Below are 72089 nucleotides of genomic sequence, written 5' to 3'. Positions count from 1 at the left end.
TAATGTTTCAAGTGGTAACAAGTGTCCATTTCTATCCATTTTTTTTCAACCAGGACTTAGGTAAACAGCATTTACAATATCATCTTAATCAGTACCCACATATCGCAGTAGATTTGACCCTTCTGTCAAGTGGGTTCCCTGTTGTAGAAAATTCTGCTTATTTTTACCATCACAATAGTCAGAAAATTAATGGAATTCTGATCTCCTAGGTTCATCTTCTAAGCCTACAATACTAACTTTACCATACTCTATAATAACAGAAAAAATACAAGCTATTTATTATCCCCTGAGATCTCTTTCTAGTAACTAAGTTCTTATATTAATAAATTGAGCAAAATGCATTTCTTTCATGTCAGTGCTTCCGTATTACAATTACTTTTCTGAGCACATTGTGCAGCTTGCACACTAACTGGACCTTAGGTTCCTATTACATTCCTTGTCTGTCATTACTGTTATCTAGTGACGAGCTTCACAGACAAGCGTGCCCCTTGCTCGGAAGAAAAAGACATCTAAGGACTTGAATGGCAAGCCAAAGTCTGCTGTCAAATTATTTCTTCCTACTCCATCTTTTTTATAGATGTACATGGTGCAGATTAAGTCTTAGTTCTGAATTGCTCTTGGAGTCCTAGTGTAGGTCCAAGTGCCTGGTCATGGAGCAGGTCATTCTGATCAGGTATCATACAAATGGAGCAAAGCATGCACAGATTTATCCTGGAGCACTTATTCTATCCTGGGGTCTTCCTAAGCCAAATATACATCTTTTAAGCTGAAAATCGATTCCAGCAAGCAGGTAATAATAGAGACGCAAAATGACTGGAAGAGACTTATACATTCTCATGCCTGGTTTTAATTTTTGTGCAGACAAGGCCGACTTGCGAGTGCAGTCAGTGCTTCAAAACATGTTTGAATATAAAGATCTTGACACTCAGCACTCCTTCCTCTATTGTGACAAGGCCAAACAAGGGAATTTTGCTCTTCAGTCCTTAGATTTAGAGAGTGATTGTCATTCTTCATAAAGCGCTCCAGGTTTGATTCAGCTGTTTGTACAGCTCTCGTGAGCTCTCATGATAATTTTAGTGATCCTACTGAAGGTAAATAGTCCATAAGGACTATTAAACTGTATGCTGGGGAGTCTACACATAGCTGGGTAGTGTTATACTGAGGTTCTGTCTGAGAAGGTGAGTACATTTTGGACTGGCTGAAGTTTCTGGAAGTTTAGAATACCTAATCTCAAATTCAGAAATCCAGGTGTCTATCATAGTTTGCCAGTTTGCCAAACATTATACCTAATCCATTGTGCAAACAAAAATAATATTTTGAAACGTGAAAAACATTCATGATTAATACCCCACAAAATGAACTGTTGAGAAGCTGTCATGACAAAAAGCAGACTGCCATTTTTTACCAGCTACTCTAGTAAAGCGGAAAGGCTGTATTTAATGATATGGATGGTAGTTTTTAGTATCTCAGCATCACTGCCTTGACTGTCAAAGTAAACATTCATTTCTGTGGCTTGAAATGGACTCTATACAGCTTTTTATGAATATGTTTTGAAAGCCAAGCATTGTTGCCATGTGAGTTTATGGAACTCACATGCTAGCTTCAAGAATTATATGAATTTGAACTGCATGAAGCCCTAATTGGAGTGAACACAATGATTCAGATAGTTCCTGATGATTTCCTATAGAAAATTGGACATTGCACACGTTATTGTACAACAAAATCACCCATTTATTTCTATTCCTTAAATATTCATCTGCAGCAGAACAGTTTTCCCTTAAGGCACTGCTGTACACTAAGGCTGAAAATTTGGATGTGATTGCAGTGTACTGGTCTTTAAAACCATAATTGTCATATGTACTTTGTGTTCCCATAACAGGCCTGCATGATACTGGAAGTGAATAGTGACAATGGATATCCCATGGAAACTCAGTAACCCACCTATGCTATGCTGGATGTTGCTCCTACTGAATTCAATGGCAATGTTTCCAATTATATCAATGTGAGCAGTATTGTGTCTGTCTGTGTGGGAATAAAAATGAGAGGCAAAGAAGAAAGGATCTGCATGAATCACATACAAATTAGCTTCTCAGTGTTTGACTTTAATAAAAGGTTGTTGGGAAAAGGGAAGAAAGGTAACATTAGGACTGTAATTTAACCATGGTTAAACTGTTCTTGCCAATATAATTTCATCACATGAACTTCCTTTTGTAATAAAACAATAGAAACCATAGCAATTGTCCAGCCTGAGGTCTGCCTTCCTCTCCCTCCAGAGTGTCTGGCTCATCAGTTTATGGATTGTGGGTTTTAGTGTCTGGCTTTTTGAAAAGCTACCTGGTGCATCTATGTTCATTGCTGATGCTGTGTGAGTTGGACCTGTGATCGACTTCTACCCTGTCATGGCAAATGCTGTTGTCCACCTGCAGCATCTCCACCTGTGGTCCTCATTACCAGAGAACCGCCTTGTTGGCTTTCTTCAGTAAGATACTTCCCTTTCTTCCCTGCTCTTTCCAAACTTTCCCCTCCTCAATTCACGAATCCAGGTACTCTCTCACATAGACAATTATTTTGTGTTTTCATACTTTAGTTCATTTTCTTTTACTGCAGTGATCTGGTCTCTGCTTTTGGCATCTGCCTCCCGTTTGGAGGGACTGTCATTTTTAATGAAGTACCTTTCAGAAACACAGAAGAGGTTACATATGGGACCAGGACTATTTGCAAACCTAAAAGTTTCCATACTTGTGCTAAGATGCTCTCTATAATCTGTGTCAAATTCTTATCTCATGCTAAATCCATGCAAAATGAAATTAAAAAGTGAAAATACAGTTAGCGTTAGGATTCAAGCCACACTCATGTTTTTGCAAGTTTACTTTTGGAATTTCTTAACAGCAAAATATCATGATGGAAAGCTCAAAAATCAGAGATGGCAGACATGCATGATTGCAGGAACTCAGATGAGATTTTAATGAAGAACAAGACACAATTCATATGTAATTCTAGTACATCAAAATGAGAATTGCCACACAAAGACAATAGGCCAAAAGATCAGAAACTCATGGGATTTACTTTCTTAACCTCCTAGCTGTTTAGGTGCAGCACTTTAGAAAGTTCTAGAGTTTTCAGATATGAAGTACTATTATAGCACAAATCAACAGCTTAATCTTAACTTCGAAATGTTGATAAGATACTGTAGACTCAAGAACATATTGGTCTGAAATGAGGATAATATTTTTAAAAGTCAGCGTAAAAGCAGGTGTAATTATTTTCTTCTATTTCATAATAAATTCTTAAATTTTATTATAAATTTTATATATTCTGCTTAGTGAGTAATTCAAATATTTAACTATCAAAATAAAAAAAGGAAGAAGAAAGAAAAGGAGAAATGGGAATGATTTGTTTTGTCTGAACTGTGTGAAGCTTCTATTTTAAAAATAATAATAACAATAATGATAATAATGTGATGTTAGAGGATTTTTTGTACTTATTAAGAAAATACAGATTAAAGCAACCTCAATAAACTCACTGTGTTTAACATCATTTATGCAACTTCATGCTACATTGAAACCAGTTATGTTTCTTTATGAAATTAAATTAAAGGAAACATTCATCCGAAACACAAAAGTGTATATTGTTGATCAAACCAGAGGCAAGCACACACAAAGGACTTTCATGCATATTTGTTTGTGGAGGGTTTTGTCTTGTTGTAGGAGAAAGTATTTATTATTGTAGTTATATAATTTTACTCTGGGGTTAAATAATTTCTCATATTTTTCCTGAATTCCCCATGATAGCCTTTTCTGCTAAAGAAAGTAGAAAGGTCAATAAAAGGGTGCTTGCAGGAGTACAAGAAGTAAGTGGGAGTTTGGAATGTGGTGAACAGTAGTGGACAAATGTTGGAGGAGAAAAAAATGAAGGATATGAGAGCTAGAAAAAAAACCATAGAGCCAGATATTTGTTATGAAGATGAGACCCCTATATAAGAAAATATGAACTGTTTTAAATGAAGCGTTTTGGGGTTTGTATTTTGTTTCCCAGTTTCTTGTATGTTTCCCTATATACTGTACCCTAAGTTCCGGTAAATTCCCTTGTCCCTCATGGTCCTGGACCCTTCCCTCTCATTTGTTGAATTTTGCTGCATTGCAGTACCCTTCCCTTTATGGTTGTACCATCCCTCTGTTTTGCATGTTCCATCCTCGCTCCTCCCCAGTTATGGCCTCTTTCTAGTGAGTTCTCGTCCTACCCTATAAAAGGTGGAAGCCATTTTAATTAAGAGGCCGTTTCACTCTGAACCCTTGAAGTGTGTTGACCGGTTCTTCCCGACCGAGCGGTCAGACAAAGAGCTGTGTAAGTCCTGTAGGTGATACTGTGAAGGAGAGAACAATGCAAAATGAAACACAGGGAGGGCAGATAGCTGGTGATGAGGGACAACGAATGAAAAAAGAGTGTGAAGGTTGGGGGCTTGGGCATAGGTGTCAGAGGAGCTAGTGACTGATACTCAGCAAACCACATCTGAGAGCATCTGCTTGTCACAGGAGGCACCCATGGAGCTGGGGACATAGTAATGCTTGGAGACATGACTGGAGAGGGAACAGAATTTTTAGGAAATCCCCTTCCTCATTGTGCTTCGTCATCTAGGTGGTGGGAATGAGCAACATGGACAGGGCCAGGATGAGAAGGTGAAGTGAATTGTTTGGGACTCTGACAGAGGAAGAGATGAGGATTCACGTGCAGCAAAAGCTTCAGCAAGAGGATCTGGAGGAGTGGGCAGACTGACAGTGACCTGAAGCTCTTGGGGCACAACTGTGACACCATCTACTTTTTGCCACAAAAGGCTCATGAGTCCACGGTGAGGGGGATTTTCCCATGCCCACCTACCTATAAAGGAAATTCCTATATGTGCCAACCAAAGCCTGAGGTGCAAGTGGAGGATGGCTCTGAGGGATTCTTCAAACATACAGCTCACCATTCTCCTCTCCTCTCAGATGACAGGATGTCCCATCTCTTGGTGATTGGCAGAATGTCAGGGTGAGAAAATGGAGCAACTGGAAGACAGATATGAACAGGTGATTGTGGAGCCCAGTTTTGGGGTGGGTGGGCTCTAAGTTAAACTGACAACTTGAGGGGCATGCAAGGCCAGTGGACTGTGGAGAAGGTCTGGAGAATAAGGGCTGAGTGGGCAGGGGCTGCTCTATGAGAGGGCACCCAGGGCAGGGTGATGCACAGGAGGCCTGTAGAGGGGCAAGCAAGGTGAGTGGGCTACCCTGTGCACCAGTGGGAGGGAGAGGGAGGGAGCAAATGCACTTTGTACCAAGACGAAAGAAGACATGAGGTCATTAAGAAGACAAGACTGCCAAAGGTATCAAAATATGTAGGATAAAAAGAAACTGAAAATCAGGGCAGGTCCAGAGGGGATTTATCAAGGCCCACAATTCTCATCCTGGCCAAGGGTTGCGATTGAGCCAGACTTGGCTGGTTTTTGTTGTGAGGAAAAATCAAGTGAGCCCAGTGGTGTAATCTGAGATCAAAACAGTCAGATAAGCCTTCAGCTCTTACAGATGGGTTACCTTTGTTCCTGTGTTTTGTCTGAACATGAAACACAAACAAAATTTGAATTAAGCAGAGTCCTACAAGGATCCCAAAGCATGGGATTAACCTGCAAGGTTAATCCCGTGCTTTGACAATGTTCAGAGCAAATTCCCCCCAGACAATTACATGTTGCCTCTCTGACTTAGTGACAGGGCATGTTTATCAGGATCACCTCTGCTCCAAAATGAAATGCAAACAGTGCAAAGATCATTCTTCAGTCCCCTGAGAAGATCAGAGCAGTTGGCTGATGGCTAAATCCCTTTGAAGCAAGAGTTGGACACAGCTACATGGTGGACAGAGGAAGGGAAACTGCAGTGGTACAGCAGCTGCATTAGCTTGTGAATGAAAACATAGGCCTTGTTCTTGAACACTGTTGAGAAGTGCAAGCATTCTCCATATCAGGGTTTCAAATTTTCAAATCTCCTTATGATTCACTGATGTAGCACTGCCAGGTAGACGTCTTCTAGAAAGAGGCTGAATCTTCATCTTTTCTCTCTCCCATGAATACGTCTTGTTGCCAGCACATGCTTTCTGCATTAGCTTTCCCTTTCTACTTTATTATACTAAGAACATAAAATATAGAGTGTACTCTGTCACTGACAAGTCCTTTTCAGCCTTCAATCGGCAAAAGTAAACCCGATGTTTATTTCCCATAAAAAACACCCTTGCACATCGGAGAGCAGACTCAGAAACTATGACATGCTTTCCATGGTTAACTATTTTTCTTTCAAAGTGCAATAATTTTTGTTGTAATTATTGGTGGAACTGCAGTATTTCTGAAACAAAGTCTCTGTAACATGATGTATGGTGCTTAGTACTTACTTTTGTGCACTGCCCTGGACCTGTCAGGGGGATCAGTTTCAGGTGATATGGCAACTGGGTGTCTTACTTGCTCAGAGAGAGCAGTCATAGCCTCAAGATGCTCACAGAACATCTTGGTGCAAGGTGAGGTTCCCAGTGCCTTTAGGTAGGACACCAAGGACTGTAATTTTGAATCTAGTATGTAGGTTAGGATTGTAATTTTGGAGTTGATAATCAAGTTGGGATAAATTCTACCTTAACTTTAGCCATCTGAAAGTTAGATGCCTAGTCTAGTATTTCTTAAGAGTCATTTTTACTAGGTCTAGTTCTTCATGCATGGCACACACTATGTAACGCAGTTTAACTGCTCAGATACAGTACCCTACCACGGCAGCTCTGCTGTTTCTAGATCTAAATTACTCTATGTTTCTCTAGCTGTTATTTTAGTGTGTCCAGGTACTGTGAAATAACAGTCTGACCAAAGATATGACGAAAGATTTTTTACTCCAGAACCTGCACAATCTGTAATAAAAATGCTTTGCAGAGAAGGATCAAGCTAACGTCAAAAAATATCCTGAAAAGCCTCACATACAAACTAGGTAGGATTTTTCCAATACTTTGAAAAGAATGTTGACACCCAATCTTAGGCCCCTGATTTTTTTTGTGTGATAGCACAGAGAGTCTAGGAACCTCACTTCAGGCTCCAAATGATGAAAAATGTTGTTATATTTCAATTGATGTGGACTCATTTCCTTGATTTACAGCCTTACCGTTATATCCTAAAGTTGAAACAATTCCTCCTGCTCCCTTAATATCTAGACTCTGAGAACAGCAGTAATGAGAAAGTTTGATATGGTCTTAATGACCTAAATTGACCAAAGTTTCTTCTTGATGAGACAGCTCTGCAACTCATTTTATCTTCGGTTTGCAGGAACTAATTAAACTAATTTGAAGGCAGAGAAGAGAGCTTCAAAATGCAAAGACAGACAGGATTGTTCCCTGAGGAAGGGAGATAATATTCACAATGTCTTTAGTCAAAATTTGGTGGTATTCAGAGGCTTTGATTCAGACCTACATAGAAATTACTAGTTATTTCCAGAAAGTTTCTGCTTGAATACTGATGAAAGTGTCCCTCTGTAAAAAGCACAATATTTTATATTTAATTCCTTAGCAATTGATTAGCATTGTAGAGAACTGTACATGTAATTGCAATTGATTCACAGAAGGGTAATTTCTTTTGTTGTGTATTACTTCCTTGAATTAAATGTTCCAGTTTTGTGAGCCACGTCAGGCTAACAACATCTCCATTTTCTGAATTCAGTATTTTTTATTTATCATAATTGGTTTAGAAGTAATCGATTTCTGTCAAGAACAGACTTCAGCTTCAGAAATACTCCAGTTCTTATTGGTAGCCATTTTTTTCTCAAACTAGTCATTACTCAGCAATATTGATGCTTACCTCTTGAAGAAAATGGAAATCTTTCTATGCATGTCAGTAAACTTATCAAACCCTTTTGTGAGTGATGAATAGAGTGGATACTAAATCAACATTTTTGCATAATGTTGAAGCTTCCACAGTCAGTTGCACAGAAGGGAAAGAACATTTTGATGACTCTTGAGTGTTTCTATTCAACATATATGTGACACCATATGCAAAGACAGTGAGATTCCTTTGTGTCTGTTAGAGATCCCAGAACCATTAAAATACTAACTTAATACCCATTTATTTTGTACTCCCATGCACAGCACAAAGTAAATTTAAATGCTGAGTAGGTGGGCAGGTGGTATTTTGAATCCACCTCAAGCAGTCTTCCATGACTGACACAAAGTGCTGTGATTAGGTTTTGAATGAGAAAATGTGCAAGCGCTTGTGTCATTATAAAACAAGTAGGGTGTTTTCTGTTTGTGACCCTGTTTTCTTCAGGGTCATTCTTTTTTCCCCTTAGAGATTTCAATAAGACCTGTTTTAATGTATTTGCAGGAAAGCATCTGTGAAAGCTGTCACATGAGAGAGTCATGGTGTCAGTTTGGAACAAGAAAATTGGGGCATTGTCTTGAAATATATCAGAAACTGGAAAGTGGGGAACCAGTCCAAAGAATAGTGCAACTATTCTCAAATTCTAGGGTCAGGGTGATAGCAGAAATGCATCTAGATTTCTGACATATACTTAGGACCAAACTGCACCATTAATAGTATAGAGAAATACTTATTCTCAGTTACACTCAGAAGCAAAAACAGAGCACAGATTATCTTCCTGCAAGACACTTGCTAGTGAAGTAAGATATCTTGTTCAGCAGAAGAAGAACTTCTGAATCCTCAATTAGCTTAACATACTGGAAGAGAAACATAACTCCCTTGTTCTGTGACCACCCCCACCATGGGTTCCACTGCCTGTCTTCCTGTGGTTCAGGACTATTTCTGACATGTCCACATTGTAAAAATTTGCCCCAGACTTCTAAGCAAGTAGCTAAGTTCTGGAAAAGGCCATAAAAAAGCCTGTATAGAGAACCGTACAAAATAAGAAGGGCAAAATTACAGATAGATGGGGAGGTGGGGGAGTGGGATGTTTGTGGGCAGCTGACATATTCAATAGAAAAAAATGCTAAGATAGAAAAAAATCTAATATTCTATGATTCTAAAACCCTAAAGGGAGAAAGGTGGACTCAGCAGCAGATGGCAGCTTATGAGTATGCAAGATCAAATCCAGTGGCAGAGGCCCTGGCCCTGGTTGGCCTCTTTCCTTCCTGACTGACACCTTCTGAATGAAAAATCCTCTTCAGTTGTCTCTTCAGGGTGGTGAGCATGCTAAAGCTTAGAGTTATAGCCTTTGGGAGTGATAACCAACAATTGCTTTACTCTATGAATTTGTGCATATCTCGCTTTCAGAGTCTCTTAGCACACAGCTCTTTCACAGGCTCCCTCAGGGTCCTTTGAGACTGAGCAAAGTGACACGAGAGAGTTGCAGAAGTGCAAAGTGAAACCTGGAACTAAGTCCATCAAAGCTAGCTCATCACTAGCGAGAATGCATGGGAAGAGGAGACAAATATGGCAGGTTTCTGCCATTACTCCTTGCCTCTTCTTTATAATGATTGACTGCTCCTCAAAAACACTTGGTTCAAACCTTTTTCTCACCCCAGAAGTGTTAAGGAGAAGTTAAGCTATGAGAGTTAGCAATGGGATAAATTAGGCTGGAGAACTAGAAACTCTTGTGAATGTGGTTCAGATACAAAAATACTCCAGGCCAAAATGTCAGGTCTGAGTCTGCTACCATTTTGACTGGGTCTTAGATACCTCAGTCTCCCCTGATCGTGCAGCCGGTTCTTACATGGGAGACAGTAAGATAAGGCAATATGTGCTTTATGGAGCATAACAATCCTTCTATACTAAGATATGACAAAATGGCTTTCAGAAACACAGAGCCAGTGAAACATCAATCTTCCCCACTCTTTCTTTTCCAAACTATTCCTGGGTATTTGCACAACAGTAATAAGACCTAGCTGGCATAGAAGAGAAGGCAAAATCTGCGAACAAACACATGCTGTTTTCCAAATATTGAAAATATTAATAGCTTTTAATTTCTTTTTTTTAAAGTACTATTAAGAACATAACAGCCACATCCAGTAAGTCTCTTGATAATTATTCATATATTTGTATCTTTTCCAATTACATGAATTGAAAGTATGATATGACAAAGTCATATACTTGGAAGGTCTTTCAAACTAAGTATTGTTAGCAGTGGGAGGTTGTTGATTATATTCATGCAGCTCAGCTAGGTCTTATTAAAGGTTTTTTTATGTTATGAGTGTTTATTCATGTGTCATTTTGTGAATCTCTGCTATGTCTTGAACATTTCATGACTTCCACTAGCTAAAGAGCTGCTGATTTTCCAGACTTATTATTTATAAAGCCCTATGAGATTGCAAATGACATTCACTGGCAATTAGAAGAAGGTTCGTGGATCAAAAATTATGAATAATGGAGAGAAATTAGACATTGTGTAAAGCTTTAAAAATAAAACCCACCAATATCAGTCTAGTCATTATGATTTATAGAAAAATTACTTAGATACTACAGAAAACCCAACTTACAATTAGAGATGTTTTCCTGGGGCAAATGAGCTCTATACCAGTAGACAAAATAATTGCATATGAAATATGCCACCCAAACAGCATTTTCAACATGGAAGAATAATTCAAGAACAAAAAATTTTCAAGAAAAACACTATCACCAGTGGTTCATTGTAATCAGTAAGTCAAGCATTCACCTAGTGAAATAAAGACAAAACAAAATAAAATAAAAATTTAGCCATATTAGTTGAAAATTAGCATGAAATATGACTTTGCAAATTGTAACCACTTGCAAATAGAAACCTGCACAGTTTTGGGCAGTTAAGATAAAGGGGAACTAACTTACATAAACAAATAAGATAGGGGACTGACAGGGAAAGCGGGAAAAGAAAGGCTTTTAGCACATAGCATTGCAAGAGAGATAGGAGAGGGGTGGGGAACACAACTGCTTGAAATGATAAAGCTTTATGTAACTACTCTATAATAATAAAAATAGGGATAGGTAACTGAATGTCTATTTAGATAAGGCAGACTTTGTACCAATTCTCAAAGAGTGTATATGATAGATAATTTTTGAAACTCATCCTTTCCAAATGTATGAAAAGCTGTTGTGTTTCTTTTCTCAGCAGAATGCATTGGGGGGTGAAACCCCTCTGCATCCCCTGGCCGTAATAAAAGTGTGCTTTACATATTACAGATTTCTTTGAATCACTAGCACCACTGATGCTGACAGTTAGTTTTTTGTCTTTTTTGCATCTAGTGCTTTTAGCAAGATTAATTTAATCCAAAAGTCTATCAACATAAATTTATTTATCCTCTTGGTTTATTTTGCAACTTACGTTCATGACCACAAGATCTTAATTCTTTCATTTTTAAAGCACTATAATAATGACTGTATGGCTTAAATAAGTACACGAATATACTAAATACATATGGAAATAAAAATTAAACATTAGCTTACACTCATTTTAAAGTAAGTGATAATAGGAATATATATCAGGATGTGATTGATCTTTAACTAGTTTTGCCACAGATTAGAGTAAAAATCAATATAGATTTACATGAACAAAGCAAGGTTTGTCTTGATTAAGGACCAGGAGTTGCTCTCCTTCATTATTCTTGGAAATAGCATGACTTAGGCTCATTACCAGACCCAGTAATGTAAAATTTTATTTTATTATTTAATCAATGGTGAAACAGAGGAGCAATCCTTTAACATGAAGAGATTTCTTATCTTTTGCTTATAAATTGTCTTTTCTTTTCTCCCTATTCCCCAAAAAATAATGTTCAGGTGAAAAATTAGTTTTCTATTCTGGAATAATTGAAATATCTTTTGAATTTTTCATCATTGTATCTAATTAAATTTAATTAAACATGTTTTTTAAATTCAGCATCAAAAATATTGAATAAAATATTTTGACTCTAAAAAAATCAAATTTTTCCTGTGGATTAATAGAACCCAATTTTTTATGTTGACTGTATTGTACCAAGCAAACTTTGTCCAGTGCGTATTGCCAGTTCATCATTTGCATCACTTTTTAGAATAGATAATTCTCATGTCTGTCATTCTTCTAGCAGCCCTCCTTCAGAATGCATCACCTCTTCAGTAAGGGTGTAGAAACACTTTCTGTACTTACATGCCTGCTTACAGCAGGCATACAACAGTGTTTGCAACCTGGACATCTCAAAATGTAACCTTTGAGTTTATATAGAGCTTCTTACAGATAATCACCTTTCATGATCAAAGTGTTGTCGTTTCCTTTATAATAAAGCAATTTATGCAATTCAAGAAACTGAAGTGAAAATGAGCTTCTTTTAAAAGAAACACATTGTTTTCAGGGCACAAAAAAAATAGAATTTGAAAGTCAGTCTTCTTTTTTTTGGTGCAATATCATTAATGCATCTTTTGCTAGCAACTGGAATTGTGAACTTAGACAAGAAATAAAAGAAGTTGAAAAAAATAGTTTCTTGATAAGTCATCCATCTCCAAATCTTAATGTTTCAAAGGCAGAAATAACTTTTCAAGGCACACTCTACCCTTCTTTTGCTGAGTGATTCTTATGCATATAGGCAGGATAAGTGATGTTTTATTAAGAGATAAGACTTTCATTCGAAAGAGAAATTAGAAGAATAGAAAACAGGTCTGACAACTACCCTGGTTACTTGACATTTTCCCATCCTATCACCTAGTAAAATTCCCAGTAAGATGCTATGTTGGTTTCTGGAAGTAGGATTTATATTACCATGAGAAGAGCTTAGGGCCAGTCCTGCAGCTTGGATCTGTAGGACTACATCTATAAATCTGCTTTAGTAAAATAGCAGCAAGGAGGAGGTGTTGTCAGACAGTGCTGCTGGCATGGTTTTGGTGCACACATGGTGACTTACCTTGTCCCAAGACAGCATCAAATGGAGCTGGCAATGGCAGCCTTTCTGTAGCTGGGCTACTGTGGAGGAAGGGAATTTAGCTGTCACATTCCAGTATCATCTGGCTGCATAGTAAACAACAGTCTCCAGTCTATACTATTTAGCGACATAACCATAACTTTCACCCCTGAAATGAGTCTGGAGTTTTAAACTGATAGGCTCTGCCCAGCTCCCATTGAGGCTTCTGAATCTTACTCAAAATAAACGAACTTTTCTTACACTTCACCATCCCTCAGACACAGCAAAGTGAATTTTGTTTTATTTTCACCTGAAGTGGTATACAGTTCTCAAAGGACAAAACAAAACCCACAAAGGAAAAACAAAAAAGCAATCCACTTTGGAAATGCTGTACTTGATTACCCTTACTGGACAAGTAGGAGCATAGATGCAAGGTGTGTTGCTTTCCCTTGAGAAGTTCCTACTGGAAGCTCTACCAACAGAAGTATTGTGAAACCAGCTCATATAACAGCTGATATTTCTAAGGGTCCAGGTTAAAGAGAGGGCTTAGCCTTGTCTCTTTTCTTAAAAAGAAAAAAAAGGAAAATAATGTTAGTTTTGTACTGACTTGCATCTGTCAGCAAAGGGTAATTTTTCCTTGTCAGCTAATTTAACTTTCTCTTTCAAAATCAAAACAGTAATGTAGCCATCTAATTTTTGGGTCTGTAAAGTTTGCATTTAGTATTTCATGGCTTTCTCTTCTCAGGCACGTTTCTTACATCAAAGAAGAAATGTATCCTGTATCTTGTGGTTATGTAAATGTGTGCCATTTCTTAGTCATATTTAGACTAGACACACAGTCACACATGTAAAAGTTAATTCTCCCAACATTGGTATAAACAAATGTAGGAAATGTATTTGGGTGATATTAGGAGGTATTCTTAACAGGATTATTCTCTTAAGAAGCTAATATATGTTACGTGAGACGGAAGGGGGTGTATGAAATGACTAATTTTCAGAGGTTGAAGGTTTAAAAATAAAATTACCTGACTATATTCAGCCTTCATGAATAAAGACAAATAACTGATAAAGTAGCAACGTTTCAGAAAAGTGACTCCATTAATTTCAAGATTTCAGTGAAGTGCAATGAATTAACTTTCTTCACAGTAAATAGAATTTTTAAGTTGTAATCTGACAAATGCACTTATAAAAGCTAGAGGAAGATTTAAATATCAAATAATGTGTATATTACGGTATCTTAAGTTGCATGAAAGCAATAACACAACCTTTACAGTTTTTTTAGGTAATGACAGTGTATTAGGGAAAAACTGCCATTTTCTTAATCACATCTTCACTTGCTGCAACAGTGTTAAGGAGCTTGTTTAATATTTACACAAAGCAGTTAAAATAAATCACAGCAGAAGAGATGACCATATGCTTGGCTGGACAGGGCTCGAATTTTGCATGAAGACATATCTTGCCCAGTTGATACACATAGTGGGAGTACAAGAGTTAAAACCAAAATTTTAAGCAAAAAGTCTTACATTAGATCAATCCCTCTGTTAAATAGTGGCTCTCTATTTCTTTTTTCAGTGAGTTTATGTCATAACATATCAGAATAGATGCAATCCAGCCTGCATACTGACTTAACTCACTGTGAAAACAACCGCAAAGTTGCACAGAAGTGTCATCAGGTCTTGCATGGTGCTAGGCATTTCCTACCAGATGGGAAATAACTAAGGATCTCATTCTAAAAAAGCTATTTTTCTTCTTCTTTTCGCCTTCTTTCTGTGAGTGTGGGTGTTGATTTGGACACACACAGGCAGGTTAAAGCGAGATGGCTTCATACTGTGCCTGTTTACTCACCAGCTCCTCTTGCAGTCATGCCACCTCTATGGCAACAAGTGAACCGTGTGTGTAGCTCCTAATTGTCAGCCCACACAATTAAATCAAAGCTTCTTATGGGCTGTATGAACATGCCATTCTGTAGGCTGAAGAGTTTCAGAGGCTGCTTTGTGTACAATGAAATGTTTCTGCTGAAAGATGACTTAGTCTAATAGCTTCTGGACTGATTGAAATCTCACATTATCTGAAGTCCTTTAGAAATAAGTTCTCCATCCTATCAATTTTGATACTCACAAGGGTAACATGAATGTTGGCTGCATTTTTTTAGCAGTTTGGTAGATCCGGTGATCTGACTGGAAGAAGTTGGGTATCACATGTAAAGTTTTCTGGTTTCATCTTTCACAATTTACAAGAGCAATATCCAAATATAGTTTGTGTTGGCACAGAAATACATTGCTTGAAAGCAAACCTGCTCCCACTGAGACTATTAAAACTTCTACGGTGTGGGGAATAACTCAGGAATGACATTTACTCCTTCCATTGTATGCTAAAGAAATTGCAATATGAGGGATAAAAACAATTTTCAAGAAGTCAAAGAAATGACTGTGGAATTGCTTAGGTGTTTTTGGCCAACATTGCAGATTCCCCATCTAGAAGAAAATGCTGATTTTTTAAAAAGCTAACAGTTAATTTAAGGAAATAAGATTACAGTTTTCACAGCACACTATTTCAGAATTATTTCTGTAAGGCTCCCTTAACAATTTATTTTTGCAAAAATTAATTTTGACATGAAAATAATATAAAGAAGATGCATCTCTCTGATATGTTTTGGGAGCTGTTTATGACGCTGTGTAGTGCAAAAATTGCTCATGAAGTGATTTGATATTATCCATCCCATATAACAGCAGCGCAAAAACACTTAGAAAGGTTAAACTACAAGTAAAGGTACAAATCAGATTTGGTGACAAATGTGAGTCTGTTCTCTTGTTTTGTCATCTGGTTTATTTTTATACTATTTATTGCTTGATCTATGTCTGCTGTTCCAAAATTATGTTATTTTAATTAAGCAGAACTGCTCAGCCTTTCTCACACACTTCAGACCTAAAAATGAGGATAGCATGATGACAGCAGAATGTTTTTTGAAAATACTCTCATGAATGGTTTTCCTTCAGTGAGATTTTTTTGATCATTACTGTATTATAGCACTAAGCATATGGAGAAATTTGCTCTTGTGAAGAAGACTTGAACAAATATATTCAGTGTTCAAGGCTGGTCAGGGTGTAGTGAATCATCTGACTGGAGAAAAGGTCCAACCAGGATGGGAATTATGCAAAGACGCATTTTTTTTTTTTTTTAGTCCAATTGCTCTCTAGTGAGAGCAGTCACACAACACATGAAATCTCTAGACTACTCCCTGTTTTCTCTCTGGAAATTCAGTTTCCGTATCTCATTTGGTCACTGAACTATTAGCTACCCTGATAATCAGGGTAGAGAAAGAGGTTCCTAGTCTCTTTTTTTTAACTGGATCCCATTTTGAACAGACTAACTCAACCTTGTTAAATGAAAGGAGAGAAAACAGACAACAACTAGGACATTGACCTGGAAAGTATGAGAGAGATTATTTTCAATGCCTGCCTCACAGGCCAAAGGAAAGATTTTAACTTCCTCTCCTTTTTAAGCTGCTCCAGCCATTAAAAGACTATGCGTTTGTCTTTGGCATGTATTGTGGGAAAAGTGCTATAGGCATCTAGGTCTGAGAGAAACTCAGGGTGATGAACCCAAACCTTCAAATGGAGGAGAAGAGGTCAGAAGGGAAAACTCTTCTTAATCTTTTCTGTGGTTCTTGAAGTTCCCTATCAACCCTGTCTATCCCATTTGTCCTTTTCCAGGCACTACGTGATAAGCCCTGACTAGAAAAAGACCAGGTTTTTCTGATGCTAGCAGAGATACCAGCAAACCGCTGTCTTGATGGCATCCGTATGTTGTTTAATTGAAACAGAGAATGTATGTGATTTTCCAGTACTATTTTCAGAAAAAGAGACAGAAGAAAATATTGCCATTTCTTATATTGCTTGTTTTGTGGATAGGCAAAGTTAGGGTTATTAGACATGCTCCTGCATCGTGCCATTTTTGTGCCACACTGAGTTAGTTTACAAAAGAATAAGGAGACTGCCAAGGAGGAACAGAGATATGTAAACAGAATTTTAGCTTTTGCAGTGCTCCCAAGGAAGACACAGAAAGAAGCCAAACAAATCATGGATGATAATGGATTTCTTGTAGCAACTTCCACTTGTCAAGAGCACTCCAAATCGAGCTCTTGACTGAGCAGAGCTGCTCCTTTTTGGACCACCTCCTGAACCCAGAAGCACCTATTCAGGAACACCCCAGCCATCCCTAGGGCAGATCAACACATACACATCCATATGGCACTGTGCAGCCAGAAAGATTTTAGTCAGAAAACTGTGTCCGTGCCAGCTGGCTCTTCTTGCCAGTGAAGATGATAGTCTGAGATGCAGAGTCAGTGCTACAACTTTGTGGTATTTGCCTGGTCTCTGCTAACACAGGACTTCTTGTCCTGCCCTGCAGCTTGGTGTGGGCACCCGCCAGAGGGGGGTGCTGGGAGCTAACCCCACCTGAAGAAACACAATGTCGGTTTTTGGTGTGGGAGATAAGCTCAACATACAGCATAGATTAAAGGCACAATGTCCAATGATATATGTTAGCCCAAGCATTACACTGATGTGCACCGAGTGGACAGAGAGAAGTATTTAAAAGATAGGCTTCACACTAATCCTGAGGCTTTTAAGACTTTATGAAATCAAATATGCTTTAAGCTTTACATCTTACTTTATTTCTCATCTTATGTTCTCACACAGTAGACTCAATTATGTCAATGGTATTTTCCAACCTAAGTGATTCTATGATTCTATGTTCCCTGATAATTAAATCTATATGTTAAATATCAAAATGCTGTGGAAAAGACGTTGTACTGAAAGACACTATACGAGTCTGTCAAGCTCACCAAACTTGCCAAGGCAGTTAAAACATCAGCAATGAGCACTTTAGGGAGAAGAAAATCAGAGGTCCTGAAGAGCTCACTAACCTACCAGAAAAAAAACTAATAATGTCTGTAAGTTAAACCGTAACCCAGCTAAAACTTGGGTACTGCCCCTTTAAATGATGAACTGGAATTTAGAAACCATATTTAGAGCAGGCAGTTCTCCCTCTCCTGCCATCTCCGGATCACATCCAGATGCCTTACTGTGATCTGCTCTATCTGAATACAATTATCAGTCTTGATACAGGGACTGGAAATATAAATCAAGTTTCTTGTATATGGGATATGTCATGGGGTGATAGGAAAAACACCAGCAGTCCTGAGCCACACAGCTGCAGACTCAGTGGCTGAGAGTGGCTGGAGTGAGGTGCAACCTTGTGAGAAAACTGTGAGAACCCAACTCCAGCCAGGTGTGATGATGGGCATGTTTATGTCATGGTGCACAACACAGAGATAGATACTTAAGCCAACTGTCAGCCTTGCCGAGAGAAAGCTGGCAGCTACCTCTGACTGCCTGGATCAGAGTGTCACAGTAATGCTGTTTCAGGGGACAAGGTAGTACTTTTGGGCTGTGCTGCACTCACTCGTACTTGGTGACTGGCTTCTTTATAAAGGTCTTCAAATGCTCAATATACTTTAAAAAAAAAAATGAGAAAACTCAGCTGGAATTTATATTGTTTATGATGTAAATAGAGACTGGAAAACCAATTCATGCAGCAATAAGTGAAAGTCCTCTGATTACTTTTCATATTGAGTTGGCAGACTAAATTTTACCCACAACTCCATATGCATTTTTAGAGGTCTGACAAGTAATGATGGGTAAGGGGAGAAAGAGACTGGATATTTTTGCTACTAGTGCAACTCAGAACCATTTCCTCTCTTCACAATGTGTTACAATCAATGGAAGTGCACAGAGTATGCATTTTAACTAGGAGTGGGATGTACTCTTGGCCCAGTAAATTAATACCTGTTTTTTTTTCAATGCAAACTGCAGTGTACGCCTAAGAGATTAATCAAAAAGATGAAGTAGTTTTAATATCCATTTAGGAAATGCTACATTAATCACATATTTTTATTTAAATTACAAAAAGAAATTGTCAGAGAGGCCTGACTTCAGGCATTTAGTTGGAATTCCATATATTTGTTGCTAACAGTCTAATAAAAGTATCAAAACTGGTTCTTTTATTTTGCTGTTGTCCCACACCAGTATATTTCTTCAAGGCATTACCTAGTTGATATACTTGAGACTTTATATTTAAGTCAATATTTTTGTTTCTATTTAACATTTGAAATCAAATATTCAGAGACTTGACCTATTCTTCTGGGCAAAATTACTGCTTCAGATGCCTCTGTTAAAATATTAATGAAAATATAACATTTTTTTATAACTATGACTTTAGTCTGCACTTTTGATTCTAATTAAAAACAGTAAATCTATCAGAAAAATCTAATTGTATACTTTCAGAATCGTCATAAAATGGGAACATTTCATACCTCAATATTGTTTTCCAGAAATTCAGCTTTAAAATAGGAATGAAAATTGTTTTAAATTACATTACCATGAAGAATTTATGTTAGTGTCCTGTTCATAAGAGTTAATAGTAGTTTCTCATATTAAATCAACACTGGGTTTTATTTGAATTTTTTTGCACTATCTGTCCATCCAAGAGTCCAATGAATTGAGGCAAAGTTGAAAAAGCAAAATGTACCCACAGTAGACCTACTCAGTGAGGTTTTAGATAATATTTTCAACAAAACTTAAAGCCAACCATTATTTTTAAACAGCTTCTCCTACAACATCTACAAGAGGAAGGGTCCTAAGAGGGATTAAACATGGTAGCTGCTTCTCCTGCTACCTTGTTTTGTATTCATATTGATTGTTGCTGTTATGTGTTTATTAACACCTTTACCTCCCAATTTTCTGTGACTCTGTCTGGGGAGATGTTTCACAGCCAGAGGGGTAGATGTGGAGTGATAATTTCCAGAAACTCGATATGAAGTCATAGAATCATGGAATTATTAAGCTTGAAAAAGAACTCCACTGTCTGGTCCTGCTGGCTGTACTATTTCTGATACAAGCCAGGATGCCATTGGCCTTCTTGGCCACCTGGGCACACTGCTGGCTCATGTTCAGCTGGCTGCTGACCAGCACCACCAGGTCCTTTTCCACTCAACAGCTTTCCTGATACCCTTCCCCAAGCCTATAGTGCTGCATGTGGTTGTTGTGGTTTAAGTGCAGGACCCAGCACTTCATCTTATTGAACCTCATACAGTTGGCCTAGGCTCATCAATCCAGCCTGTCCAAAGCCCTCTGCAGAGCCTTCCTATCCTCCAGCAGACCAACACTCCCGCCCAATGTGGTGTCATCCATGAAATTACTAAGGATACACTCAATCCCCTCATTCAGATCACTGATAAAAATATTAAACAGGACTGGTCCAAATACTGAGCCTTGGGGAATCCCACAAGTGACCGGCCACCAGCTGGATGTAGTACCATTCACCACTACATGATGCTGATTTGTGGTTCATAGCTTAAGGAACCAAATATTGTGAAATTTGCTGTGAAAATCTCTCCAGAAAAAGGGGAACAAGCATTTAAGATATATATTTGGTAAGGTGGAGATTACTGTCAGTCACCCTCATACATACCCAAAGCTTTTCCTACTAGCTATTTGCAGAAACAACATCCACAGTTGTGATATTTTTATGGGCAGGAGATGATCGCTCAAAGGCTGGGAACAGGATTTATCTCTGATTATGTAGGGCTGGTATTCAACTCATGAGATTAAGGCATGGACCCTTCTGCCATCGGGTGTGGAAGCAGACACCAGGGCTCACCACCTCCCAGGAATTGCCTCTCAAGGAAAGTTTTGAACATTACATAAAGATTTCAGGTTTTCTCTTGCCTACATTTTCTCTTGGGTTCTCTGAATCATAAAATCATAGGAAAAAAATCAGGTTGTAAGGGAGCACTGAAGGCCTCGAAGCCAGGCTACCTTTTCAGCTGTGTCAGGTTGCTTAAGGCTGTGTCTGGCCAGCTTTTGAGCATCTCTTAGGATGGGGCTTCCACAACCACTCTGGGCAACTGATTTCGGTGTTTGAGCATCTTCATTGTGAATATATTTTTCAATACATGCAATTGAAATTTCTCTTGTTATAACTTGTGTCCATTGGCTCTTTATTAGAGAAAAGCGAGGAAAATATTATGGGTCTACATTTTCTATAGCTACCTTTTTGGTAGCCGAAGGCAGCAGTTAAGTGTCCCTGAAGCCACCTCTCCTCCAGGCTGAACCAGCCCAGATCCCTCATCCTCTCCTTACAGGTCAGGTGCTCCAGCCCCAACAAGTGTGAGGTCCTTCTGTCAAACTTGCTCCATATTTTTGTTGTTTCTTGCGCTTTATGGCCCACAAATAAACCCAGTAGGACAGATGCAAACCCATAACTGCTAAATAGAGATGAAGAGTCAATCCCTTGATGCCCTGGTTGCATTCTTGTTAATGCCTTATGAGGCTGACCTTCTTCCCCACAAGGGCACACTGTTGACTTAAGACTCCATTTGTTGCCCATCAGGACAACAATTCACAGGTCCTTTTTTGCAAAGTGATTTCTAGCCAGTCAATGCAGAGTCTGTGCTGTCGCGTAGGCTTATTCCATTCAGGGGTTTTATGTTTGTCATTTGCTGATCTTCATGAGGTTCCTGCCAGTCCATTCTTCCAGCCTGTTGATGTCTCTTCACATAACAGCTTTGCCCTTTGGTGTATCAACTGCTATCCCCATTTCATGCCATTCATGATCTTGTTGATTGTGCATTCCACCTCATTGTCCTGGTGAAAACACTGAATAGTACCGGCCTCAGTATCAGCCACTGAGGAACACCAGCCACTTGGTAGACTTCAAGTGAGTTATTGCTACTTTTGAGGCACATTCACTTATTGTAGCCTCCCCATCAGTCTATACCTCCTGAGTTTGGCTACAAGGAATTTTGCATTCTTCCACATAAGGAAGTCTGGCTTCAAAAGAAAGAATGAAAATTGCATCTTTCCTCCTTTAATTTCTCCTGTTTCTTTCTGTCTTTAGTGCAGATCTCTTACTGTGGGTGATGTAGCCTCCAGGGTTTATATAAAGGGTGACTGGCGACATAGATTTTTGCTATAATTTTTGAATGAAAGAGGCTGTAATTCTGTGCTGTTGCTGTGAATCCAGGGAGGTCTAAGTATGCTTATGGTAGTAAAGACATCTGCTCGCTGTGCTATTTTTGAGCTGCATTGAGGCTTTCCCACTCATTGAACACAGCTTTGATGCTCAGACGTTTTCTCTCTCTGATAATTTATGTCTGTGCATGTATTCCTACTGTGCCTAAAAACATACTGGGCAGCATATACTGTTGTCTCCAGCATGTTGTCGGTTTTCCATCAACCCTCTTCTTTCCCTTTTATAAGAGAGAGATGTGGGAATGTATCCTGAAAATGTGGACTTTGTGCTACAATGCAAGTGGAGATCTCTGATCTCCAGCACAGGACTACCACAACTGGTAGTTTGGGATTTGACCACGCAGATTGGCTGTCTACCTGGAAGCCACTGTATGTTTATTTCCCCCCAAATCTGGGTTTTATTTCCAAAGGAGGAAGAGGGAGTGAGATGGGAGGGAAAGAGTGTGATACACACCCACACCAACAAGCCAACATGCACACCAAAATCAGCTGCTACAGGTACAGTTAGTATTGGACAAGGGGATGTTCTGCAGATCACATCATGTTTTGTTTTCCTGAGTTTTAGCATGGGACTTGACATATGATATATGACCCATATGCTGGAGATTGCCACTCTAGCAATTAATCCAGCAATTCTGTGGTTATAAACTAGTTATTAAACTTGTTCACAGCTGCTAGAGAGAGATCAAGTTTTGTATCTTTGTTTTCTACTATATTCTTCCACATTTTTTCAAAACAGAATAATCCAATGGTCTAATTAGGCCATGTAAAGTTGAATTTTCAGAGGCATTTAGGACCCACTGCCCAGGATGTTCTAGGGCACTGACTTGACCTATAAGGATGAAGAAAGGGATTTGAAGCAGGATTTTCCATTTTGATGCTCATCCACTGTGATCTCAGGGAGGTGTAGGGACATAAAGTTTTCCCTTGAGGTACGGTTAAGCTAAAAGATCAAGCCCTATTGGTAGGGCAGATATACCCCAAACTGGTTTCAGTATTCTATCCTTCCAGGTTTTCGTGGTCTGCATGTACACACTGGGAGGAACTAAAGCTGATTGAAAATTCAGTAGCAGAAATTGACAAGCTGAAGACATTTTACCTCGTAGGGAGGAAGAGGAGGACCTGATGCAGTAATTTGGGTCCCAAATCCTCTGTAGGTTGTTAAACCTCCAGAAAGCCTCTCTCCCTATCATTGTTTGACGTGGAGGAGCCAACAAGACTGAAGACTGTGTTTCTTCTACTGCTGAGAATACACATATAACATACTTTGGAAATCCCCAGCATGCTGCTGCATTTGCTAAATGTAGATTGCAATAATTTCAATAATTAAACTACAGAATTATTAAATGACTTGATTAATAACTTCAGCATGAGTAATTTTAATGTTTTAGGATAAAAAAACCTCTTACAAAATATGTGAAATAGCAAGACTTGTGCTCAGAAGTACAAGTTGTACAAGAGGGCTGAGTGTAGAACAGTTTGAAAAGGAAAAAGCTAGACTTTGTTTTTATCCTAATTTACTTTCAAAGTCTGGGCTTTTGGACACATTATACTGTGGTCAGCCTGTTTTATTTTTATTGGGTTTGTTGCTGTTTTCATGATGTCAGTTTTTCTGCTGGTGCCTTTCTTTTTTTTTTAATATTTTCTATATAACTCTTGAAGAAGATTTAGAAAAAAACTACATGCCAAAAATGTAATCATGAGGCTGCCAGTCAGGTTATTCAGACTAAACATTCCTCCCTGTGTGTTTATTTTTCTAAACTAGGTTTAATGTTGGCTTTTGCAGCACAGTCTACCAATCAAATAAAAAGTCACAGTATCTTTTTGGTGTAATCACACAGGCTTAGTCTCATCTTCCATTTTTTCTTTGACATAAAGACCCCTTTGGAGGAACCTATTCTATAAAGCTATTCGTTGCTTCGCTTTTCTTTTATATATGTTCACAGATAAAAGAGCATTATGAGGAAAAATCACTGTAGCTCTAACCTTGTTTTGTTTTGTGTCATGAACAAGACTGTATCATGACATCCAAAGAAGCACAGAAGAATATAAAAGATTCATATTTGTCATGTTTTCACAAGGTGGATTTAACTGAGGAAAAGTGATATTTAAGCCAGAAGGCAAATATGTGTGTTGCATATGCTATTGGAAACTCAGCTGGTGAGGGGAGTGTGTGACTGTCATGGTTTGAGAGCCTCAAAATCCAGTTCCCTAGTCTAAGCCCCCTCCCACATCTCAATCCAGTGTGAGATGGGTTTTCCAGACAACCACACGAGACTCAAAATGGGGGAAAGGGAATATATTACAATGACTGTACAAATAAATACTAACATACATTATATACAATCTTAATTATCTCTACCATGACATAAGTATTTACAATGGATCAAACCTCGTCTCCCCTCCAAATAAAAGTCCAGGAGGGAAGAAGGAAAGATCCCTTCTTCAGAGCAGCAATGTCTCTAAGGCAGCAGGTTTATCTGTTTCGCTCTTCTTCTCATGCAGCAGCTGGATCTCTGCCAGCACACACGAGGGGTATCCAAGTCCCTCGGCCACCCGTCTTCAAACGAGGGTCTTCCTCCGTGGGCTGTGTAGCAGGGACAAAGCTCGCTTCACCACGGTCATATCACGAAGTGCAGGGGCATCTTCGTGAAAGTCCCTTCCTCAGGGGGTTCACCCCTGAGTCAGAACATCTTGGGCAGCTTTCAGTTGAAAGCCTTTGCCTCAAGAGTTCTACCAGAGCTCCTGTGCTCTGTCTCAGGTTGCTAGGCTTGGTAGCAGCAGCGAGGGGGGCCGAGGTCACCCCCTCCGCATTCCATCTGGCCATCCCAGTCCAGCTTCAGGATGCCTGAGCTTCTCAGCTCCTCTCTCTCCAGTGCTGCAGCACTCTACAACTCCTCTCAAGCCGGAGTCCACCTCCCTCCTTTCTCGGAGGTCTCAGAGGGGTATGGGGTTTTTATTTCAGTTCTTACCCCAACTTCCTCTCTCTTTGCTGCTCTCTCTCTCAGCTCTCTCAGACAACTCGGTGTCTTCCTTGGCTGCATACTGTTGCTTTCTTATCTTTTGGCTCTTAGCCACAGTCTCTGGACGCTGCTTCTGCCGCTGCTCACTCACAGTGGAGAAAACTTTTTTAGCTTTGAGCCACAGGTACTTAGCCCAGCATTACGCTGTTCCAAGTCCCTGCAGCCCCCCCCAGCCAGGGGCTGGGGGGCCCCAGAGGCCCCAAGGGGCTCCGAGCCCCTTCCTCATGGTGTCAGAACATGGCTACCCCTTCTACCACCAAACTACAACTAAGCTTCTCTTCCGTTCTGGTTGTGATATGTTTATATTTTGCAGAAGTGCTCATTGGATAAAACCTCAAAACTTCAAGGGTCACCACCCCCTGGGGTTTTATCATTTTATAACTTCAGGGGGAAAAACTGTTTCCCCCCACCACAGTGACAGACGGCTTTATGCCTGAAAGTAGTGGTTTTCATTCATTCTTTGTGTTTAGCAAACTCACCTTTGCAAGGAAAAATTGCTATGATTTCTACAAGTAGCAGAGCGATACAAAAAGTCAGACACTGGTCTGACAGCCGAAGAGAGAGTCCTGATCCTCTTTTGTACCCCACCATCTCTTCCCTTCCTTATTAGCTGCTCCATTGCACGACTGGAGCTCTCAATACAAAAGAGCAAGTGCAGCCTGAGAGACGCTGTTTCTCGGTTTCTTCCAGCCTCCATTCTGTGGGCAAAGTGGAATAAGTGCAGAAATTTAGGAAAGGCATTTTTCAGCCCTGTGCACCTTCATTCTTCCAGCTTTCCTTCAACATATTCCTATTTTACACAACATTTATTCTTGTGGCATGTCTGGGCTAAAGGAAGTGCATAATTGTTCAAGCCAGCTGAAGAAAACTCCTTCTTGCAATAGAACTGCATTTGTTTCATTTGCCTTGAATGATAAGCAGGAACCTTTTCTTTTCTCTTTTCTCCAAATAAGTCTTTTTGGCTTTTTGGTGTTTTGCATTGTTTAAAGAAACTGAACTGCTAGTGATTAATGACTCAAACATTCGTCCACCTGCAGTGATTACTCAGGTGCTGTAAGAGACTAGACTGTTGGTGCTCATGGCTCAATCAGCAGTGTGCTTTGCTAACAATGTGCAGAGTGGCAACCCACACCAGGTGCTGAGGGTGTGCACATCTGACACATCAGGCTACAAGCTGAGTATTAAACAAGATAAAGAAAGAGGGAAACCCTGTAAGGTGGGATAGTGTTTCTTTTTTCGTACACAGATGACTCAGCTGTGATGACTCCCAGGAACATTCATACCCAGATTGAAGCTTTTCATCTCTTGTTGGTGAGCCATTATGGGCCCATTATGGGCCATAATGGACTCAGCTTCACTGATATAAGAGAGAGCTGCAACATCTTAGAAGGTGTCAAAGACTCCAGAAATATCCCATGATTCACAGTATTGCATCATCCGGTGTAAACTCTGTTCCAGGAGAGGTGCTGCAGGTGTTCCCACCTAAACTCTGAGTTTTGGGGGTTCTGTAACCCACCTGGGTCTTCCACCACCACCTTGATGGATCTGGACTGCGACCGCCACTTCGACAAATGAATATTGAAATTGCAACAACCAAGTCTTGTTTCTGGATCCAGTGGGTGTCTTGCAGGTCCTTCCAGTCACCCAGGGGGTCTGCAGGCCTGCTCCGACTCCCTGTACCAGCAGCACAGCCTCACCCAACGGCACACAAGCATACAAGCATCTGCCAGTATCAAATCCCAGCTATCTGCCATTTCCTGCCAGTGCTGACTCTCCAACTGTTCCTGCAGGTTTTCTGGGTGTGGGGGAGGTGAACCACATTGAAGTGTGGCCATCTTGTCTCTATGCTGTGGCCACATGTGGTTTTCTGGCCAGCCACCATCTCAGTTTGGTCCAGTAGGTGAGTCTTGGGAGATTTCTCCTCATTGGTTGGTTTAACTCAGATTTATCAGTATTGTTATTAGCATCCTTCTTGGTAAAGAGTTATTTTTTCGCTTACATCTGGGTGTATTTGGTCTCTCTCCAGAAAAAACAGGGGTATTGAATGTGAGGAAGAAGACTTCTGTCTGACGTCTCTGTCACTCCAAATTGTCTCAAACCAAGACAAATATACTAAAAGATTTTAGTTTCTCCAAATGGAGGTCCATTTCTATTATCTCTTTCACATTATTTATGTTAACACCGTAAAGACAATTCGTGTGGCCTTTCATCAAAAATGCATAAATATAAGGAAATATTGTGAATTAGATGATTTCTTCCCATTGCTATTTTTTGCCTATTATGTTGCAAACTGTAAAAGTTCTGAAAAGCTATTTTGTTTTTGTATCTTCCCACAAAAGAAGGGATGGAGATATAGACGTGTCTCATTTGCTGTTAGTGTACAGGCAGTAAATCAACCTATTTCTCCCTGCCGCGGTCCGAAGGGGGGATGGGGCCGTGGCACAGCACGGGTCTGGGACACAAAGTAGGGTGCCGGTAGAATCGTTTATTCAAGTGTGCACACGTTTTTTTATCAGGTCAGGAGGGGAAAGGGCCAGAATATGGGACGAAGCATGAGACAGACAAGCGGGGGGACAAACCAGGGTAGGGACAAGGGCAAAAGTGGGGGGAGCGCAGGAGGAACCAGGGAAGGAAAGGGCAAATGGGGGCTGTCTCCTCTCTGCAGCTTCTCCGGCCAATCAGCAGAGAATCAGGGGAGCAGGGAAGTGAACAAGCCGGGACATGCCCGGGAGATACAAATTCTGGGGAAACATACAATGTGTATATACATAATAACTGTAAAGTCTGCATCATCAAGTCTGTTCAATCACTGTACATATTTTTCCACTTCTGAAATTGTTCCCATTCTAATTCTTGGTCCTCGACATCTCCCATTTTGCCTTTTCCCCAAAAGAATTAATCCTTTCTCTCCATTTACAGTCCCTTTCATCTAAAGGCACTCCCATGTACCTCCAATTACAATAACTCCACATCTTCCTGCTGAGCTGGCTCTTCACTGCACTCCTCCTTGCTCTGTCCTCAGATGGTTTTGGTTTTTCTTGAATATGGTGAATTTTCAGGGAGGGTCAAAGAATCATGTCACGTGTTGGAGCCAGCACAGCTTCAGCAGCCTCCCAGGAAGCCCCTCTCCTCCTGGAACAGTCTCACCTGTGTGCCTTGTAGCAACTCCCTCATGGCTGCCATGTCTGACCACTGACACTCTTGCTGCTTGCAGACTTTCTTTTAATTGAATAGCATCAGCAGCTCTCCAAAAGCCTGTTAAATAGAGCTGCTCCCTCCCTGACTGACATGAAATTTGCTGTGTTTGGCTCAGCAGGAGGAGTTTTTTTTCTATGTCTTTTGAGGTACTTTCACAAAGCTTATGGTTTGTTCATTAGGACAGCGTTATGGCTCATAGACACAGTTAATTAGCACTTTTGAATAAAAGGAAAGTAGGAGGGAAAATTAAAGGAGTAAGAACAACAAAAACGAATTGAAAGAAAAACAATGTAGGTCTACAGGGGCAAAGCAATCAAAAATTAATAAAATAATATATTGATATGGTAGGTTTTACAATGACTTTTCATTCTCACTCTGTCTAACATAAAGGAAACATATGTGTATGCATATCAGTCTGTCTGTCAGACAGGTATCTCTTTTATTCCAAGCAGCCAGGAAACATAGGAGTCCTTCAATAGGGAGAATAGAGTAACTGTGTGTGGGTGTCATCAATGCTATCACGCAACTTTTAAAACCAGCTGAAGAAGGGCCACTAGTTTTACTTTACTTTGTTCCCTGTGGCTGTAACTCAGATTTTTTTTTGTACAACTGTATTATAAAAAGTTTAAATGCATGAATTGTGCTGCAGACAGGTTGCCCTCTTGATGGCTAAATATAGGCACCAAAAATGCTCCTGGAAAAAAGTTACAGTCTTTCAAACAATCTGCTCACTTTTGGAAGATAAATACATTTTAAACGTGGCTTCTAGAAGGTAAGAAATTGGGTGTAGCATATAATGAAAGATTATACCATGGTATGAAAAATACACAGATGAGCTGAATAAAGCTAAGTATCACTTTGGGCATTACTGACATTTTGAGCCTTTTGAATGCTTGCAATTCTATTTGTATTCTTTTAAGAAGGAGCATTGTTTTCATTATTATGTACAAGCATGATCAGTAGGCTCAGTACAGCCAATACATCCTATTCATCCATAAATCAATACACTTTATGTTGTCTAAGAGAATGACTCAGTGATCAGAAGAAATCCACATCAGGTATTGTGTCATCTCAGCAATTCCGGGATAAGTCAAGGTAGAAAGAACAAGGAGCTGTGGAAACTTTGCTCTTCCTGTCAGAGCAGAAAGCTGTGGCTCTCGTCAGACCTTTTTTATTTCCTTTGAATACTGCCAGTGACTAATTTCAGGGAAGAAAATCTTCCTGTGAGCCAACAGTAGGCCACTGCTGACTCTCTGAATTTGTTTATGCTGGCATTCTCACCCTCCTGACATGCTTAACCCTCTTGTGCTACTCTTTAATAGTGAGATCCTTGTCCCAAGAGATGTTAGCCTGGAAGATTAGGTCCCAAGACCTATTTCCAGATTGTGCCCTAGCTGTCAGCGGTGATTTTTTTCCCCAATCCTGGATTTTAAGGCAGTTCTGTGAAGTTCAAAATTTCCTGTCAAAGTAAGTCTTGTTGGTAGTCTGTTGGGTAAGGAGGGGAATCAAGATTCTCATTTTTAACATTAGGTAGAAGAGGAAAATGCAACCAGGATCCTGTAGGACAAGTCAGATGATCCAGGACTGGGTGATAGGAAACAAACATCAGGCTGGGACTGAAATAATTGAAGAGCCAAAGGTTTTCTTTGCTGGAAGAAATAATTTTGTGAAGATATAGGCCTTGTGCTCTCTTTCCCTGATAGCATTTCTTTGCTCCCAAGCTGACTTAGATTCAAAGCTTGTCTAATAAATTAAACAGATCAAATATAGTTCATAGCTTTCCCTTCACAAAATTCACTTCATAAATAGTCTATGTTTTTTCTTGAATCATTATGCAAGCTGTATAATTTGGAAAGAAAAAGGATATTTCATGCAAATTTCATCAAATACAATCTTCAATGACTAGCACTCTTAGCTAGTCATGAGCCCAAAAGTTGCTCTGAGGTTTTTCCTTCTAATTCTCAGTTTTCATCTTGGTCCTGCCAGAATCCTGCCCCACTGAGAGGTTCAGTGCATCTCTCTCTGCCCTGACTCTCCCACAGATCTAGAGCTGCCTTTCTCTTCAGAAGAAAATATTTTTACCTTCTCCTGCCAAAGAAGAAAATCTCATCTTTACACTTGGGCAACAGTCTTCCTCATTATCCCAGAAAGTCTCAGATGTTCCACCTCCTGTGTACAAAAAAACTCCAGCTCCACCATTGCACTGCAATTTCACGTGATGATCTGTTTCTTAGGCAGCAGTGACAAGACACAAGTACAGGTACGGTGACATGACAAAAGCTTTGTGGCTGTGTAACACCCTTCTGCAAGTCTTCACTTTGGGAATATTTTGATCTTGTTTATCTTTCTCAGTACCAGCACTGACAGACCTAGGGTAGGAACTTCATCTGCAGAAAGACTTAAATTTGGGCTCTTTGAAAGAAACAAACCTGGTGTCAAATTTGGCATGTTTAAGGAAGTGTGTAGGGTGATAGGAAAAAAAGACACTGGGAAGATGGTGAAAAGAGGCATCTTCCATCTAACATGTAAGTGCACACATGTGCACAGCCTGGAGAACAATCTGGAGGGACAAGTGCTCCAGTGGGATCACGGGGTTGTGGCACCATTGCAGGACTAGAAAGGTGCTGGGACCACCTGCACTTGAGGGTAACAACTCTGCAAGTAAGACAGGCAGTGAAAAAGAGGAGAAATTCCCTCTATGCGAAGAAGCAGCTCAGAGGTGCAAAGCATTTCCATGGCACAGAAGATGGGCTGAGTGAAGGCTCATAGGTCACAGTCAAAGGAGAGACTCGTGAGAGTGGAATCACAATGGGACCTGATCAGGGTGAGGGCAAGCACCAAGACTTCTTTAAACAGCTTAAACCTCTGTATCACAGACCCTTGTTCTTTGGCACATTTTTGCCTCCTTTCATTTGCTGGAAGGACACAGGTGATGGAAGATTTCTGGTGGTGTCAGGGAGAACTTCTTGATACAGGTAGTGGGTGGGCCAAGGTGAGTAATGCTCTCCAGCATCTGCTATTCATCAAAAAAGGAAGAGCCAGCTAGGGATATGATTGTCAGTGATATCCATGGTTGTAGTGACCACACAATAAAGGGGTCCAAGATTCTGTGAGGGATGAGAAAGGAGTGCAGCACAGAACACACCTTGGACTCCAGGCAAGCAGACTGCTGCATCTTCAGGGAATTGTTAAATGGGATCCCATGGGGCAGGTGGGAGTAACAGGACCTGGTTTGGCTAAACAGGAGAATCATGGCAGAGCCCCAGCACAGAAGGGAAGCATAGGGGAGGTGGAGGGAGAGACAGGCTAAAATAAAGACTGCAATAATAGGAAAGAGAGTATTTATTAGAAATATGCTATTTTCTCAAGGGAATAGGGTATTGATAAGAATCTAGGGTAAGAAAAACACAAAGAAGTCACATACCAGTCTATCTTCAGGCAGAACTATTGAAAAAATATTTCCTGAGGGAAATCAATTTCTCCCTATATCTCCCAAGACATAGATGACATATGGAAGCCCCTCTAATAATTTTTGGCCTGAGACACTGGTGGCAAATCCAGAATGCTTTCAATGGTAATTAAAAAAACCCCAACAAACAATCAACATTTGCAAATTAGCTTTTTGAGAAAGGTTTTATAGTCAGCAGGGTGACAATCAACTTCTGTTTGAAAAAGAAACCTTCTGTGATGGTGTCTTTTCAATTTTCCATGACTTTCAAATTAATCAAACCTGGTTTGCTCCTTCACGAACCTAACAGAGGTGCAAAACCAGCACAGCCCTATATTACCAATGAAGTTGAAAACAAACAAAAAAAATGTCCAAATCTTGAACTTATAGGATAACTAATTTCTAGGTAGAACTTGCCCGAGGTACAGGGCTACGCACAAGAAGTGGGAAAATTCTCAACACAGGGCAAGTCACTACAATCATGCAAGATAATGATGGAGGGGCTTGGTCTTGTCCCTCACTTTATCATCTTGTTTCCCTTCTTTTCCCAAGCACTGATTAGTCCAAGTGTCCCTATGGGCTGTAATAAAACTGTAGAACTGGATGTAGCACTGCTCCCATAGGCTCTATCATGTGGCTGTTTTTTCCTGAGATTTAGAGGCACATAGAAATCTAATTGGCACATGTCTTTGGCAACCTCCCAACAGATGCTTATCAGTTTGGAAATATCTAACTTGCTAAGTTTTAAAATTTGTCTGTGTTTATTTCTGTACCTGGGGGAATCCTGTACTCAGGGAGGTTGAATACATTGAGGTGCCTGAAAATGCTGCTTAGGTCTATTATTCTGATTTAATTCCACCCATTCAAAATGTCCCTCTTGCTCTGACAAACACACAGGCTGCATTCAGCCAGGAACTGGCAGTGACGGAAGACAGGCAGGCTGAAGGATGGCAAGTATCAGCATAGAGGGTATCAGCAGGGGAAGGGAATGAAGATTAGAACAAGCTCTGTTTTATGCATTAGGTAACTGGGAATGATAAACAAACTTCCTTTATCAGACCCTAAAGTTTGAGAGTCTTAAAATGAAGATCCCTATATTGTTACCCCAGGTAGCTGAAGAGGAAGAAACAAGACCCCTAGTCAGCCTCTGAACACAGCAGCTGGTCCCTATAATGTTATTTTCCATTGGCATTACTGTAATTAGAGGAAGAAGCCTTATGAAATGACTTGAGACTGGAGTTCTGGCTGTGTGGTAGGAGTGGCTTCCTGTCTCTACCAGCACAAACCAGATACGAATGTGGCCAAAGCCTGGGTGTTCTATATGCAGCATGTAACCCTACCGAGCCAAATTTCTTTGCTTCTGAACCAGCAGAGGTGTTCTGATAAAGTCTGATAATGGGAACACTGACTGCAGGAATCTGTCCTCAATACAGCTGGCTTCACATAAAACCAGAATGTGATAGGCAAAAGCATGAAAGGACAAAGACAAGGGCAAAATGTAAGCTAGCGGAAGATACTAAGAAAGGGCTAATGTTCATAGCTTCTCCAAATCTCACATTAAAAGTATTAATCAATTTTTAGATTTTACTGAAGTAGAGAGAAATATTGAAAACACTGAAAATACACTGATTTTTAGTCATGCAAAAGGGAAATTCACTTCTCCTCTTGTTCATCCACCTGTCACTGAGTTCATGCATTACACTGGGAACATGATGGCAATCTACACTGGTAAAACACATTCTCTTCTGCATCCCAGATGATGTGATGTGTCAGATGATGGACCTGCCACCACGACAGCTCAACAAATTCATCATCTTGCCCCTTCAGCTCAGGAGCCATCTTTTCTGCTCCACTTCAGTGAAAATCAAGTTAGTTCAGATCATCCACTGAAAGGGTTTTACTGCAAAGAGGGTGTTCTCTCCTTAGTCTCTCCAGGCATTCAGTCCCACATCTCTTAACAGTGAAGAAACTGTGCTACATGTTGTCTATTTAGATTGCAAACCTCTGGGGAAATTACTTGCTTTGTGCTACCATAAGCCATTGACCACAAGCCACCGGTCTTACTCTCTGTACCAGACCCATAAGGCATGTGCCTCACCCAGGACTCTGCATTTCAAATGCCACAACACAGTTACAGTTTGAATAAGGCAGTTATTTAAGCTGAAAAGCCTTTGTTTCATCCAGATGTCACATTTGAAATTTAGGACAGAAACGAAGTAGAGGTTGCTCATCAGAAAGGTTCCAGCCAAGTAAGACCCTGCTTGCTGTGGTCTGTACCTAATTTCAGGCAGCATCAAGCCACTCACAGCAGTATTTCAAGTGCAACTTGAAGTGGGACACAGGCAAGATCAGATCAAGCCCAAGCTTGACAGTTGCAAATCAGTGAAGCTGGTCTCTTCTCTTTTTAAAGTCTAAGAATGATAAAAATTTAAATAAAGATGATGTTCTCCTTAAACTCAATTAATGCTTGCAGATTTTTGGTGAGAGATGCCAGCTTTACTAATGAATCAGACAAGCTCATCCACAGAAGAACAAAACGTGAAGCAGAAGAAAATCTCAGCGATCTGGCAAATTCTTAAGTATTTATTTCATGTCCTTCATTACAGATTGTACAGAAAATAGTCTCTAAAATGTTTTTACCCATCTGTTAAAAAAACACATGCATTTTCACTTAAATACTGTATTTAATAAAAGGTAACCCCATAATAGCCTGGCTACTTTTCACGACCACCAAAATCCAAACACAAAATGCAAAGAAAACTTAACATCAAGGACAGAATTGGAGTCTTCAAGGCTCATGTGCTATGCAGTGTTACACACAGGCTCCCGCTACAGCAGTATCTCATTATTTCTTAGTTCAAACATCTGAACATAAGGCTACTTTAGAAAGAGGTGGCAGCTTTTCCACTTTTAAATGAAGACTCTGGAGTGCACTTTTCTGAAGTCAGCAAAGTGTTCCTGATTTTCCCCAAAATGAATAGCAATTCATTATAAACCAAGTTCAAGCACCACTTGTCAAACTCAGTACTCAGCCTGGTATAGCCAGGAAGATATCAGATTTCAACTTAACAAGTCAAATACTATTCTGCCATCACAGCTGGGCAAGTCAACCATTTAATCCTTCTCTGGTTTTGGCAATATTTGTACAGACTGCTGCTTGTTTTGGGAGGAAGTTGCCGCTGAGTACATGCCCCTGCAAACTGAAGTAAAAGCATTCCTGTAATATACATAAAAGCAAAAAAAATCTGTGGTGGTTTTTTTGTTTGTTTGTTTCTGTTTACTGGGGGTTGTTACAACCCACCCCTGAAGGCAAGGGTAACTGAGGTTCTTGTTAATAGACTGCCGCTGAGGCAGATTAGAGTGAAATGACATTGAATGAGTGGTGTTTTTATATATGGTTTATGATTAGTTTATTTTAGAACAAATTGCAATGGAATTGCGAATTACAACAAAATGCAATGGAAAGTATGGATGTAGCTGTTTTGGTTATTATCTGTAGAAATGCAACAATACAAAAGCCTAAAGATATCACGTAAGAAAATAAAGAAAAAGAAAGGATAACAGTAGATAGCAGAGAGGAAAGACACCACCAGCCATGGATCCAGCGATGACACTTGATTGCTTCTTAGTCACAGTCTTGAGCTCTTGGGAGTTCTCCCAGGAAGCAAAGTTCAGTGGGTTAATATACATACAGATTTAGGTGGGAACTACAGGTACCTCCCCCAGAGGGGGAGTTTTACACTGTCTGTTGCAACACTGTGGATCATGCCCACTTCTCTGGTGGAAGGCCCCGGAAATGAACCTGGAGGCACTTTGGGGTCTTTGATAGTTTATGACACCTTCTAAGACATGACAGCTGCCTCTCCTGTCAGTGTAGTTGAGCCAGTTATGCCCCATCAGAAGGGATAAATACCTTCAGGCGTACATGTGAATGATCCAATACTTCCCCAGGGTGGGGAGTTTTTACACCTGAGCCACTTATGTAAGGCAGGTCCTTGGCATGATAAAAAGCAGTATCCCACCTCCATAGGATTTGTTTCTTATTGGACTTTTGCCTTATCTGGCTCAAAACCCAGCTTGTTGCTGAACAAAGGTTGGTTTGTCATGGTCATCCTCTGGTGATGAGTGCACACCCTCTGTTTTATGTGGATCAGATGTTTTGTCACCACACACAAAAAACTCTCCTCCTCCCCTTTGGTTGGGGTGGCTAAAACAAACCCGGCCTCAGCAAAGCACCTGCTACTTTTGCAAATGTCCTTAACCATTAACATTTCAGTCTCTCACAGGGGTTTTCGTGCATCTCCTCAGACTCTGACCTGCTGCTCAGCACATTAGGGAAGACCTGTTCAAGTAAGTGGCCACAAAACAGGACTTCAATAGTTCATACAGAACATTGATATGTCTTATCATGCATCAGGACAAGGAAGACTTTTGTATATTCAGTTGTTGGCTAATGTAATGGTATTTATGCCTAATGATACATTTCTTGCTTCAAAACCCAGGTAGACACGCTTGGTATGAAGGGACGAGGAATTAAGTTTATGTTTTATGTTATCACCTCATGCAGCAACTGTCAGAAGAGAGACTGGGAAGTCTGAAGTTTGAAGATGAAGTCTGGAAAACAAACACTACTTTCAGCTACTATTAAGAAAGCAAAAGATTTCAGAGCATCCAATCCCAACTGAAGTCAGCAATCATTTGAATAGAATACTAGAAAAATAAAATGAGAAAAAAAAGGAATTTGCTTGGGTTTTATGCTGCACTTACTTCAGTTTATAAAGTCAGACATTACAGTGGAATATTTCTACAAAATGGAGCCTGAAGAAGCAAGGTCATTAGAAGGAGCTTTCAGAAAAAAAGGGCTTTGGGCAGAAATTTTTAAAAATTAAGAGGCTTTCAGATGCCATTTTCAGAGATTGAATTGCTTGCAACTAATGACAGGAGAGGGAAGGCAGTAGAGAATACGACGTTTTGAACCAGACGGAAAACAGAAAGGCCACAGTGAAAAGGAAGACTTAAATTCAGAAAGAGGGAATCAGCACATAGTGACAGATATAACAAGAAAGATCTGACGCAAATGGTTTATGTGAAATACTACAAAAAAAAAAAAAAAAGAGACCACTGAGTAAAACCCACACAGCTTTACTCCGGCAATCAATCTGAACTGCATGCTTAAGAGATGTGACAACAGTGAAAAATATAATTTCACCTTTTATTCTGAAAGTTGTACCTTCCCTTAGCCTAACCAGCAAAGAAAATAAGGTCAGATAAATCACTACTGAAATTCCAGGTCATTTGGCAGACTTGCATGTGCCAATATTAAATGAAGACTAAATTCAAGCTTAGAATGTGTTCCTGAGAGGTCAGGCTAATTTCCTGCTCTCTCAAGGATAACCAGTAACATGGGATTTTGCAGGGTCATGTTGTCTTCTGAATAAAACAACCCTGAGAAATACACCTTAAGTTACAAAAGCATCATGCAAAAGCAGCAGTGATACAATGCAGTTCAAAACACTATTTGCTCTCTATGATCTGAGAAAGAAAAGAGTTTGATTGACAGCTGCTAGAAAAGAAAGCTGCAGGGCTAATCTTATCTGGGGAGAAGTGAGAGTCAATAAGTGTGCAGCCCTATGCTTTATTAAAGCCCTTATTGCTATTCCTAGAAAAGCACCAATTTACTGAAAACAAACAAATGAAAAAACCTACCGGCAGAAGAGACTGGTAGAGCCTCGTGCCTTACAATTGCCACCAGATGGGACACAGGTGAAGGCGAAGAGGATATATATGTAATGCTCCACACTTTTAGATTCTAATACTGACAGTTGAGCAATCTCAAGCTGCCTAGCCTAAATACAGCACCTAAATACAACCTTGAAAGCTTCATGTACTTTGTCTTCTCTCTGCTTCCTCTGTTGTAGCACTGCTCATTAAGGTTTCATGGTAAGAAAATATAAGGGCTGGAAAAGGTACAGTAGAGTTGACAGCTATTAAATAAATGATAACAACTTCAAATTGTGGCAATGGAAAGAGAAGACAGCAAGTGTAAAAATGGACCAACCAAGGAGCTCTTCAATGATCTCAAAAGAGAAAAGCATGTAAGTAATTAAAATGAGGACAGATTGTTTTAAGAATTATTAAGAGTAATAAGAAAACACAGAACTAAAAGATGACAAAATGAGCATCAGTTGACAGGAGTAAGAAGAGACTGCTCTGTCAGTGTACCAGCAATAAAAGAAAAAAAACAAGGGAAGTGTTAGTTATGCAAGATGAAAGAAAAACAACTGACAGCTGATGACAATAGTAATGAACTGTTCAATATCTGTTTCCACTTCAGTATTCCCTAGTGATGGCAACTACAAGCAACTGTATCCACATAACTGACAAAGCAAGCTCTCTGCCTAGTAAGAGGAGAATGAGTTAGAACATAAGTTTCCTGAATTTCAGTGTTCACAGGACCCCAAAGACTTATACTCTATATGTTAAAAATGGGTATGCTAACCTCATATTAATATTAAAATTATAAAATATATAAATATAAATTTATATTAATAAAATTATTTTTTAAAGTAGCTTCAAAAGCAATAGTAGTAGTTGATGTGAGGACTAGCAAGCTGAAATGTCTATTTTTAAACAGAACAACAGGTAAGAAGAGAAGCAGCAAAAACTTCTTGAGCAGAGTCACGACCATTAATTTTTAATCCTGAGAGGTTTTTTTTTAACAAGTACTCAAACTATAATCACCTCTTCTTTCCACAGTAACTGGCACAAGTCCACCAAGAACAAGTTACGTTAAAATCCTTTCTTCCACAGTAGTGTAACGAAAACCAGTAAATCAAGCATTTTTATCTTGTCATGTGACTGTCACAGGACATTCTTATAAGCAAGACAAACACAGCTCTGATTAAACTATTACTTTACAAATGCAGAGCTAGCTAGTTATTGGAAAGGCAAAAAATAAAGTCACAGTCTACTGTCAAAAGGGAAAGCTGTAAGGATGTTCTGTAGAAGCATGCCTTAGGATAAATTCCATCAATATTCTAACAACCTGGATTATGAAATCAATAGACAATATGGAGTTTGAGTGTCTCCTAGATCTACTGAAAGACAATATTCAAATTTAAAAAATGATCTTGACAAGTTAAAAGGTTGTCTAGAAAAACATAACATTTAATAGTGATAAGGAATCATTCAAAACTCAAGTTTGAATCCATCACTGCAGCAAACATGACCTCAGATTTCTGACACCTTGAATGGTGCAAGATAGCAAAGGGCTATAAGTATTCTACTCTGTTTATCTGCCTCACACTATTTACATTATTTTTTTTGTGACACAACAGCAATATAACCAGTGTAAAGCATATTGGATTAAAAAAAAAAAAGAGGGAAAAAAAAAATCCACTTCTCTCGCCAAAAAGGATTCTTGACTTATTTAAAATCTAGAGATCTTCTCCATGTTTCATTAAACTCTCCAATTCAGAGATCTGGCAATCTTTAACAATTTAGAAGGGCAAAACACTGCCATCTCCTGGAGCAGGTGAAGCTGGCAGTTCTTCAAATGCCTGCATTCTGCTTTCTGTCTTGCATTGTTTTTTATGTATTGAAAAGTAACTTCGGGGACTTAACAAGTCACCATCAGATGTTGCATTTATAAATAAAAAGGAAAAGGCTACAGTAGCATATGATTTGCAAGATAAATCTTCTGGCCTAGGTTCAGTAGCAACACGAATCAGGTCTACTCATCCACTCCACCAAATTCTACATGCTTGAACAACTTCCTTTTCATCAGCCCTCCTCAACATGCACAAATCCTGAACAGAAATCTCTGTAAAAGCAGGAGTGGGACCAGAAACCAACCACGACAGCTTATTCTCATTAAAAGCATAGCGCACTGCATGAGGTGGAGTTGTAGGTGACTCGTGGCCTACAGTTTTCCATTCTTTCTGCTATCAGCTTGCTTTTACTTTTGAAAGTCCCTATTCCAATCATTTGTTTTCATCCATCAGCATTCAAAAGGCAGCTTTTGAGAATGTACCACATGCTCTATTAGTATAACCCAGTCAGGCATACTCCTCTAGGCTACACTGAACAACCTGTAATAGTGCATAGGAAGGCACACTGTATTTACAAAATCTATACTATGAAATTACTCTGCTAAGTACTCCACCACCCCTCTGTCTCCTGGCATGGTGTCTATTAGTTACAGTAGTATCCCCGATACCTTCTCCAAAGTGCTTTACAATAAGGGGAATAAATAGCCCGTTATCAGTAACTTGGGACACACCTAGAAATAACAATTCATACTGCAGGTAATCTGCAAGCAGTGTTATATAAGGGCTCTTCCATTTCCCCAATAACACTGGCTATTCTCGTGCTCAGTTCCAAGACTAACTGGAAACTATTTTAGGGACTGAGTGTCAGTACTGTTCCTGTCAGTTGCTACCAAGCCCAAGGATTTAGCTCAGTTAGTTTTTTTTTAAGTGGATTATATCTGAACTAGGACATAACACAGCTCTTATGCTTTAAAATTATTTTTCTAATACTGAATACACAGAAGACAACATTTATACCTTTTCCTATTAATCGATGTTGGGAGTTTGAAGTCTTTTTGAACGCTGTAGCTGTTTAATCATTCCTCTTAAAAACAGCACAACTACCAAAAAAGTATTAATATCTAAAAGCTTCCATAGTCAGAGAAGCATCAGTACAGCACAAGGGCTGAATCAGGATGAAAGTAAACTGGCAGAATATTAGTATCTGCAGGATAGAAGAGCCTGCAGTCAAACCTAGAGACACAGGCAAACTTTTAGATACCACCACTAGGATACTACAATTAAATCTTACAGAATATTTGGCAAGTGCTATTATTTCCTCCTTCTGGTCATGTGAACAGTACAAACAGTTTATTAAGTCTAATGCTCGATCTTATCTAAGAATTTCAGTTAATTTCATGCTTTTGCCTTCTTCATTCTAGAAAGGTATTTTGCTTAGCCTCCTGAGTCTTCTTAAGGGGTTTACCTGGTTAGGAACAACTGACCCAAAAGGTAAGTTTTACCAGATTATGTTAAAAACACTCTTGAAAGAAAAGAAGTGTTTTTCATTAAACTTTTAGTTTAATTCTACAGTATTTGTCTTCCTTCTATTCTGCAATTACAGTTCAGGTTCACAGGAATAGATTCCAAGGTTCTCAGCTGCCAATGCCAAAACTCCACTTTTAGGTAAACTCAAGTAAAAATTTTGGAATTTTTTTGCCATCATAACTCAGGTTCGCTTTGCACAGTACAGGTTCTGATGTGATCTTTAGAGAAGTGTGATTTGGCACCTTAATTAAAAAATTCCTTAAAAATGCAGTATCTTCAATTCAACATTTATTTTGTTTATTTTCTAAAATAAAAAACCATGCACATTTCTAATATACAACATTTGATTCTTACCAAAGACATGTTTATAATTTTTTTTTCTTTTTAATAAAGATCTCTATCTACAGTCCAAATCCTGAATGCCAACCCGCTCAACCATTTCTCAAGCAAACAGATTCTGCTGAAGAAAATGTAAATTTGTATTGTTTCAGGTCCTGGAAAGCAACTGTACCTGCAGAACTAAATAATTATCTCTTCAGGCACCTGCCATTTGGCTAAACCAAGTTTAAGAGTTTCATTATTTATAAAAAGCAACAAAATTCCAGTCTTTATACATCTCTTAGCTGATTTCCACATGAGAAACATGCAGAAATGGAAATTTACACGTCAGTCATCTTACTAAGAGAAAATACCATATTTCTTCTCCAATTCTTCAACAGAAGCATCTTTTAATCCCATGCGGTTCACATGATTGAATAACACCTGTGTAACTGTAAAAGAAAATCCCAACATGAACGGTTATTTTTGTGATTCATGCTCTTAAGGTAAATTAGACCAATTCTTTCCCTGGTGAGAGAAAGGGGTCTATGGATTATATAGCTGAAGTATGAATACATTTTCAGAACTGCTGAGGACGAACAAAATCAGCAAAGCGAAACTCTCACTTTGTTTTGACGCCCAGGAGCTGCCTAACAACATATCCTTAAACAGTGTATAATCCTGACAACAGAGAGCTTTTATTTTGTTTACTATCTTGACACTATGCCATTAAATGCAGAAGATAAATTTAATGCCAGATGGCAGATAAATCTTAGATAAGGTTAAAGGTGTGAATGCAATTTTTAAGAGGAATTTACTTGCACTTAAATTAAGTTATTTTATTTTAACAAAATTCACATATCAAAATTTTGAAAGTATAAGGGTTATTAGTGAAACTCAGCTGTAGATAGTAAATTTAACATTATTTGATCCCAGAGAAATGTTTTGCTTATAAGTATCTCACTATTACATAGTCTGTCTGCTGTGCTAAATAAATAAAAAGTTTGACATAAACCCCACTTTTATAAACCATAAACTCAAGCCAATGTCAACTTGAATTGCAAACTAAAATAACTGATGCCTCAAGAACAGGACCGAAAACCACACTGAGTGGTTTAGAGACATTTGCATTCTTTTGCCAACAGAAAAGTCAGGATTTGTCAAGAAGTAGTTGTAAATTGTGGAAACTGTGTAATCTGGATACCTGTTATCTCAGATACAAGATTTCATACAAATTCATAAATATTTTACAGCACCAGCTAGAAACTGACATGCTAGTGAAGCTTATTTTATCAGAATAAAATGCAGCAGTATTACTGATTAAAATAAGAGGATTTAGCTGTAGTTTTCAAATCTAAACAATAAATAAGGAATCAAAGGATTAAGAAAAACTACATGACACATATTAACTTCTAAACCAATCAAAAAGCTAGACAACTAAACTGATTATTGTATGGAATAAACAAGAATAGCACTAAACTTTACATATTTTTTGTTAGACTCTAGAGCATCAGAAAATAAGTTTAAAAAAGCACTACCAAATTACTTACTTTTTTTCTCTGAGCCTGACATAAACATTACTGCCATATCAAATCTTTTTAATTCAGAGAGCCTCTGGAGGATTTCAAGGATGAGTGATGGCTCCTCTTTCCTGAAGAAGATTATTAGAAATATAAAAATAACTACTGTTGATTAGAAAGATCCAGTAACTGCAAGCAATATTAAAGAATTCAGGAAGAAATAAGAGGACCAGAAAACAGAATTCCCTTCTCTGCCTCTCCTATTCCCTATCTTTCTTGTCTTTCCTGTTCATTCTTCCATTCACAGTGCAAAAAGTCAATATCCAGAAACCTTTATGTAAGTATCATTCTTCCACAGAGCAAGAGTGAAGAAATATAAAAACCTAGACTGATGCAAACTGACTGCTGGTCCTGTACAGATTACTATCACATGATTTAATGCTTACACCTGGCCATAACATCATCATTTTTATACATATTGGGTAGTGTGAAAGGAAGCAGCACCTGTGGCCACAAGAAGCTCAGTGAAAAGCTGAGCCAATTACAGTTGCCTAAATTTTTATCCATTCAGAAAATCCCTAGATTGTGTTCATTTTACATTCTTCTGGTCAACAGTAAACAGACATTGTCACAAATACTAACGAACTATTTTTCTTCCATAACTTCACGCTTCTTCAGGGGGGAGACAGAACTTTCACCTCACAGCAAACAATTTCAACTTCCTAGCCTTTATATGTCATACCACCAAATGCAGGATAGTATGTCTGAAGACGGCATTTTTCATCCATATGACAGATATTTTACTTCTAGGGAAACCAAGGGAAAGGCAAACATTGATTTACGTTTGCTCTTCTACATAAAACAATGCCCTAAAAACATTCCTAGTGTGTGCTTGCAGGCAGAGTAATTCAGAGAAGTGGTACACTGCCTCTGACAGGTAAAATGAACTTTAGCACTCAAATGGTAGTGTGGATAGAAATTTCAAAAATATTTTGTCAGGTCCTGTCCTATCAGAACTTCAGTCTCCAACACACATTTACCACAGGCTACTGTAAAATGCTACCACATAATTAGAAGTCTCAATGCATCACAATAAGCATAGCATAAAACCAAACCTCTCAGAATTTCTCAACTTTAGAAAGTTAAAATAGAAGACAATGTGCAATTATATGTGATAACAGAATATACACAGCAATATGAATAAAAGTTATTTCATATAGTCTAATGCCAGTTTCTGGTGCTCTTTAGGAGAACTAGACTCAACAACCCACAGTAAAAAGTATTTATTTCTTCACTTCTTTTCTATCTGATTTTTCAAGATAAGTTTCGTTTCTTATGAAGGAACAATTGAGTTATTCCAATTACTATATCATGCTCATGTAATGTTGTGTGTTGGAAGTAATTTTGTATGCCCAAGGTTCGGACTAGAGAGAAAAAAAACCCCAAACAAACACACAATAAAAAACCAACCTCCCTGCTGTCAAAAAAAAAAAAACCAAACCCCTCAGAACAGCAATAAGAAATGTAAAACAAAGGAGGAGTTAAACTTACTCAATGTAGAAATCATGTAGAATTTTCAGTATCTGGTTAAACAAATCTGGATCTAAGGATTTCTGAAACAGCTTTGCATAAAGCGAGGGCTCTATTTGCTTTGGAAAAATTAAAAAAGTGTTATTTTTGGACAAAATGAATACACCTGAGTCATGACAATTAGATTTCCATTTTAAGAATGTCTTGGACAACACTGAAGCAAATAAAACCCAAATCACACTATTTGACATTAAGTATCAATTTTTGGGTTGGTTTTGACTGTGTTTCAAGCATTTGTTCAGTTTAAAATTGTTGCTATGTCTAATTACCCTAGAAGCATTCACCTGAAAAACTAGAATTTCACATGGTTACCAATGTATTTAAGTCTTTAAAGAACAAGGGCCTATGTTTGAAAAAAAAAAGACTGCAGAGACTGTACTCAAAGTGAGTGAAAAGTCAGGCACAAGAGAAGAAATACTCAAATGTGGACCAAACTTTGTGAAGGCCATTAAAAAAAGGGGCTATGGTACACTGTTAAGACATTCTAAACACAGCTATCTCTTACACCTAAGTGTACTGTTTCTTCAACATCAGCTGGAGAACTGTCCAAGCACTGTTGATACTCTACATTTCATACCTTCAGGTACAAATACATGTTTTCTGGGCAGTCTTTTAACTTCCTGAAGTCAGACTCAAGCTGGAAAGAGTTTGCAGGAACAGCAGGAACTGGAGAAGCAGACATAAATGATCTTCTGATATCTTTTTCTCTCTGTTTGCTTGCAGGGGAAGATGGATGCAATGTTGATGAAATTCCTTTCACACTAACAGGAAGCCTGCAAAGGTATTTTGAAACACATAATTAAGAAAACATTTAAGGAAATCCTACATTGAGACCTAACCATTTTTTTAAAATAACGTGTTTTAGCTTAAGCACATATTTAAAAATCCCTTCAGTTTATAGAAGCTTTATATTCGATTCACCTTTTCTTAAAAAAACACCATCACATCTGCAAGTACTTAAATTTACTCAGCCTCTCTCTATTTTGTTTCTGGAAATAACTGCATTTTATGGTAGGTTTCTCCCATACAAATCTAAAAAAAAAATCCAATTGCAATTTCATAATGCAAAACAATAACTATGTCAAATGAACAAACTGGTTTCAACACTGATAACAGTGGATCTATTTTTTGTCTTATAAGTTGTCATTTAAGTCCATTTATTTTTTAGACATTATAAAATGGCTAAGAATATACTTTTTTCTTCTAAAATCCATCTAACTGAGCTGGAAAAGGTGGGTGCAGGGGAAGTGTTTCTCACATGAATTCTTCAATCAGGGTTCCATAAAAAGTTTTTACTATTAACAGAAGGAGACCGTGTCAATGCAGAGGACAAGTAGAGTTCCACACTCAGCAAGGAGTGTTCTATACTTTAGTGTAGTTTCAGCAAGCCAGACTTCAGCTTGCCTAACTAACACAGTGTAACTTAGAAACTCTGAGTAAACCTTAAGTTATTAGCTGCATGTTTAGCAGAGGAAAGGGTGGAGACACTCATCTGCTCCTCTTCTCTCACACAACTGGTGTGCAAAGAATACTTGAACTTTGCCCAAAATCTATTCTAAACCACTACAAATAAAAACCACAGCTAGGGAAAATGGAGTGCACAAGCAAGAGAGAGTATGGCATGCAGGAAAACACTAAGAATTTATTTTTATTTTCAATGTAAGAATGAGTTTTCCATCTGACACTAAACAGATCATACTTGGCTCCACCACTGCACAATCAAAGAGGCAGATGTGCCATAACTGCAGTTTCTTTCAACACTTTCTTTTTAATTCAGATTCTCCAAAATATCTTTGATACCTCATCACATGTAGACATCTGGAAATGAAGATTACATTTCAACTACACTTACCTTTTTAAAAGAGGATCAGAATTACTATACTTACTTTAATGGTGACGCATCACTGATTTCTTCTATTTTCAACTGCTTTGCTTTTGGAATATCTATTGTAGCTAACAGATCATCCTGATCTAGAGTCTCTGTTGTTTCAACACTCAGTGAATTCCTCCAGTTATTGACTAAAGAAGTAGTGCCGGGCAAATCACCATCTGATGTATCATCATCAACTTCTTCAATTTCTATTCTTCGCAATGGCTTCTGAACAGAACACATACCTCATGTCATATGCAGACTCAAACACAAGTGTTTATACAGGCCTCCAACACAGCTGTGTATAATTTAAAATAATCTTATCATAACCAAGTTATATCTGTAGTGGTGCACACAGAAGACACTTTCAATAAAGCTAAACGGCAAAAAAGGAAACTTCATTAAATTCTACATGAAGCCTGATATAACAATTTTATTGCTTTACCCTCATAAACCAGTATATCCTTACTCTAGAGGATCTCAGAATCTGCATTGTGTTTTCACCGTAATAATTAAAATAATAATAATTAAAAATCTATACTTTTTTTGGCTAAGGTTGAATAAGCAAGATCTGTCATATACTTTGGTCAATGATGTAGCCTAGCTTTGTGTGTAATCTAGGAAGACAAGTAAATATCCAGCAATATAAGCCTTGACCCACAACTTAAAATTCTGATATAACAGATCTCTGTAACTCAACCCTGCTGACTGATCAAGTTTCATATATCAAAAGGTAATTAACTGCACCACTAGAGAACACAGTAACTAAAAAGTTTCAGCTTCTTTAATCTCTACATGATTATGATTATTTTTGGCCATCACCTAGCACCACCTTTGCAGGTCTTACCAAAAAAAAAAAAAACCATCACTTTTTGCTTTGGAATTTCATTTTCTGAACATGAATACAGCATATATTGCTCTAGAAATATTGATGCAAATGCACATGATTAAACATACTCAACAATTGAGACTTCCAAGAAATGGCAGATTTCTCTGTCCAACTCTAACACGATCCCATTGGTAAGTCTTCACTGCAGTTTGCAGACTGCTTTAAATCACATCAAAAAAGCCCCTTGTCATCTTGGTGTATTGACAGCCAATACCATCTCATCACTGTGGCTGACTAGTGGATATGAAATAAAATTACAGTTCTCTCTGCAATCGTTGGGCAGTATTAAAAGCACAGATTTTCATCTATACTTCTTCTACCTTAACAGAATAACAAGAGAAATACAAGCAACCTTGTATCTCCTGAACACTTTATATATATAATTGTCTGTAGCACTTCAGGTACTTCAGACCTGAAATTAATTAATTTTGATTTATAGAAATATTGTATCTAATTACAGAGAGCACATAATAATCCCTCCTCCCAAAGGATCAAAATAACCACTTTCTACTAAAAGTATCCATCTGAATTATATATTCCATGAAGGTAAACAAATGTTTTCAAATTATCAAAAGCAGAACACTACATAGTGTAAGTACATACAAATAAAAGTCTGAGCAAGCTTTGCACTTATGTAACTCATTTCTCAATGTATAAAGATTAAATGTACTAAAAGAGGAAGCCTAATACATAAAGAACGCTGCTGTAACTCTCTGTATTATCATATTTTTTCATACATATCTCACTAATCTGAGTATAACCACTGATAATTCATAGTCAAGAAATATTATTTACTGAAAACCAATAAACTGTAGCTGTTCTACAGTTTATGAAATGAAAATGCAGGCTCAAAGCTCTAGCAGTAGCTCTGTGACAGCAGCATAGGCAAAAATGTCTTGTTACCACTATGGCGCTGCTGCAGAAGCTGTAAAGAGCAGAAGAAAAGAAGGAAAGTTTACCCAGAGCTTTGTCAAGTATGCGATCACAGAGATTCAACTGTCTCCCCTTTCCTCTCAATTGCAACGTTAGCTATAGACACGGGACAGGGCTGTGGGATTGCCTCCCTACTTCACGTTATAAAAGTACATGTACACCATATTTTCTGAGGGTGGTACTGTAGGCTGAATGCTTACACCACTGCTGCTGTGAACTTCAGCATTTCCATGTACGTGTATGTTCTTGAAAAATATCAAGAGTAATTTTTGGCTTTCCACAGGCCAAGAGTTAATCTACAAGAAGTAGATTTTTAACTTTAAGCTCTACTTTACCCATCATTATAGAAAGCAACTCACAAAACAACTTACTGTTGATTTAATCTGTAATGGGTCGTCAATCAGTTTCACTATATTTTTTATTTCCGTTTCTTTTATCAATACCGCAGGATATTCTTGGCGAGTTTGCTGTTCTTTCTCAGTTAATTCCTGAAAAAAATTGGCAAGTTATCCAAAAGATCAGAAGTTTCATGAATAATTACAAGATGTTAAAAATAACGTAACAAAGAATAAAAAAATTCTAATACTATACTATAGCCTTACATAAAAATCCCAAAGAAACAAAAAACCACCAAACTTGTGTAAGTATACATACATTCCTTATTTTAGTGAGTTCGTTTATTGCTTGTTTATTTCCAGGTTCCAGCTTCAGAACAGCTTCAAAATCTGAGTGAAAAACAACATATAAATTGTGGATTTTACAAATTACAGTGTACTCATGGAATATTTTTAAACCTTCTATTTTCCTTTCATAGCTCTTAAATTAAAGGCAGGTAAGTCATGGAATCACAGAATGGGGAAGGTTGGAAGGCACCACAGTGGGTCCTCTGGTTCAACCTCCCTGCTCAAGCAGGGTCATCCTAGAGCACATGGCACAGGATTGTGTCCAGATGGTTCTTTAGTATCTCCAGTGAGGGAGGCTCCACAAACTCTCTGAGGAATCTGTTCCAGTCACCCATACAGTAAAGAAGTTCTTCCTCATATTAAGGTAGAACTTCCTGTGCCTCAGTTCCCATGACTTCTTGTCCTAATGCTCAGCACCACTGAGAAGAGCCTGGATCCATTCTCTTGGCACCCACCCTTCAGATACACTCATTGATGAGGTCCCCTCTCAGATCTCTCTTCTCAAAGCTGAACAGGCCCAGCTCCCTCAACCTCTCCTTTTAAGAGAGATGCTCCAGTCCCTTAATCATCTTTCTCACCCTCCACTGGGCCTGCTCAGGGAGCTCCATCTCTCTTGCACTGAGGAGCCCAGAACTGGACACAGCACTCCAGATGTGGCATCACTAGGGCTGAGAAGAAGGGCAGGATCACCTCCCTCGACCTGCTGGCAATGCTTTTCCTAATGCACCCTGGGATACCACTGGCCTTTTTGGCCACAAGGGCACACTGCTGGTTCACGGACAGCTTGTTGTCCACCAGAACCCCCAGGTCTTTCCAGCAGGTAGCCCCCAGCCTGTCCTGGTGCATGGAGTTATTCCTCCCCAGGTGCAGGACCCTGCATTTGACTTCGCTGAATTTCTCTGCCCATCTCTCCAACCTGCTGAGGTCCTTCTGAAGGGCTGCACAGCATTCTGGGATATCGGCCACTCCTTCCAGCTTTATGTCACCAGGGAACTTGCTGAGGAGGTATCTGCCCCTTCATCCAAGTCATTGATGAATAAGTGAAACAATCCTGGGCCCAGTATTGAACTGTGTGGGATACCACTAGTGACAGGCTTCCAATTAGAGCCTATGACACTGATTACAACCCTCTGGGATTTGTTGTTCATTCAGTTCTCAACTTACCTCAGTGTCCACTCACAGGTCATCCTAATGCTTTTACCATGACCCACTTTTTAAACAAATTTTTCAAACTATTTTTTACTACTTATCATAAACAACAACAGTTGTAATTTCAAACAAAACTGTCTTCCCAACACATGGATACCAATACAAGAGTTTTTATACATGTTCAGTGAAACCCAACTAAATCCCTCAATTTTTCCTTTTTGCACTGATAATCCTGATTAGTCAGAGTAAAAAAATCAGCATGTCCTTATACTGATCTCTTACCTGCCACATTTAGGCTAATTCAAAGTCATACCTTGCATAGCTTCTTTTAGCTTTCCAAGTGCAACTCTGGCAGCTCCTCTTCTGGCAAAAGCTTTAGAATAGGAGGCATCTAAGAGCAGAGCTTGTGTACAGTCATCTTCTGCCTCTTCATATCTCAGCAAAAGAGTAGTACAAAATTAATAATCAGTTTCAACAGGAAGTTTCAACTGAAAAGACAGAGCTACCCAAACCAATTAAAATATAAAGGCAGATCCTAATTGCCTACGTAGATATACATGTCACTAAGCTAAAATGTAAAAAAACCCCAAAAACTCGTAAAATACGATTTTTCAACACCTTGAAATTTGAGTCAAATCTTTTTGTATCTCATAATAGAAAAATTCACTTCCTTCGTGAAAATAAATGTTTAAAGCTTGTCAGAGCAGAGGCCATCTTAAACACTCAATAGCCTTAAAATCAAAGTCAGTACCATGGCTTTGTACTTCTGAAAACCAGAAATACCATTACAAACAAAGAAAAAGCACAAGAAAGGAGAAGCAAGCAAACATGAGAATAAATTTTTCTACATCTGAATTTCTGTGACTTGTCCTTAACTATTTCAAAATGGAAAGTTCAGTATATCCTTGAATTAATGTCATTTGTTTCATTTTAAGATCAAATTTTTCCAGCCCATTTGTATTTAGTTATATTAGATCATGATTCCACTATGTGCTCAATAAAGTATTTTCATTCATTCCTCTTCTCCTTCTTCAAACTATCACTAAATTTATTGAAATTAATTTTTATTTGCAGTTCTTATCGATACTAGCAGTTTGTATGAATACCAATGAGCTTCTGTTACATTTTATGTTTGATTCTCTTTCAAATGTAAAGACTCACGATACACAGATTTATCATACAGAATCGATTTGCTTGCTTGGCAATTCAATTAAAGTATCACTTCCTCTGAATCTCGGAGAATATTATTTGCATTATGATGTACTTTAAATGATAAGTGTTGTGTCAGAAATACTACCCATGCAACCTATTTTACAATATCCTAATTTGAGATCAATGTACTGTCTCTACAGATACCCAGCCTTGTCACAGAACATAACACTGAGCTCTCTGCTTCTCATGCTACCATCTTGAAAGTTTTAAACTACCACACCATCAGGGAGTCAAAAAAAAGTTCAGACTTCAAAAATGGTCATATGGAACTTATCTAGTTCGCTAAAAAGCATGCATTTCCTACTGTTTCTAGGTTATCTGGCTAAAGCTTAATTAAAAATAAACAAACTACATATACGTCTCCATTAGTGAACTTAACAAAATAGTTTAAAAGATCACATTTTCCAGAAAAATCTTCTATTCATTCCCTTTGAAGTCAAAAGCTATAATCCACTTCTTTTTACAGTGCAACATTAGTAGTTGAGTATGCTTTATAGTCAAAAAAGACAAAGGTTCGGGCAGTTCCTTTCAGAAAGGTGACTATCTGAATTTTATGCACATAAAATAACAAAAATCCAACTTTAGAAACTATAATTTCATACTGGTGCTATTTTATTCTCTCAGAACTTTTTCCTACATAAGGCATTGCAAGATCACACACAGATTTGTTCCCTCTCCTTTACTGCTTTCAACATGATTTATTCTGTAATGAATTCTAACAAGACTTAGAAGGAGTGACAATAACTCAACCTGAATGAAAATCTACTGGATCATTATTCCATCTAGTTCACATGAAACAAACAACACAGCATTTGCAGTGCCACTTACTTCTCAATCTTTAGGTAGGCCATGGCTCTGTTAGCTGGCAGCAGCGCATTGGTGCCATCTGCTGCGATACCACGGGTGTAACATTCTATTGCAGCCTCGTACTTTCCTTCTTTGAAATAACCATTACCCTGGAACATTTAGGTCAGAAAAAAAGAGCATTAAGAAAGATCCAGTGCAATGAGTCCTCTCAACAGACAGGGTCACAACATCACAAATAACAAAGAACACCCATATCAAGGCAGACATTTATGGCATATTTCCTCATGTCTAGGCAGAACACAAAAGGTATCTTACTTCTTTCTAATACTTCAAGGATTAAAACTCTGCATGTGGCAAATTTTTAAGTGCAGACTTGTAAGCCTACAACTTCTTATTTATCTTGATGCTTGATGTGCAGGATAAGCCATCCTGTACCTCCCAAATTGAAACATGACCTGAACCTTTACAATTCCCCTTTCAAGATGACTTTTGCACTGCACAAATCCATCTCTGTCCTGCTACATCCATGAATCTTATCCCCAAATATTACTTGAGTCCAAATGTTGTTGTTTTGTAATTAATGCTCCATACAAGAAAATTATATTACTTTTTTGTTTGTTTTTGGGGGACTAAATCTTTTGCTTCTCAGAACTAATATGAGGCCACATATCTTCTCTGCTACTACTCTACTCACTGGCAAAAAATGAAAGGCCACAGTTCAGATTTGACAAGATCCATGTTGCCAGGAACAGGCCTGCAGTGAGTCAACTTTGCTACCAATGAAGTATCGCATTAGACTGAAATTTCTGTTCTGTGATCTATTCAAACTCTTGTTCCTTTTACCTACTTAATGTAGGGTTTCATTCTTTTCCTACTAATTACTTCTCACAACCAGTAAAACAAATCTGAATATTGATAACAAGTCAGAAGTTACATAGCTAGGTAAGTGAACAGATATAAAATTTTGGTTTAGTTGGTAATGTTATTTCTTAATTGAAAGAGTGGTGAGAGGGAGAAATCAATAAGCCAACTTTGAGTTAGAATATGTATCTAGAAATATGTTTTTATTGTCATTGCTGCCCGCACCCCCAAAGTCTGTCTTATAAGTACTTTTCACCATGTAATCAAAGGTTTAAAACCACAAGAAATAGTCCACAACTCTGCTTGGACAAACAGGGGTCAGAGTCAAGATGCATATAATAATGGAGAAATGGGATCTTTGTAAAGTGCAGTTCAGGTTCTACTTGTCTTACCACATATTTGAAATTTAGCATATGCAATTTGGGCCATAAAAGCTACCTTGCATAATTATTCCTCGAGAAGAATCCAAACAGAATCCACTCACCTTCCTACAGAGCCCAAAATGAGAAACAATTAAGGTTACATCAAGGACATTGCATTTATGAAGTTCAAGATAGCATCAGGTTTAATTTATACATTTGCACAGCTATTATCACAACACAACACTTTTCTTTACTAGGTCTCTCCTGTTCCACCTGAACCTGTGATTTACCAGATCTTTTTCTGCAATAGCCTTCTGCTTGAGCTGCTGCTCTTCAATGCGCTGCTTCTCTCCATCTGTTAATCCTGTTCTGACATCTTCAAACTCTTTCTGTTCTGAACTTTCTTTTGATGACAGAGCCTGCAAAGATGTATTTTTTCCCTCAGTATTTCCCCACTTACACATTTTCAGAACATAAATTATAAATTCTAAATTTTTAAGATGCAAAAATCTGCCAAACTTTATAAGAAATCCCTGTGTTGTAACTTGAATACAAATCAAAAAGACCATTTAAAATTGTTTCTTGAAAATGTATTTCTATGAGCGACTGCGAGTCAGAATAATACTTGGTAAATAAAAAGTATGTAATTTCTGAAGCACAATGCAAAATGACTCAAGAAACCTGTTTGTATATACTGCAATCCACAAATCATTTATTTCTTCAATTCCTCGAGACTGTGTCTTCATTCCAAAAACAAAGTTTTCAAGCACTTTCCAAAAAACAGTTAAAGAAGTATAAGGATATTCATACAGCTGAGAGGTGAGCTTATATATTGTAAGTCATCATAATCAACATTCTCTCCCTGTCATGAAAGGGATCAGAATTGCAGTAGAGTATTATGCTCTGCTAGGCTTAAAACAACTTCCTGGTTTGGCTGACCACAGCAATCAGTGGGACTACAAGCAGGCTAGCTGTTCAGTTTTAATTGCCCAGAGAACACAGAGGTTCTCTCATGTGTTGTGCTACCTTGTACCGAGCTTGACTGAAAGAAGCATTAACACAAGAAGTAGAAAATGAGGGAAAATTAAAAAAACCCCAACCGACCAAAAAACCCAAAACCAAACAAAAAAACCCAGGTGGTGTACACATAGTCGTAGTCTGCTGATTCACTATTACACTGATGTTTGTATATGCGCTAGTTTATCCAGAAGTCTCCTGGATAATTTATCCAGCTGTCTCCTTTGAGAATGCCCGCAGGATCACTCTCGAGGAGAAAAGACAACGCAGAAAGAACCGTGTATTGCAGAATACACCATCTAAGGAGTCTTTCTGCTGTGCCTTTTCCAATCGGTTATGTCTGTCTCATATTGGCCTCATAAGCCACCAGCGTGCCTGTAGCAAATGTGGATGGAGCCTTCCTTAATCTTCGTTCGTGAAGCCCAGCCATGATGGTGATGAGTTTTTCCAGAAGTAACTCAATTACAGATGTTGATCTCAGTGAACTTCAAATGCCATAAAAGCACAAGAATTTGTTGAATCAGTTCTTGTTATAAATACAGACTGATAAAGATATAAACTGAACAGGGTGTATTAATTTATGCTAGAGTCTATTAATCTTATTACCTGATCAATTTTCTTCAGTTCATTTTTAGCTTCAAAGTTGTTTGCATCCAGCTCTAAAACTTTTTCATAATCTATCAGAAGACCAGAAAAATATGTTTCAGGTAGGAAGGACAGACCAGTAAGAGCATTCTTTTGAGATAATCCTTTTTTTGTAGTTACTCAAGAAGCTTGAGATATTGTGAGGAATATATCATTCTAAGACATTTAAAGCTGAATTATTCTAGAACTACTAACATCTGCAGCAATCATTTGGACTTGCCACTTGAACTTATGCAACATAGTGTTTCATTTCTTTGTTTATAGGAAACGAAAATTAAATTCCTACCTCAAATAAGCAGATCACACAAGTCCTAATACAGCAGACAGATGAACAGTTTATATGTATTCTGAGGAAAGAATTTTAAAAAGACCTACCTTCTTTAGCACCTTGAAGATTTTTCAAAGCAAAACGAGCAGCCCCTCTTCTCACATAAGCCTTAATGTAATTTTTATCTAAAGCAAGTGCTAAATTGCAGTCAGATTCTGCAACAGAAAACCTAGAAAAAAAATGAATGAGCAGTTTGGACACATCTAGGTAACAAACCCCAAAACTTCAGCAGTTTATCTTATTTGAACCTTCCCAGGTTCTTGATAACATGGAAACCTTACATACTTCAGAAGGGACACAGAAAAAGTACTTAAACATCTCTTGATTCAGAATACATCAAAACAAGGAAAACAGAGGTCAACAACCTCGACTGCCACAGAAAAAATAACCAACTCCTCTGTAACCTTTCTACCCCAAAACAGGTCAAAGCCTTAGAAACAGAGCTCACTGAATCTGAAAGGCAACTTAAATGGTGAACTTCCTCTTTTTTCTTCAAGCATTACATTCTAACACAGAAGACAGTGAACTTCTAGCATGAAAGCAGAGGAAAAATAGATGAGGGAGACTACCAGATTCCTTATCCTAGTGATTCCTATCTTACTTCGAAATTGGAAAGTAGCCTGCAACAATAGTTTTACAGAGACTGTATCACAGCATGATATATAATCAAGACTTAAAACCAGACCAAAAATCTGAAGGTAGCATTTCAAGTAAGAAAACATTACAGATTTAACAATGCAAGTCTTACTTTTTCATTCTATAAAAAGCCGATGCTCTGTTTGTGGGCAATACTGGATTGTATGGATCAGAATGCATCCCTCTAGTATAGCATTTTATAGCTTCATCAAAGTTTCCTTGTTTAAAGTAGCTATTACCCTGCAAACAGAAAAAAGCCTTTTCAGTAAGTTACTTTACATTGGCAGAAACGTTGCTAATTTTTGGTGAAAAAAAAATAGAAAAATCAAATTTTGTATTTTAGAATGCTTAAACGTTTTTGTTCAACATTTCTCAAGAAGTACTATTTTACTGTGAAATCTGTTTTTAAACTAATACATTCTAAGTATCCCACATATTAAATAGTTCTCATGATATATCCTATGACATGGTTTTATAAAATATTGATTTTCAGTATCTGTAGGTCATTTCCAGAAACCTGTGACAAGCACATACACAGCTGCTTAAAGACTGAATTAATTTTTTAAAAGTTTTTAGTAACTAGATTAGGTACCTCTGCTTTCCAAGGTAATTATTGTAATTTCTCCCTCCTTTGGGACACAACTTTTATCTCTTGTACCCTCAAGTACTTCACTGCAGTCAAGATGATAATGGCAATGACACCTCAATTGCTCAGCATAGACTGCAGATTACACGTTTAGGAATTTTCACAGCAGAACCCAAAAAAACCCCCCCAAAAAACTTACAAAAACCCAAACCAAAACTAAAATTCTTATGAAGTAAAGCATGCACTGACAGATGGGCTAGGTAATTGCTTACAAACAAAGAACTTTCTCAAAACCACACAAGTTGCTGCACAACTTAGCCTATTTCTCATGCCAATGAATCATGAGATAGATCTCTCTCTGTATCCCACCTTATTAGGTAAAATGGAACTGGTACAAACTTGACATTACTAAGGCAGAGGAGACAAACAAGTTCATCCATCATTCCCAGATGTACTGGTCTCACAAATGGACTGTCTCTAAATCCTTGGGGATTTAGTTTGGGGCATTCAGATGTTTTGTTCAGGTAAAAAACTGTTTGATCTATATGGCAATTCTATATAGCAATTCAACTTCTCAAAGCAAAAAATCACCAACACATTTATCATCATAAGCATCCGTTAAGCAAAATCTGACAGACTTGCTGCTATTTGTGATGAGAAGAAAGAGAATTGCAGTGAGAATTTTCTATTTTAGAATAGGTAGGAAAAGAGACATAAAAACTTCCAGATAGGAAATTCTTCTATCAGATGTGTGGTCTCAGTGGACGATCTTTAAAACAAACTACAAATGCTCCTACATGTAAATTGCTACTTTGCCAATAACACATATCTATAATGCTATAACCTTTTCCTTCTCTGCAAGAGCCTTTTCTGCATCTACACGAATTCCATCTTCTTCAGAGTCTGATTCTGGAGATACAGAATCATGAGTACTATCTTCTTTATCGAGTTCTTCAAGTATTTTATCCTGAAATCAGAAAAAAACCCAAACCACCTATTACCTTCATTATAATTGAACAGTGTAAAATAATAAAAGTAAGGCTTTCAGAAAATTATATATTCGTTTTCAAAAATCTTTATTCCTCTCTACTAAGCAGTATTTCACAATTCAAAAGTGAGAGAACTATCCTTTAATACTAGCAGCTGTGTTTAGTCTTAAATTCTAGTAGAATTATGACTTTTTCATAGACCTATTGTTAACACAGATTTTTTTTCCTTAAACTCAAATTCAATCTGCTGGATAAAAGCACAGTCAATAGAAAACCAAGTAGTTATCAATATTCCAAATACTAAACACATAACCTTTTTGGGAGAAAGCTATTTTATGTTTATACAGTACCCAGCACAGTAAGAGACCATCTTGTAGACTGAACTCTCAGTACTCTAACAAAATTTTATTTAACACAGAATCAGCTGAGGACAAGATTCAGGTAACAAAGCAAATATTCTGACTCACCACATCAAGTTTTCCCCATGCTTCATAATCATAGGACTTGATCTTGTTTTTCTTGTTTTCTTCAGACGTTATCTTTGAAGGGACGTTACTTTTGCTTTTCTTCTTTTTCTTAAAAGCCTTGTTTCGAATTGGTGGTAAATTCTAAATTAAGTAATTTAATATAAAACAGATGTGTGAAAGTCACTCGCATTGAAGAATCTATAGTACCTATATCTAGAGACATCCAGTACGTATCCACTGACTAGTTTTATTTTAGAAATCCATCCAGCAAGCTGTTCTCATGAACTCCACAAAACCACTAAGAACAAGTATAAATCTTTCAATACATAGCATACATGCAGAGTATAACTGAAGAATAATTTCAATATATTAAAATTCAGCAGTAAATAAGTGATACTGATGCTGCCAACAGAAATATTCTCCTAAATCTACCCCAAACTGACTAGAAATTTACTGGCCTCATCACCTCCAGAGGCTACTACCCCACAGTTCTGTTGGTGGAACAGTTTACAGAGGAATCTTTGGTCTACTTCAGATGAAGAACAAGTCAGCTGGGTTAGTTCACACCTTCTATTCAGATACTTTAAGTCAACAAATGTAATTTTGCTAAAGTAACATGTAATTATTATAAACACTATCACATTATGAATAGCTAAATTGACACTGGTCTTGTGATTTTTACCTCTTCTGGGACCCCACTCTGTTTCCTCAGTTCAGAATCCACTTCTTTAATATCTTTTTCCCAGCTCTCCAATTCTCTCACAAAATCCTGCAGCTCTTCAGCATTTTGTTTCATTTGCAGCTGTAGTTCTACCGTTTTATTCGGTGCATTCATTGTAATCTGCCAAAATTCAAGGAAAAAAGTTTTCTAAAAAGAACTTGAAAGCATATAGAGAAAGAATCCACTTATTTCAAAACTAAGAAGTCTGACTTATACACAAGTCAGGCTTCCCAGTAGCATAGTAGGAACCTTAAATACTAAGAGACTAAAAAGAAACACAATTTAAATGTCATTGAAAATATGAAGGGAAGCCATTACTCGGATATAACAAAGTATATCATAACAAACAAGTCATGCTTTCCTGACTAAAAGTGCCCAACAAGTCAATGGTAATCCTGAAAGTGCCAGAAAGTCCCCAAAACTTAATAATTATTAATAGTCATCATAAATTTTGCTCTTAATTTTACTATCTTAAGTGAGGAAGTTGTATTATCAAAAATATCAAGTACCAATTAAAAAGTAATCTTACAAATAAAAATCTTGGTTACAATTCAGAAAAAAACCCCATGTTTGTACAGTTCATAGCACAAAAATCTGAAAGGATGAAGCAACCATGTTTTGAAAACAACCATGATTAAGTAATTCATGATGAGCTAAATACAAACTTAGAGATTGCTAACTATAACCTCTTGACTGAAAGCTTCAGGATCTGTTACAAGCCTCATGTAAGTATAAATAAACTATTTACAGAGATAGTACACATAAAATATTTAAGGGAGAAAAAAGACTAAATTATTTAACATTATTTAACATTTAACATATCTAGTAAGATAACAACCTAATATCATAGAAATATAAAAATTTTTGAGCTAAATAAAGTTAATGATTTCTGCAGTTCAAGGGACTATCCAAATTCATAAACAAGGGTCTCAAAGAGACGGAAAAACACATTGTATTATTACTAGCAAACTAATGCCACCAAAGTAGAAATGTTTTTACATCCACAGAAGTAAGCAGCTGAGTAGATGCCCTGCTGCAGCAGTTGTGCTTCTTCCTAGTTCATACATAGGTGGTAACATACTTACGCTGAACAACTTATTTTTCTTGAAGTCTTCTAAATAGTTGGTCTATTTGAAACAAAGCAGAAAAAAACTTTGGATGGAGCAAAAAATGCGTATCTTTCATCACATTTCCAATAAAGGTGCTTACTATGTTTTTTTTCCACCTACAACTGCTGTCCCATACAGAAGTCTCTCTTTAATATTCAGCCTAATAATTTCGTGAAACCTGTGCATGGACACACCAAATATTCCACACGGACTTGTGTATCCTGGCCAATGGTAGTTAGAACAAGACACTTCAAAAGATGAGAGAAAATGCGCTGTGACCTGCTGAACTTTTCTTTTTGCCATGACTGACTGAAACAGTTTCCACTAAACATGTGGAAATCTAACATGAAATCTGTCTGTTTCTTCTCTGGCTGTTTCGTTCCAGTGTATAATGTAAGTTTGCTCCGTCACCCACCAGCCGTACACATCTTAGCAACAATCTTAATCCACGCGGTGACAGCGGCCGCTTCACAGCACAGCTCTCACACCCTTTCAAGGCGCTTTTACTGGATTCTCAGAGCTGGGCCCTCCCCAACACCCGAGAGCCGCCCGGTTCCCGCGGCTCTGCGGGGGAGCAGCCGCACGGCCCGGCCGGCAGCACCCGGGGCAGGGCGGGCCCGCCGGGAGCGGCTCCCCAGGCCGCGCCGCAGGAGGCCCCGAGGCGGAGCATCCCCTGCAGCCTCAACACCCGCCGCTGCACCGCCCCAAGTTACAAGCGAGGCCCTGACTCCATCGGGGTGGACTCCCCCTCCCCTCGTCTCCCACGTCACCCCGCGCGGCCGGGACGCCACTCGACCACGGAGCGGCGGCACCGCGGGGCCGAAGCACCGCAGCACGTCCCGCTCGTCCCATCCCTCCCGGCTTCACCTGCTCCGGGTGTCGCCTCTTCGCCCCGCCGCCGCCCCTCGCCCTCCCCGCGCGGCCGAGGCCCCGCCCCGGATGCAGCGCGACCCCGGAGCGGGACGGCGGAGGGAGCGGCCGGAGCCGACAGCGCCTGCGCCCCAGGCCCGCCCCCGCCCACGTGTCGGGAGCGCGGGCGGCGATTGGCGCTGCCCGGCCCCGGCGCGGTGGCTGCTGCCCTGAGCCCTGAGCCCTGAGCCCTGAGCCCTGAGCCCTGAGCCCTGAGCCCTGAGCCCTGAGCCCTGTGCCCTGTGCCCTGTCCCCTGTCCCGCAGGGACGGGGACCGGTGGGAGCGGGAGGGCACGATCGGCCATGGAGCATGGGGAGGGTGACTCGCCGCCGGCGGCCGAGAAGAAAGGGGCGGTGGAGGAGGATGATTTCGGCTATCGGCTCTTCCCAGATCGGAACAAGAAGCCGCAGAGCTTCTTGGTCCGCAGCCTTTTCACCTTCCACAACAAGTGTCAGTTGATGCTGAGGATGACCCTGGAAACGAGTAAGCGCTTCCCCGTGCCCCGGCGGGCCCGGCCTTGGCGCAGCGGGGGCCCTGCCGTGGGACTCGTGCCGCCCGTGTCCCGCCGCTGTGACCTTGTGCCGCGGGGTCTCGGTGCCGGAGCTGCGCCCCCTCCGCTGCCGCTGCCCCGGGGCGGCCGGACGGACCCCAGCAGGTGGCGGAATGGGCCTGCTGCTTTATGAACACGCTGGTTTTGCCTAACACAAGTTATTTAGGAAGTGGCCAAGAGGGCGTTTTCTTTCCCTAGCAGAAGGTCCTTCTCTACCTTTTTTTTCCCTGAGAAATTGAGATGATTTGTCAATTTCTGTGCGTTTGTGCCCTTTTCACTGTGTGATGTTGACTATGAGTGTTAGCAGCAAACGATGGTCACTGTAAGTCGCTCTGTTTATACTACTAGTAGAATAACTATCAGTCAGGAGTGACTTGATTCCTGAACAGCTTTGACTCTATGCTGGGCTGCATCAAAAGCAGCGGGGCCAGCAGGTCGAGGGAGGTGTGATTCTCCCCCTCTCTTCTGCTCTCATGAGACCCTACCTGGATTACAGTGGCCAGCTCTGGAAAGCTCTCCCCACTATAAGAAGGACATGGAACTGGTGGAGGGAGTCCAGAGAAGGGCCACCAAGTTGACAGCATGACTGGAGCACCTCTCCTACAAAGAAAGGCTGAGAGACTTGGGGCTGTTCAGCCTGGAGAAGAGAATGTTGTGTGGAGACCTCATAGCAACCTTCTAGTATCTGAAGGGGGCCTACAAGGAAGCTGGATAGGGACTCTTCATAACAAACTGTAGTGATAGGACAAGAAGTAATGGGTTCAAACTGAAAGAGGGGAAATTTAGGTTATATATACAGAAGAAATTCCTTACTCTGGGGGTGGTGAGGCAGCTTTTACTGGAACAGTTGCCCAGAGAAGTTGCAGGTGCCTCATCCCTGGGAATGTTCAAGGCCAGGTTGGATGGGGCTCTGAGGAACCTGGTCTAGTGGAAGGTATCTTTGCCCATGGCAGGGGATTGGGACTAGATTATCTTGAAGGTCCCTTCCAACCCAAACCACTCTATGATTCTGTATCACTTCACATAGTCAGAACTGTAACAGATGCCTGTTGCATTGTATTAAGGTTAAATACTGTAAAGTATGAATTTGCATGTATAGTGCTTTTCTTGATTTTTTTTTTCCTTGACTGTGTTTGTATTTTGATTTTATAGATGACTTTCAGAACTTTTGTTTTGAATGTAGGGATTTAGAGAAATTGATTGCAGCAATGTTTTTCTAGATCCATATGCTCAACTGCTCCTTGAGGCTATGAAGCAATCTGGTTGGTACGTAAACTAATGCATCTTGTTCTGTGTAGTAACATCACTATTGTAAGTAGTGACTGATGTTTTTCAAATTCTTTTCTGTAACTTTGTTTGTTTGGGCCTTTCAGCACTGTCTTCAATGACCGGCACTTTTCTTGTGAAAACTGCGATGGCTGTGTCAGTGGAGGTTTTGATGCTGCCACATCTCAGGTAGGTGTTGGACATAGCCCCCTTTCAAAGTACTACAATTTTTTTAGTGTTTTGTTACTAGGATTAAATTTACCAACACTGATATTTACGTTAGTAATGAAAACAAGATAAATGAAAGATGTTCCATGGCACTGAAGGGAGACCTCATTGCAGTCTATAACTTCCTCGTGAGGGGAAGAGGAGGGGCAGGCACTGATATCTTCTCTGTGGTGACCAGTGACAGAACCTGAGGGAATGTCCTGAAGTTGTGTCAGGGGAGGTTTAGACTGGATATTAGAAAAAGGTTCTTCACCCAGAGGTGATTGGGTGCTGGAATAGGCTCCCCAGAGAAGTGATCACAGCACTAAGCCTGTCAGAGTTCAAGAAGCGTTTGGACAATGCTCTCAGGCCCATGGTGTGACTCTTGGAGATGGAGGGCCAGGAGTTGGACTCGATTATCCTTGTAGGTCCCTTCCAACTCAGCATATTCTGTGTGATTCCATACTGAAACTAATATACTGCAGAACGATAAAGCTGTTAATGTTGAAAAACAATGATCTAAAGACACTAAATGCTGTAGGTGATGTGTGCTCTGAGAAGTAAGGGAGGTATTGAAACTTGTTGAAAAGGGTTCTTTTATCTCTTCTTCCTCAGATTGTTCTGTGTCAGAACAATATTCGCCAACAATCCCATATGAACCGGGTGGTCACACATGAATTGATTCATGCATTTGATCACTGCCGTGCACACGTAGATTGGTTTAAAAACGTCAAGCACTTGGCATGTTCAGAGGTAAGTTAAAATGCTTCTAATGTCATTTTATTAATTACTGCTGGTTATTAGAGATGCTTCATGTTATATGGTCTGTTACACACACTTCACTTATTTTGATCCTTTTTGTCCTTTCTGTCAGGTCAACCTAAATAGCTTCATTCAGAAAACAAATACTTAGTTTTCACAAATATTAGTAAGTTAATGTCGTATAAGTAGAATGATCACTGTGAGTATAGACATAGCACAAAGTGGTTATTGACAGATGAGAGTAGTTAGAAGGGAAAACATATTCACACATTATTCAAATGTTTATAGCATTCTTTTTCTCCTGTGCAAATCTTGCTGTGTTGGGTAGTTTTCACAGTAGTACAGTAACTTTATTTTTGTTTAGATTTTTTTGATTAAGAACAAACTTGTCTTTTCCTGTCACATTCATTTTTTGAATAATTGTGATATTGCTAATAGTACACTGTAGTTATGACTCCATGTCAACTGGATGGGGCTCTGAGCAACCTGGTCTAGTGTGTCCCTGCCCATGGCAGGGGGAATTGGAACTAGATGATCTTTAAGGTCCCTTCCAAGCCAAATAATTCTATGATTCTGTGATTTCAGAGCACATTTTCTGCTTAAAAGGCTTTAATAATTGATGCTTTAGGAGGTGAAATTAAATGGATCACAGGTTGGGAAGGATTCCTCTTGTGTATATGATCCATGTGTATTTGCATGCTTTTATTTCATTTCTGATATAATCCCTATCATTTGGCCACAGAAAAATTCTTATGATTAATCTTATGAAAGTATATACTCATGACTTTGTGAATTAGGTATTTTTTAACTGTTTTTTTTTTTAAATACATAAAAATATTTTGGTGGCTTTGTTTCTGGTTTGTTTGGGTTTTTTTAGGTCGTGGGTTGGTTGATTTGTTTGTTATTAATGAGAACTTATTTGATCTAGACTTTAGATGTGCACAAGTTTCACCTATAAACAGTATGTGAGGTAACCAAAATTATGAGTTTGGTACTGAACAAGTCAGATTTCATAAAAATTCATTTTAATTCATTAATTGAATTCATATTTGCTGTAGAAAAGAGCTACTGTCACTTATTATCTTTTTATAGGTAAGACTTAATGAAGTAACCTTATGTGGTATCAATAAAGCCATTCTGTATAGCTGCCAGGAACCCACTGAACCATTCTCTGACTTCCCCTCCTCAAATGTACAGGGGACAAAAGTAAGATTCAAAAGCTCATGGATCAAGATAAGGACATGGAGGTCATTCATCAGTTGCTGTCATGGCAAAAATACACTTGACTTGGAGAAGGTTAATTTAATTTATTACCAATTAATGACAGAATAGGATAGTGAAAAATAGAACTAAAAATACCTTCCCCCTCCTCTCAACTTCTTCCCAGGCTCAACTTCACTCCTTCATTCCTGGCTCTTCTATCTCCTAACCTGCCAAGCAGCATGGGGAGACAGGGAATGCAAGCTGTGGTCAGTTCATAGCACTTTGCTGCTCCTTCACCCTCACTCTGTTCCCCCGATTCAATGTGAGGTCCCTCCCACAGATTACAGTCCTTCGTGAACTGCTCTGAGTCTTCCCCCTGGGCTGCTATTCTTCAAGACCTGCTCTAACTTGAGTCCTTTCCATAGCATACAGTCTTTTGGGGATGGACTGCTCTAGCATTGCTCCCCCATGGCCCACAGTGCCTGACAGAAAATCTACTCCCACATGGGCTGCAGCTTTTTTCAGGGCATGTCTGTCTGCTCTGTCATGGTGTCTTCCTTGGACTGCAGTGTGGATTTCTACTCTACTGTGTTCTTTCACAGACTGCAGGTGCTCCTCTGATGCCTGGAGCACCTCTTCCCCCTCCTTCACTGGTCTTGGTGTCTGTGGGGTTGTTTCCCTCACATTTTTCTTACTCCTCTGTCTCTGTCTACAGCTGCCCTGTAACGCTTGTTATCCTTTCTTAAACGTGTCATCACAGAGATACAACCAGCCACTAATGGTCTCAACTTTGACTAGTGGTGGGTCTGTTTTAGAACCAGTTAAAGCTGGTTCTTTCTGACATGGGGGCAGCCACTTGTCCTGTTTCACAGAAGCCACCCTGGCAGGTATCTCACTGCCAACATCCTGCCATGTAAACCCAGTAATTCAGAATTATTAACTATTGTCTGTTTTTTTGTCTAAGCATTTACACAGTGCAGAATAAAGCATGTAAGCCTCAAACACAAGTTAGAGAATATATATATAAAACAAGATTGTGCATGTTCTTGTGCTCGTTGAGATTATGTGTTTACCTAAAGTCTTCTGATACTTACTTTATTACATGGTGTTTACATTTTTTGTTGATAGCTTTTTAATTCTTACCTTTCATATTTTCCATTCATTTATTCTCACTCTGGTACTTAATTGTAGGAAATCACAGTTTATTTACATTTCCTGACAGACCGAGTAGGGTACAGTTGGAACAGTTGGCAGACAAAAGAAATTACAGTGTACAGAACAAAACAGTTAACAAGTTAAACCATACATACTCATTTAAATGTGGCTTTTTGCAAAACAGATGGGTTACTGCTCTTCTGGGTATTGCAGCTCTAATCTTTGAAAGGTATCTGTCTTTCTTTCTGACTCTTGTAACAGCTTCTGATATACATTGGGGAGAATATTACTTTCCATGTTCTTCTAGCAGTTTATATACATATATACACACATACATATGATCTCTACTGTAGGAATATGTGAGATGTAGTTCCTGGAAAAACTTAAAGGTTGCTGTAGTAATATTTTGCAGTTCACTGAGGCTGAGAGGGTGGATATAAAGGGTAACAGGTACTTAAGAAACTAAAGTGGCCTCGGGAATAATCTCTACCAGCAGTCACCAGAAAAGTACTGAAGAAAAAAATTTGTTTCAACTTTTTTGACCTTGTGTTTTCATGTGTTTCTCTGATCTTGTGGCTTTGTATTTTTCTCAATAGATTCGAGCTGCTAATCTCAGTGGAGACTGTACATTGATGAATGAAATAGCCAGGTTTAAATTTGGATTGAAAGGGCATCATCAGGTAAAGACTGTAAATGTTAAAGTCTAATCATTTTTTATGAGCCATCGTTACCTACTTGATCTCAGCCTTCTGCACTTTCATACCCCAAAACATCAGAAAAAGAAGTAGATGCCATGGGCTTGCTGTTTTCTCTTAACTAACCTTTAATGACTGATGTTAACTTTTTTTCCCAGCGTGTTGTTTTTATTGGAGTGAAATTCCTGAAGACTTAGTAATATCATAAAGCAATACCATTGACAATGGATGGCTAATAAGAACCAGACAAAAAACAGGGTTTGCAGGAAATGTAGTGGGAACATTCTTTTTAAAAGTCTTTGAAAACTGGAGGAAGCAGAATGACCAGATTTCTGAATAACCATGTGTATTAAGTCTTACAAGAATTAATTTTTGTAAATAGTAATGAAGCCTACAGATTGAGTCACAATTAGTTGCTCATGTTAGAGTGGCAGTAGCTTGTAGCTGATATTTACATCTTTTTTATGTTTTTGTAGACAAACTGAAAGAATAAGTTGCCATAAAGAGAGGTATCGAATGCCAATAGAGAAGTCATTTCTTTATGTTTTATAGCATTTCAATTTGAAACTAACTAACTGGTATTTATGTCTGTTTCTTTCTGACATATTTTTCTTGTGTGCAGGATAAGTTTTACAAATACTTGATACCTACAAAAATGCCAAATTGTGTTTTAATTTCTGTTCTAAGGAATATCTTTTAATTGTCACATGGTTTATGTGTACATGGAAAACTAAACCACATAATTAACAGAGGATAAAACTAAAATATACTATAATGCTTATTACAGGCACTGTTTTACTCTTCTGTGATACAAAATTATTGCCTATGTAGTAGGAGCTACTACTTGACAAAATCCGGAAAAAATTTATACTAATAACGTCAGATTTTTCTTTATCTTTTTTCCCCTTTAGACTTGTGTACGAGACAGAGCAATTCGTTCCATTCTGGCTGTTAGAAAAGTTAGCAAAGAAACAGCTGAAAAAGCTGTGGATGAAGTTTTTGATGCCTGCTTCAATGATCTAGAACCTTTTGGAAGAATCCCACACAGCAAAGCAGATGCAAGACGTGCTTATAGAGACTTTCAGAACAGAGATCGCTATAATGCTAATTTGTAAGGGGGGAAAAGAAAACACGTGAGAAACTGTTAATTCTCTGTTCTGTAACATCTGGAGTTACAGTCTGTGCACACAGTGCTGGTGGAAAGGGCAATTCTATCAAATGTATCAATTAATTTTGTAAACTTTTTTCAGGAGCCAGCTTCCGTGGAAGTAAACAGGGTAAATGAACAAGACTAAAAATCGTGTTTCCTCACCTGTTATTCCAGGAAGATAATTTACTATATGCCAAATGACTTGTCAAAAATAATGATCTGCGCATTTCAATGCACATTTAATTCTTTTCAATCTGACTGACTAGGAGTTGGTTTCTAAAAGTTTTGTTGTTACTAAATAAATCTTTTCATTTCCACCATCTTTGATACACAGTTATGAAGTCAGTGATCTTAATCACTCTATTTTAAAAGATGAGCACCCGAACTACAGCTTGAGGGACTAGATTTAATAACTATGGCTAAACCTAAAATATAATAAACTGCTGCGTTTGTTTTTGAGCACCTCTTGAAGTTCTTGGGAGGTCTAACATTTGTTAGTGGTGGGAAAGCTTTTGTGGCTTGAGTCCTTTATGCCCTGAATTGCTGCTCCTGTGCTGATTTTTGTCTGGTGGTGGAGGACTGGGTATGATGATGAGTGTTGCCTTCTCCTGTTCTGTGTCCCAGTATATTTTGTGATAACAGGACTGTCAGTGTATGAAGCTTTGTCAGGCAACACATAACTGTGAGATTTGGCTGCAGTGGGGCAACAGGCTCCCTGGTGAGACTGGAGCGGGAGTGGGGTACTGAACTGCTCAAGTAAGGAAAAGTCAGCACATGCACAGATTTCAAGTGCCTGACAGATGCTACAGCTGAGAGGGGAAGATCCTCCCATGTACCTCCAGAATTTGGCAGCCTCTGACAGGGCTCTTTGACTGTAGCTTTGGGCTTGTGCAATCCACCTATTTATTTCACATGCCTACAGTGTTTTGGATCTGACAGTCATTCTGTAATTTCCTCCTGAGAAGTATTCACTCATGTCATTAGCCTCTAGCCCCATGTCCTGCTTCTAAGGTGTCACTTGGGAACAAGATTCCTGAAGAAGACAATAGAGCCAGGAGTGTGTTTTCCTGACCAGTAGCAAACAATTTGAGAAGATTCACACCTAAGCACTGCCCTCACAAAGGATAAAACAACATATACTAGAAGTGCCTGAGAGGTCTAATCAGCCTGACTTGTCTGAATTGTTCTGTTTGTGTTGGACTATGTGTGTAGGTGTAGCATAATTCATACCTACAGGAACCATTATTTCTGACACTAGGCATTAATGCAGATCCCTCAGAAAGTCATCCCACTTGTATTGGAGGAAGTTGTCTTGACAAAGATTCCCCAAACCTGTGCTTTCAAGAGTGTTAAAGAATTTCAAATGGAGATTTCATAATCTTATTTTCTTGGGGTAATTCCATCCGTGACTGACATAATCGCATGGCTGAATATCTGAACAGAAAAAAATGGGTATATAATACCCTGGATACCTATAGAGAAAATTACAGATTGAGTCCTAAGCTTCCCATGTTTGATGCAGTCTATATAGACCTAGGGTTTCCAAAATCCCCTGGGGATCAGAGATGCCTTAAAAACAGCATAATCTTATATGTTAATATTCCTTTAACCTTTACTTCTCTTCAAATCACCGTTTTAGTCAGTACAATGTATGACGCTGAGTTTTTTATGCTTCTGACACATACTCTGACAGATAATTCCTTCCCTTCATTATACCTTACTAACAGAAGTTCTGCCTTAATTAATGTGTGTGTGTTTGCATTTATATTTTGACCAATACATATTTTAAATATATACATTTGTCTGCTGTCTAGGATAAGCTTTATAAAGTTTACTTAGAAATGGAAAATACAGCAATAAAAACTAGAAAATGTAAGCATGCAAGCTACTTTTTTCCTTCAGCATTTTTGATAGATGAACATGATCAAAATCTTGGAAAGAAAGTATTCCAGAAATGTTGGTAACAAAGACTACATTGAGCTATATGAAAACATATATATATATATAAAATATAAAATCAGTATGAAATGTGATGTGATCTTGGGCACAGTGATCACAAAATGTTTGAGTTTGCAATTCTCAGAGAAGGAAGGAGGGGACTCAGCAGAACTGGTACCCTGGACTTCTAGAACTCAGGAAAAAAAGGAGAGTTGATGACCTTTTGAAGGGACAGGCAGCTCAGGAAGAGTACAAGGGTGCTGTGAGGTTATGCAGTGAGAAAATTAGAAGGGCCAAAGCCCAACTAGAACTTAATCTGGCTACTGCTGTAAAAGACAATAAAAATGTTTCAATAAATGCATTTGTGACAAAAGGAGGGCTAAGGAAAATCTCCATCATTTATTGGATATGGAGGGAAATGGTAGCAAAAGATGAAGAAAAGGCAGAGGTGCTTAATGCTTTCTTTGCCCCAGTCTTAAGCAGTAAGGCCAGTTGTTCCCCAAGTACCCAGCCCTCTGAGTGGGGAGACAGGTGCGGAGCGGAATGAAGCCCCCATAATCCAAAGGAAAATGGTCAGTGACTTGGTACACCGTTTAGACACACACAAGGCTATGCAGCTAGGTGGGATTCACTGAGGGTTACCGAGGGAGCTGGCAGAAGTTCTCACTGAACCACTTCCCATCATTTACCAGCAGTCCTGGTCAAAGAGGAAGGTCACAGTTGACTGGAGGTTAGCAAATGTGATGCCCAGTTACAAGTAGGGTCAGAAAGAGGATCCAGGGAACTACAGGCCTGTCAGTCTGACCATGGTATTGGGGAAGGTCCTGGAGCAGATAATCTTGAGTGCCATCATCTGGCACATACAAGACAACCAGGGGATCAGCATGGTTTATGAAGGGTTTATGAAAGGCAGGTCCTTCCTGACCAATCTAATCTCCTTCTGTGACAAGGTGACCTCCTTAGTGAATGAGGGAAAGGCTGTGGATGTTGTTTGCCTGGACTTCAGTAAAGCCTTTGACACTGTCTCCCACAGCATTCTCCTGGAGAAAGTCTGCTCGTGGCTTGGAGAGGTGCACTGTTCGCTGGGCTAAGAACTGTCTGGATGGCTGGACCCAGAGCGTGGTGGTAAATGGTGCTACATCCAGCTGGTGGCAGGTCTTTAGTGGTGTTCCCCCTGACTGGGACCAGTCCTGGATCTGGGCAAGGAGATTGAGTCAATGGTCAACGATCTAGACAAGGGGATCAAGTTCACCCTCAGCAAATTTACAGGTGACACCAAGGTGGATGGGAGTGTTGGTCTTCTGGAAAGTAGGAAGGCTCTGTGGAGAGATCTGGACAGGCTGGATTGATGGGTTGAAGTCAACAGTATGAGGTTCAATTAGGTGAGGTGCCAGGTCCTGCCCTTAAGTCACAAAAGCCCCATGCAGTGCTACAGGCTGAGTGTCTGGAAAGCTGCCCACTTGGGGGTATTAGTTGACAGTTGTCTGAACATGAGCCAGCAGTGTGTCCAGGTGGCCAAGAAGGTCAATGGCATCCTGACCTGTATCAGAAATTGTGTGGCCAGCAGGACTAGGGAAGTGATCATCCACCTGTACTCGGCACTGGTGAGGCCATACGTTGAATCCTGTGTTCAATTTTGGGCTCCTTACTTCAAGAAGGGCATTGAGGTTCTGGAGCATGTTCAGAGAAGGAGCTGGTGAAGGGTCTGGAGCACAAGTCATATGAGGAGCAGCTGAGGAAATTGGCGTTGGTTAACCTGAAGAAAAGGAGGCTCAGGGGAAACCCTATTGCTTTCTACAACTATCTGAAAGGAGGCTGCAGCTAGGTGAGGGTTGGCCTCTTCTCCCAGATAATAAGAGACAGGACAAGAGGAAACAGCCTGAAGTTGTGCCAGGGGAGTTTTAGACTGGACACTAGGAAAAATTTCTTCATGGAAAGAGTGGTCAAGCATTGGAACAGGCTACTCAGGACAACGGTTGAATCACCATCTCTGAAAGTATTTAGAAGGCATGTAGGTGTGGCACTTAGGGACATGATTTAGTGGTAGACTTGCATTGTTAGTTTAATGGTTGGACTCAATGATCTTTCCAACCTAAATGATTCTTTGATTCTATAAAATAATTGCTATGAAATAAAATTGCATAAGCAGAAAACGTCAGCTTAAGATACATTTCTGTTACACCAAGTCCAATTGTAATGGCAGAAAATATGCACTACAAGTCACCAGTAAGCAAGCAGGACAGTCTGATGTCTTCCTGTCATTCCTTGAGGAAACGAAGGACAATAATTACATGGAAATTTGCACACACTGTTTATCTATTCAAGTAATAATTTAATTGCTTTAGGTGCAATTTTAATATACATAATTTTTTCTCATCAAAACAGAGGTAAAAAAATGACTGAAAGCTCCATGCAAATACAAAAAATATGGGAATCGATTAAGCAGCAGAGGGTGCTGAAAGACTGTGCAACAGCATACTGCTGTGGAAAGCCACTTGCAGATTATACACAGCTATTCTTCAGTGTGCAGTTCAGTCTTGGTTTAAATCTCTGTTTTAATCAAATTTGCATAACTTTCATATTAAAAGAAGTTAAAAATTAAGATGTATTTCCATCACATTTTTTTCTGCTTCTGCAGAATATTTGCTTCCTTTAGAAGACCACCTCAAGACATATATGGAAATACTTTTGGCATTTGTGCTGTTTTGGAGTGTGATTGCATTTGCAGGGAGAGTTAGATAAATGCTGGGATATGTGTGACAGAGAAAAATGTCAAGCAGTAAAGACCTGTCATCAGTAAATAGAATCATGCAAATTGCATTAGCTCAATTCCTCATGCCTGAATTTTCACAAGATTATAATTTTGTCTCTTATATCCGAAAG

At 39.1% G+C, this 72089-nt stretch overlaps 2 protein-coding genes and 1 long non-coding RNA gene across 6 annotated transcripts; 1 reads left to right on the top strand and 2 right to left on the bottom strand.

The window, feature by feature from the left end:
- Positions 1-10620: 10620 nt before the first annotated feature.
- On the bottom strand, positions 10621-19683 carry LOC108504334. Its single transcript, XR_001877074.1, has 3 exons — positions 19630-19683; positions 12841-12899; positions 10621-10652 (listed from the first exon to the last, which is right to left on the bottom strand). It is a non-coding gene; the product is annotated as an uncharacterized LOC108504334 (long non-coding RNA).
- Positions 19684-40691: 21008 nt separating this feature from the next.
- Positions 40692-60297, bottom strand: RPAP3 (RNA polymerase II associated protein 3). Of its 3 annotated transcripts, none has more exons than XM_017829173.1 (18): positions 60238-60296; positions 59347-59388; positions 58223-58381; positions 57541-57681; positions 56929-57051; positions 55611-55738; positions 54910-55031; positions 54496-54566; positions 53163-53291; positions 51671-51798; positions 49944-50065; positions 48453-48523; positions 48170-48286; positions 45993-46204; positions 44684-44879; positions 44068-44165; positions 42543-42647; positions 40692-41448 (listed from the first exon to the last, which is right to left on the bottom strand). In XM_017829173.1, exons 3-18 carry the CDS (start codon positions 58373-58375, stop codon positions 41391-41393), a joined length of 1974 nt encoding a protein of 657 aa, XP_017684662.1. In that variant the 5' UTR covers positions 58376-58381; positions 59347-59388; positions 60238-60296; the 3' UTR covers positions 40692-41390. The 3 variants fall into 3 exon arrangements, with proteins under 3 accessions (XP_017684662.1, XP_017684660.1, XP_017684661.1); XM_017829171.1 differs by having other exon boundaries at positions 42547-42647; XM_017829172.1 differs by lacking the exon at positions 59347-59388 and having other exon boundaries at positions 42547-42647; positions 60238-60297.
- Positions 60298-60582: 285 nt separating this feature from the next.
- Positions 60583-68697, top strand: ATP23 (ATP23 metallopeptidase and ATP synthase assembly factor homolog). 2 transcript variants are annotated; one of them, XM_017829174.1, is made up of 6 exons: positions 60583-60763; positions 62051-62096; positions 62204-62285; positions 62919-63056; positions 66020-66103; positions 67030-68697. In XM_017829174.1, the coding sequence occupies exons 1-6, from the start codon at positions 60583-60585 to the stop codon at positions 67231-67233; spliced, it is 735 nt and encodes a 244-aa protein (XP_017684663.1). In that variant the 3' UTR covers positions 67234-68697. The 2 variants fall into 2 exon arrangements, with proteins under 2 accessions (XP_017684663.1, XP_017684664.1); XM_017829175.1 differs by having other exon boundaries at positions 60651-60763; positions 62014-62096.
- The last annotated feature ends 3392 nt before the right edge of the window (positions 68698-72089 follow it).

This window comes from Lepidothrix coronata, unplaced genomic scaffold, assembly GCF_001604755.1.
Source record: "Lepidothrix coronata isolate B3197 unplaced genomic scaffold, Lepidothrix_coronata-1.0 Scaffold159, whole genome shotgun sequence".
Taxonomy (NCBI): Eukaryota; Metazoa; Chordata; class Aves; order Passeriformes; family Pipridae; genus Lepidothrix; species Lepidothrix coronata.
This window is presented reverse-complemented; position numbering and strand designations above follow the sequence as displayed.

Bases quoted from the DNA above. Each gene is read 5' to 3' on its own strand.
- RPAP3 (XM_017829172.1), bottom strand. From the start codon at position 58,375: ATGAATGCACCGAATAAAACGGTAGAACTACAGCTGCAAATGAAACAA. The intron at 51,799-53,162 runs GTAAATCACAGG...TAAATGTTCCAG, and splicing joins CTATTGCAGAAAAAGATCTG to GGTAATGGTTATTTCAAAGA. The intron at 46,205-48,169 runs GTAAGTTGTTTT...TGTTCTGTTCAG, and splicing joins CATTACAGATTAAATCAACA to AAGCCATTGCGAAGAATAGA.
- ATP23 (XM_017829174.1), top strand. From the start codon at position 60,583: ATGGAGCATGGGGAGGGTGACTCGCCGCCGGCGGCCGAGAAGAAAGGG. The intron at 60,764-62,050 runs GTAAGCGCTTCC...ATGTTTTTCTAG, and splicing joins GAGGATGACCCTGGAAACGA to ATCCATATGCTCAACTGCTC. The intron at 62,286-62,918 runs GTAGGTGTTGGA...CTTCTTCCTCAG, and splicing joins TTGATGCTGCCACATCTCAG to ATTGTTCTGTGTCAGAACAA.